This window comes from Lactuca saligna, chromosome 9 (genome assembly GCF_052625555.1).
Source record: "Lactuca saligna cultivar CGN05327 chromosome 9, ASM5262555v1, whole genome shotgun sequence".
Taxonomy (NCBI): domain Eukaryota; kingdom Viridiplantae; phylum Streptophyta; class Magnoliopsida; order Asterales; family Asteraceae; genus Lactuca; species Lactuca saligna.
In genome coordinates, this window is record NC_136425.1 from 161,426,216 (window position 1) to 161,498,304 (window position 72,089).

The 72,089-nt window shown below is 34.5% G+C and overlaps 1 protein-coding gene, 2 long non-coding RNA genes and 1 pseudogene across 6 annotated transcripts in view; 1 reads left to right on the forward strand and 3 right to left on the reverse strand.

The window, feature by feature from the left end:
- Positions 1–22,377: 22,377 nt before the first annotated feature.
- On the reverse strand, positions 22,378–24,230 carry LOC145014831 (uncharacterized). Of its 3 annotated transcripts, XR_013665642.1 has the most exons (3): positions 23,382–24,230; positions 23,131–23,215; positions 22,378–22,841 (listed from the first exon to the last, which is right to left on the reverse strand). It is a non-coding gene; the product is annotated as an uncharacterized LOC145014831 (long non-coding RNA). The 3 variants fall into 3 exon arrangements; XR_013665643.1 differs by lacking the exon at positions 23,131–23,215; XR_013665641.1 differs by having other exon boundaries at positions 23,131–24,230.
- Positions 24,231–29,191: 4,961 nt separating this feature from the next.
- Positions 29,192–44,062, forward strand: LOC145014832 (uncharacterized). 2 transcript variants are annotated; one of them, XR_013665645.1, is made up of 4 exons: positions 29,192–29,372; positions 37,037–37,156; positions 37,405–37,633; positions 38,635–44,062. It is a non-coding gene; the product is annotated as an uncharacterized LOC145014832 (long non-coding RNA). The 2 variants fall into 2 exon arrangements; XR_013665644.1 differs by lacking the exon at positions 38,635–44,062 and having other exon boundaries at positions 29,197–29,372; positions 37,405–38,005.
- Positions 44,063–44,775: 713 nt separating this feature from the next.
- On the reverse strand, positions 44,776–46,689 carry LOC145014829 (peptide-N4-(N-acetyl-beta-glucosaminyl)asparagine amidase A pseudogene; annotated as a pseudogene).
- Positions 46,690–69,266: 22,577 nt separating this feature from the next.
- The window catches only part of LOC145018090 (Rab3 GTPase-activating protein non-catalytic subunit), a 3,134-nt gene continuing 311 nt past the window's right edge, over positions 69,267–72,089 (reverse strand). The window contains exons 1-8 of the mRNA XM_078976011.1: positions 71,906–72,089; positions 71,481–71,618; positions 71,219–71,404; positions 71,050–71,111; positions 70,614–70,768; positions 70,263–70,411; positions 69,655–69,786; positions 69,267–69,586 (exon numbers count right to left, since the gene is read on the reverse strand). The exon at positions 71,906–72,089 is cut by the window's right edge and continues 311 nt beyond it. Of these exons, the coding sequence (XP_078832137.1) occupies positions 69,413–69,586; positions 69,655–69,786; positions 70,263–70,411; positions 70,614–70,768; positions 71,050–71,111; positions 71,219–71,404; positions 71,481–71,618; positions 71,906–72,089 (1,180 nt within the window). The 3' untranslated portion in view covers positions 69,267–69,412. The remainder of the gene's footprint in view (positions 69,587–69,654; positions 69,787–70,262; positions 70,412–70,613; positions 70,769–71,049; positions 71,112–71,218; positions 71,405–71,480; positions 71,619–71,905) is intronic.

Below are 72,089 nucleotides of genomic sequence, written 5' to 3' on the forward strand. Positions count from 1 at the left end.
CACCATTTTCCTTTTATAAATGTCTTCTTCTTTCTAAGCTCTTTTTCAAAAATCATTTTCAAAACGTTTTTCTTTTGAAAATATTTATCGTTTCCTTAGTTTGAGTTCAGACACACCCGAAAGTGTATTCGAATCCCTCAAACCAAGGCTCTGATACCAACTTGAAACATCCCAAAATACGACCCTAAAATTTTTGTTTAACAATTACTAAAAGTACTAAAATAATATCATAAAGTAAAACTCATACGTCAATATTTCAAAAGAGTAAATAATAGTTATGTAGAACTGTATCAATCACATTTATGAAAAACTAGAAACATCTCCCAGGACAACTGAAACTGTGTTGTATGCGATGCCATAAACCCGAGCTCTTCCCTTTGCTTGCGGAAGTACCTGAAACCAAAACTGAAACTATAAGCATGAAGCTTAGTGAGCTCCTCCAAACTACCACATACCATACAATACATATAAACACATACTGGGCCTTGCCCACTGCATCGGACCGAAGTCCGGAAACTGCATCGGACCAAAGTCCGGAACTAGCCAGGGCCTTGCCCTCTGCATCGGACCGAAGTCCGGAACTACTGAGGCCTTGCCTCCTGCATCGGACCAAAGTCCGGAACTAACTGCATCGGACCGAAGTCTGGAACTGACTGCATCGGACTGAAGTTCGGAACTGACTGCATCGGACAGAAGTCCGGAACTACTGATCATAGCATAGCATAAGCATATCAACTAGTATGAACACATAAACAACATACTGCATCGGGCTGTAACCCGGAACACATAACACATAAATACTATCTGAGCCACGAAGGCATCAAACATAATAAAATCTGCATCGGACCGAGGTCCGGAAACTACTACTAGCTATACGAGTCGGCATTGTGGCCTTAGACCCGTTCCTACTAGAAGGAAACTCACCTCGTGATCTGGCTGCTGAGTGTATGGCTCTGGAAGCTATCTGCTGCTGCTCCAGTATCTCCCTGGCTACAATTCCACAAATACACTCAATCAAAATGCTAATAACTGCATTGGGGTAAAATGACTCTTTTACCCCTGGCTAAAGTCAACTCTCCTAGTCAAGGTCAACTCTTCTGGTCAAAGTCAACTTACAGTTGACCTGACTCGCCGAGTTGGGCCGCCAACTCGCCGAGTCCCTACTCTCATTTCTCAACCCTGCTCGCTGCTACTCGTTGAGTATAGCATAAACTCGACGAGTTCCCATTTGATTCTAAAACTTAGACCATCTGCATCCGACTCGCCAAGTTGTATGAACAACTCGACGAGTTGTTCTTGAATCTCTGAAGATTGTCTTAGACTCGCCGAGTTGTATGAACAACTCGTCGAGTCCCTCCATTACTGAGTCTAACCTCCGACTCACTGAGTCCATTCTACTACTTACTGGTCTCCACTCGGAATCACTCAAAGGGGAAGGATCGGGGACTCGCGACTCGACTCGCCGAGTCCGAAGAACGACTCGCCGAGTCACATGCATGCAATTACTGAAAACTCGATTATGCTCAAAACCACTGCATACAATATATAGATCTGAGTTCCTAAGGCTGGTTTACCACGTAAAGTTCCCAACTTTACGTGTACATATGCATACAAAAGGATATAAAGGCTAAAAAGGCACTTGGAAGAGTAGATCTAGGGCTATCATGCAAAATAGCTCCATAAAGTTGATAGATCTACGTTTTTGGAACTGAAACATGGCTAGATCCGAAAGCTAATCCATCCAATATGATTTCTCTACTATGAACAAGCTAAAGAATGGATAAAATGGGCTAAATATGCTTATAAAGGAGAATCAATCATAAAAATAGGAGGAATCTGATTATTACCTCAATAAACTCTGAAATGGGTGCAAGAACTTGGATCTTCTTCTTCTCCTTTGGATCTAGTCTCCTTCTTTTCTTCAAAACTTCAAGATTTACACAAGAAATGCTCAAATACTCAATGGAATGGTTAGGGTTTGCTAAATAATGCTTTGAGGGTGAAGGAGACGAGTTTGGGGGCTCATAAGATGGTTTAAATAGGGTGCAAACCCGGGGATTTAGGGTTTCTACCTGGCAGGCCGACTCGCCGAGTCCCGAATATGGACTCACCGGGTCGCCAATCTATACGCTGCTCAAGATCACGACTCTACTCGAAGATTCGGGCCATAGACTCATCGAGTCCCTCTGCAAACTTCTAAAATAAATAATATAAAAACAACATACCAGAGACGGGTCGTTACAGTAAGTTGAGCTTGTGTGCGTGTGTGTGTGTGTGTTCATGATGTTAAAGATAGAAGAAAGGACTCTTTGAGAAGCTTTGGTGTGGGATTCAACCTTGTAGATCTGAGATCTTCATATGTTTAGGAAGCTCCAGAAGGTATAAAGTCTTGAACATTACTAAAATTCTTAGAGATCTAGCGATATGGAGTTTTATGAGGTTTGTCCTTTTTTCTTGGATTTAATGAGTAAATGTACTTTAAGATCAACGGAGCCGCCTTTTCAGCAGATTTAAGTTGTGTTAAGTCATAAGAATGCTTTCTTGACTCACTTAGTGCTTGCATGAAAAGTGTAGAGCTCTTTAGTGGTTAAGAATAAATAGGAGGTGATTTGGTCTTAATGTTGCATGCATAACCATAAAGTTGGAAAACTTATGGTTAAGAGCACCTTCCTGGACTTGGATTTGGATTTTTGGACATTTAGACTGAATGGATTAAGCCCTTATTCGAAAATATGCATGGCCACCGCGTACACTACGCGTACTAGAGCTTACGATGAGCGTAGGTGGTTAGCAACACATTTGTAAGTTTGTTGGTCAAGGCGGAGTACGCTGAGCGTACAGTTGGGTTCGCCTCGCGTACTCAGTCTGTTGGGTTTAGCAAGTTTGGGCCACCTTTTTGGCCTTAGATCCTAGTTTACATTTTCCAATAAATATAGAAAATTTGTAATTTTCTTTGTTCCAACTTTTTGTCTTAATTTGCGACTGACTAATTGAGTTGTATGCAAAAAATATTAAAATATGCTTAGCATTTTATTTATTCTGTTTAAACAAAATTATAATTTTCAACATGTTCATTGTTAGGAGAAAGACTATGATGTATTTCCATGTTCCATGGAGCAGCGGCTACTTTCTTAGTTGCTAAAGAAGAAGTCAACCTTGCAGACTACGTTTGGTATGCGGAAACGACTCAGGATCTTCGAATTCATGGCATTGGTATTACAATTAGGAAAGTTCAAATGTATTTTTCTATCATTGGTAAAAAAAAACTAATTTAAATCGCATTACAATAAATATCATAACACTACTACCAACCACCTGACCACATCTAGAGAGAGAGAGAGAGAGAGAGAGAGAGAGAGGAACCGCCACAAATCCCCGACATCTAGATGGTAAATCATGTATATCATGTTTGGATTTTATAGGCAACTAAATTTTTTTAATCCGAAAGTCTTTATAACTATAAATGATTGTTAAAAGAAATTATTTGTTGCTTCTAGGTTTTGTGTTTATGTATTCATTTATATTTAATCATCAAATAATATAAAAGAAATGTATGTTTTAATTAATATTTATTAATAAAAAGAAACAAAAAAAAGTTAACTATTTGTGGTATTTTTTTTAATCATTGCTTAATTAGTATTTTGGTAAAAAAAAAGTGTTTTTTTAATAATTACAAAAGTAAAACTAGTTTTAATGATGACTTTTGACTACGGATTTATTTAGTAAAAGATCCATCTAATTAGACCATTTAATAGTTTTAAAGGATCCCCTCATCATTACCTTATTTTTTTTCCTCAAATAAACAAATCATTATACTAATAATTACCTTTTAATAATCATCATTACATAATAATTTTATGTCTTTTATTTATAATTATTAAGTACTTAATAAATAATGATGATTTTTTTTACTAATCATATTACCTTTTTATGTAAAAGTATTTTAATAATCTTTTTTAAACTTGCTGCAAAATAAAATATGTTAAATATAATTTTTTTTATATTTTTTTAAACTAGCAAAATAAAATAGGTAAAATATAATTTTTTTTTTTTTATATTTTTTAAAACTTTGCAAAATAAAATAGGTAAAATATAATTTTTTATATATTTTTTAGATTATTAAACTTTCATAATAAAATAGGCTAAATATAATTTTTTTTTTATATATATTTTAGGTTATTTGTATGTAATTTATTAAAATCGTTTTATTTAAAAATATTATAACAAAAGACTACAAATATGACATACTAATAATAAAACAAAAATTTGAAAGCAATACATATCAAAAGAGTTCAATTACATTCATACTTAATCATTGATATGTATCCAAGGTATTTCAGAACTACGAGGCCTATGTTGATTGTATAATTCGAAACGCGACCAATACATAGTTTGCTAGAAAGATGCAGACGAGCTTTTATGAGCATTCCAATATGTTGTGGTGGGAGCATTAGGTAATTTCCTTTTAAAGACACCGAAATATAATGTCTGCCTACAAGTACCACTGTAATGTTTCGGTGAGATTGAAACTCTTCAAGACCTCTCCAAAGAGGGAAGCAGGTTGTAGATTGTTCATGGCTTAGACAATGAACAATCACACCAAACTTGTTGGCAATCAAGTAACCAGTCAAAGGCATAATCATCCAATTTCGCAAATATGCCGGTGATTCGAACCAACATAAAGACTCGTATACCTCATTGAACCCATTAGTAAAAACTTGTTGGTATGCATAAAATTGACTTTCTAACTCTTTAAGCAATTGTTGCCTAATGTATAGCCATTGGTCCTCACTATGCCCTAGACTAACAGCTACCACTCGAAACCCACAGTTTCCATCACCGAGTACATCTTGTATCTTTTCGATGTAATCATGAAATACATCAGGAATACTCTTCATTAGGAATGGATCATGCATCCGTGGTTCTTCATTTAAGTCAATGTCGTACGAATAATTATGCCTTTCAGGTTCTTTATATAAATCCAACCCAATGAAGTCTGATGTGGTAGAGTCGTTGCATCTAGGAGGAGCTTGATTTGGAGTGTTGACATTCTTTTTATGTTGTTTCTTCATACTCGGCCGTCCACGGATCTTATTTTGAACTGTGGGTTCTCTAACATCAATTGTGCGCGGATCGTATATCTCTTTTAGTTTTTCCAAATAAAATTTTTTTCCGACTTTTGTCTTCTTGTTGAAAATTTCTTTATACTTTTCAACTTCATCATCGCAACGAATATTGCCTTTTTTTTTCAGGCTTCGTATCACAAATACTAATCTTTCTCCAAAAGATATCTATTAAATCCAAGGATATTTCTTCACTTGTATTAAAATACAAAATAAATATTTTTGTAATATTTAAAAATTTATATATGTTGTAATTGAACATAGTAACCTGAGTTTAAGTAAACAGAAAACATGAAAGCACATGGTAACCCACAACTGGTACGGAGTTTGCAACCACAATTTGAGGAGTCTAACTTTAACGCATTTAACCTTTGGAGCTCTCCTACTATTATATCAAGAGCTTCGTTTGAAACAGAACCTCTTTGTAACTCGAAGCAATACAAATTGTGATGCTTATATCGAAAAATTAAGCTTTTTTCAAAGCTTTCATTGATTGAAGTAAGTTGTGACTGCACAATTTCATTAATTCATTGCACAAATCTATCGAGATTAGAACTTGCAGAGTCCAAAAATCTCTTTAAATTTGCATGTGCAGTCTCGACTCTATTGGTTGTGTTGTTTCCAAAATTAAGATGTTGATCAATCCAAACAGATACAAACATTTCTTTGTACTTGTTCAACCAAGTATCTTCTATGTATTTCAAAACACCTGAAGGTTGTGATTTAGAAATATAGTTAACAAATACATAAATAAATAATAATATGAAGGTTATGATTTAGAAATATAGCTAAAAAACAAGCTTATATGGATATTTTATCAACATTGATTGAAGTCGCATGTAGTTTTTCATGTAATCGATCAATGTTGGAGACTCAATTAGTAAGTTCCATAATGATCTAAAAAAGCGTCGATCATCTTCCAACGTGATAATTTTATTGCAATGCTTCAAAATGTTTTGTTTAATATGCTATCTACAAAGTAATCGGGCAACATCCGGAAAAATTGTTTCACATGCCTTGTGTGTGATTATTACATGTGGGTGCATACACGTATCAAGCGTCAAATTTAGACAATTTAACACCCAAGTATAGCTGGCCTCCTTTTCTCTATGTATAAAGGCAAAGCCTACAAATAATGTCTTTTGAGTTGATGTAACACCAACAATTTAAAACAACGACTTATTATATTTGATGGTTTTGTACGTGACATCTATTATCAACGCATGTGGAAATGCATGCCATATCTTCCAAGATGTTGGATGAACGAAGAATAAATTTTCTAACTCATTTGAATCACATGTAGTAAACTCATAAACATAATCATTGGTGTGTAAAATGGACATAAGAACCTGCATTGGAGTTCTTCCTGCTTGCTCGTGCATCCGAATACTTTTAAAACCCTAAACCAACATGTAAATTAAAAAAACCCCTAAAATCCTAAATTTTTTATCAAGCCGCCAAAGTTCTGTCATCTCACAACCCTCACAATCGACCCTCAAGATCGAGCAGCTCCATCCGGCAGCAACACCCTCCTTCGGCCGGACAAAAGCCACCATCATCGCCCCTCATCTCAGGCAAAGGGAGCATCGTCGGTGGTCATCGATGCTGAAGAGGAAGGGAAGAGAAAGGGACTACGTTTCCAATTGGTGCAGTGGTGAGATGCGAGGCCAGAAGGGGGATTTCCGGGACATGTTAATCGATCGCAAGGGGGCCTGAGGGAATGGCGGCCGAAGGAAGTAGCAGTGGGCGGCGAGGGAATGGCGGTCGAAGGAAGCTCCAACAGTTGCCTCCACTGGTATCTATCGCTCCCTCGTGTTTTTCTCTTCGAAGACTGTAAAATTCAGACCACCACCAAACGATTTCTCTCCCTCTCTCTCTCACTTTCATTTTCTGTTCTCTCTCTCACTTTCATCTTCGGTTGGAACGCCATCGGTGGTCGGACTGGAGGTGGTGGTGTTCAGTGGAGGTGTTAAAAGATAATTACAAGTATTTTCATTTTACCTTTTGTTAAAATCAGAAGCTATTGTTGTTTGTTTACAGTAAAAATGTTTTGACTTTATATTAGATGTGTTGTTGTTGGATTAGTTGACAATTAATCAGCTATTAAGAGTATACATTTTTCAATGTTTGAAATTTGTAGATATCAATGGTGTAAATTGTGAAGATCAAAATTAAATTTGTGAGGACCAAAACTGAATTTGTAAATATCGAGCTTGGATTTGTTATAATATATATAATATATGTTGTGAGTTTGGATTTGTTATAATATATTATAATATTTGTTGTGATATTAATGAAGTTCAATTAAAAAAATTAAATAAGATTGTTAGATTATTTAAAATAAACTTTGATGTTAACAAATTACAATGTTCAATGACTTTTATTTTTACAAAAAAAAACTGAAAATATTAAACTTTCAAAACATAAAAAAGCAGAAAATATTAAATTTTCAAAATCAAAGTTTAATTTCCCAAGTGTCGAAAAAAACATCAGTTTGATTAAAAAATCATAATTACATGGTTTTATAAAGACATCTGGGAACCAAATAGTAGGACTCTTTAGTAAAATGTATTGCCTATTTATTCCTAAATATTAAATATTCCAATACATTTGATTGTGCATGTATTATATTTTTAATTATGTATTCATGATGACAACTCCATTACACGTTTATATGACGAATTAGAGGTACAAAAAGGTCCCAAACCTTCAAGCTAGAATAGGATGGGCTAGCTTGTAGGGCATGGCTTGTGGGCTTATCTGGGGAATTATATTTAGGGTGTGCTTATGCTATACCTAAGCTTTTTTACAATCAGGTTTTTTGGATCGGTTTGGATTTTGGCTATTAGATTTATTAAGCATGACATATAAAGATTTTTCAACATATATTAAAACATAAAAGCTTGCTTAGATATACATCAACCGACTGATAATGCTATATATACCATAATTAATCAAGAAACCAAATAATTAATTTTTTTTTTCAATTTTTAAAACTTATATTTCATCAAAATAAATAAATAAATAAATAAAAATAAAAATACAGAAATTCATAACTTTTTATCTTTTTTCCAATGATATAAAATTCAATTTTTTTTACGTCAAATTCACAATGTGAATCTTTGAGAATTCACAATGTGAATCCAGATTCACACGGTGAATCCGAAAAATATTTTTCGCATTCACAATGTTAATATATAAATTTAGATATTTTTAGATTTTTTTTTCGATAAAAAACAAGCTATAGAAATTGAAAAAAAGATTTGGTTCTTTGAAGAACCAATAATTATGGTTCTCTATTGAACTTTTCTATACATATATATATATATATATATATATATATATATATATATATATATATATATATATATATATATATGAAATCTAAGCAAGCTTTTATGTTTTAATATATATATATATATATATATATATATATATATATATATATATATATATATATATATATATAGAGAGAGAGAGAGAGAGAGAGAGGTAGGTTCAAATGTTTTCAGCAACTATTGTGTGCATGAATGCACAAATAGGAATTTAGGAAAAAAAATAAATCATTAATAATAAATATAAGGGTATAATAGTAATCTATACTATAATTAATTATGGTAAATTGATACAATTAAATAATATCCCCTTTTAAATTAATATATCAGTTTTAAAACCTCACCCCCACCAGATTAGGGTTGTACGCTCCCTCTTCATCTCATACAGTACCCACACACACATAGAGACCCGGTAGAACTACTCCACCCGCATAACAGGTAATGATCCACTTTCCGTCTTAGGCCTCCACACACAGAAAATTCCAGAAGGTAGAGCTTCCAATTCGTCGGCTTCTGATGATGAACACGAAGAAGATTCTTCTGGTTCATCAATGAACAGCTTCCGTAATGAAATGGTGATAGAATCAGAAGCATGAATCTCATTATCCTTTGATTTAACTTCATCCTTGATGTGAAGATCGCGATTGAAAAGAGGAAAAACAGTCCAGCCTTGCGAATCGTGTATAAAGATTTGTGTAGGAATCGGCTTCCAGGTATGCACTGTATTATCTTTTTTATTGTAAATTTAGTCACATTCATGTATTTATTAATTACATATGTTGTATGTTTCATCAAATGGAGTATAAAGATTTGTGCATCTGATTTGCCCACCAAATGTTTGTTAAAATGCTTGAATCAAATATTTCAGCCATTATTTTTATTTTTTTATATATTTTTTTTTGGTAATATTTGAGCTATCATATATCTCTCATACTAGCTTGGAATGATATGAAATTTGTTTATGTACATTCTCCTTTGTGTTAGCTCCAAGTTAGGTTCAGAAGTCATTTAAATATGATTAATATTGGTTGAGTTATAGTCCTTCGAACACGCGATGTTACAACTGTATTTTTAGCACTCTTTGTTCAGAAACATTTGTGATATTTGAACTATCATATTTACCATATTCTAACTTGTAATAAGTTGACTTTTTTCCAAAGTATTTTCCTCTGTGTTAGCTACAATGTAGTCATTGTAATTAGATTAAGTCGATAATTTGGATCAGATGACTCGGGGAATACTTGATCAAGTGACTGGAGTACATTCTGTTAGAATAAATTAAAAGTCTTTAATGTCTAACACATTCTGTTAGAATTATAGTTTTATTCAGTTAGAATATACTAAAGTTATACTATTTTAAAGTTGATTATGTTTTTTTTTTTGAATTTAGGTTTTGAAGAGGCTGCCATTGATGTGGAAAATGAAGAAAACATGGAGCACGAGAGTATTCTAGCAGAATGTTATTATTTTCTAAGAATGTTATTCATTTTTGTTGATATTCTTTTAGAATATTTATAACTATATTAAAATGTATAAGACTTTTAGTTTGTAAGAATATGTATGAATTTGTATTTTAGTTCGGATGTATAAGAATATATTAGAATGTTTGTTATTTTTCAACATCTGATTCAAGAATTTTTTTTTTCTTAAATAATATTCTATTAGAATAAAATTCTGAAAGAGTATCATTCTAACAAAAAATATTCTAGTAGAATAGAATCGGTAAAAAAATTAAATTGAATTAATTAAAAAATTCAGATTTTTTTTTAATTAGGAGAATTAATCATCCTTAAAAATCTAAAAATTTCCTTTTATAAATGTAGTTATTTGTCCAAAATACTCTTTTGTTAAAAATTGTGTGATTATATGGTACATGTTACCCCATTGTAATATCATACACTCTCAAATCATGTCCATTTATTAATTTCATCCGTTGGTCCAGATCTGTGCATTCTGGCACACAATACTTAGTAAAAACAAAATAACCTAAGCATATATATATATATATATATATATATATATATATATATATATATATATATATATATATATATATATATATATGAGCATGTTTTGTATTTGTCATAGCATATATTATGAGAATAAGAAAAAGTGAGAAATATGGTTAAGAATGAGAGTAAGTAACATAAAAAATGATTATATATACAACATTTTAAAGAATATATACAACTTTCTACACTACATTTTTCAAGAATAAGTCATCAATTTTTAAAGAATATACAAAAAAATTATGATATATAATATTGTAAGTCCCCAAAATTACTTATGTATCAATCAGATCCAATTGATGGTGCGGAATCCCAATCAATTGGATGATGTCAGATCAATATAGAAGAGAAGGAGAAGAAGAAGAAGATGAATCTAATGATGTATTCAATATGAATGATGCTCCTTACAATAGATTCTCTCACACACACTTCTTCTCTCTACCTTTCTATCTCTTCTCTAGCCTTCTTGTCTACTAACCGTACACTCCTACATGCACACTCTATTTATATGGACCTCCATCCATACACATGTGTACAGTCGCACACCCTGTGTACGGCCGTACACACAAACCGCAAACACATACAACATTATATAAAAATATATTTTCCTAGAAAAGCAAAGTATAAACCATATTTTTGATCCAATAATCTCCCCCTTGGTTTATAGCTTTCTTTTCTAATTGACCCAACAAGCTCCCCCTAAAAAGTAGCTGGCTTTTCTTGTTAATCTTCATTGGGAACTTGGCTTCAGCGTTAATCTTTAAATTCTTCACAGCTTCAAGAGGAACTTGATGAATCTTCAATGAATGACTTCATATTGAGCAGTTAGGCATTTCTTCAAAGTTTGAATTTGAACGCACATTGGGTGAGGAGGCTTGATGTACTGATTCTTGAAAGATAGCGCTTTCAGCTTGAGAATCTTTAGAGAGAACAGAGAGAACGAATCTTCTGGATCACTTCAGCAGGTTCATAGATAGCAGCAGAATTATTGAGGAGGCTTCAACGCAATCTGTGACATAATCTTCAATTTCAGCTTCACCTTGCTTCTGGGGTTGAAGGATGGAATGTCGAAAGAATAATCTTCATTTCTTGCTCCTCCGAATGCGAATTCTTCGATGATCACGGATGAAGTATTAGCTCAGAAATCTTCAACACAAACTCCATGAGTCTTATCTACGCCTGAAATCACTTTTCAAGACAAAACAAAACTAAAAGAAAAATTAGCACACAAAAAAAATATATTTTTTTTGTTTTTATATATTTTCTGGAAAAATAAAAATAAAAATAAAAATAAAAACAAAAATATTTTTTGTATTTTTTTATTTTTCTGAACAAGAAATAACACTATTTTTGGATTTTAATTTTCTGATTTTTGTTTGATTTTTGAATTACTTTTAATTCACCCCTAAAATTTGTGCATAGAGAAAAACTATGAACAAATTTAACAAAAATAAAATGATATCTAACTTTAAGAATGATTTGGGATCAAAGTTTTTAGATAACCTTTATCCACTCGTTGGTACCTTCTATCTTCACGTCTTTATCTAGTCGATCGTCGGTATTGTTGTCCACTTAAACACGAAAAAATGTGACAAAATTAGGACATACTATAAGTGACAAGACAATGTGATCCTAAGTTACTAGATATTATATCTGATCCTAAGTTTCTAGATACTATATCTTAAGGACCATTCAGTTGACGACGACCACAGATATTGTTGTCCACCTAAATTTAGCAGCGAGATCTATAGACAATCTTTGAGTGTTCAATTTTAATTGTACTGGAACATGTTTCTCGCTTCCTGATATGCCCCAATAATCAAAGACTTCCAGAGTACTCCTTACATCGGGTGAGCAGACAATCATTAGGAGAGAAGATAGATTCAGATTATTATCACTTATAGTTTTAGCGGGATTTAGAAGTAGAAGGTTGCATATGCTGTGTACTAGGTCAGATTGTTAATCACGCAAAGGAGACAACATATGGCTAACAGATAAGAAGAATTTCATAGATATAATATGCAGAGAAATAGATTTGCATATGTTGCAGTCCAGGTCGGATTATTTCCAATCACGCAGAGGAGGCAACATATGACTAACAGTAAGAAAGAAAGAAAATAATTTTCTACAGACCTAATTCATCGGAATTTACCAGTCGCCCCATCAATACCGTAATTAAGGACAGAATCCGCACATCGAGGAAAAGTTAAACCACGGTTCCAGATACGGGTTCATTTAATGTGACGAGTGGATTCCCATATATATCTCCCTGCTCAACCTATCCAAGCGTCGAATTTTCATGTTGAACGGAACTAACTAGGTCAAGATTTAGCAAGTCTCTAGATTCCTTAAGTTCATCTGCACCTAGCTGGGCAGTTAATTGCGCCGAGATCTCGGTGGGATAGCGTTTCGCGGGGGTATGTAAAATTGCGGTTACAAATAGCGGTCATAAATAGCGGTTCCGAGATTCTCGACGATATAGGGCGCAATTTCACCGCAATTTCAAAACCAATATCTCGTTTTTATCCCGCTATTCACGTTATTGGACTTTTTTGCTGAATTTAAAAAAAAAAAAAAAAATTCATGTGGACCAGCCCAATATCTGTAATATTCTTAGCCCAATGTCATTTATTTTCCCAATATCATTTATTTTTGGTACTTCCCTCTATGCTATCGACGACTTCTATTGTTGTACATTTGACAATTTGATATTTGGACTTTTTTAATTTGGTTATCTGGTTTTACATTTTATCTCTTTGTTCTTTTATATATATATATATATATATATATATATATATATATATATATATATATATATATATATACTAGAAAATTTTGAGGTCCGTACTAAGCACGACCCATAGAGTTCAACTATGCTGTGATCTCTGAGTGATGATAATTATTTTCTCACTAACTCTTAGTTATTAAAGTTGAAAGATTCTTAACTCATTTAATAGTATTTCATTATTTTTGGTTCCAAAAAAGAATCCCAATCTAAATACCAGATATAAGTTCTAAGACATGTACCAAACACTACCAAACAAGACCAATGAAGGCCAATTTATGTTTTTCCCAAAATAAGGTAAAATGTCAAACGATGAATATAAGCTATATCTTGAGCATCATTCTTTAAGATAACAGATAATATTGATATTTACTATTTCAATTTCCATTAAGGAATGAAAACAAACCCTCAGACTAAGAAATGAATTAAAAAAAAATTAAAAAAAAAAAAAAAAAAAAAACGACCGAATTATATTCCTTCAAGAACTGTCCAGTCCACGCCATTAGATAACACAGTCAATGTTTTTTTTCAATTCAGTGGAATAGGCTATTCCATTCCTTCCCAAATTCCATCATTACCAAAACACCTACGATTAGTAATACCAAAGCTGACAGAATCCCACCTTAAGTTTGATTTTCTATAACAATTTGTGCACCCTTCTTTTTTGTTCCATAAGCAAGTGTTTTCCCCGCACCACCAGCATCAATAACCTCAAATAGTGTACCACCCAAAGGTCAAACCCTTGCATCAGGTTTAACTCTTGAACCACTATGCAATTAGTAGAGTTTAAATATTTTCATTAAATAATTTGGAATTATAAAGAGTATTAGATCATGCACCAACATAGTTTGTATTACAATGATAAAAATTCTCATCACTTTGTCTTCTAACAATGCATTTCACTGTTCCTATTGGCCGAAAAAAAACATACCTCATTATCAATCATTTAAAATTTTCATTGATCTCTTATTTATTTATTACTTTCCTAATTATCTAGTAATCTTAGTCTAGTTAATTTATTTGTTTTGTCTTATAAATAAGACAATATTTAAAGGTATATTAGAAAAGTGCCAATCTATTACTTGCAGTGTGAGGAATTACAAAGAAGTCACCATCTCTATTATATAAAGAATGATTTTCAATTGCCAATGAGACTTGTTTTTCTTTCTCATTTCTATTGTATATTAATTTATATTTTATGTACAATGAAAGAGTTCTTATTTTCTCATGTTTATTCAAGATTGTATTAGAAAAACACAGTGGAACTAATTTGATTGAAGTAAAACTGATTACTGTCATTTAACTTCACAAAGATCTATAAATAGGGTAAGAATTTTTTAAGCTAGTTATTTTACTGATGGACAAACTAAAGAGAATAGCAACGTACTTTAGCATGAAGCTTATGCCCAAAAAGATGAAAATTTTCTATTAAAAAAGACGTAAAGATTAAGAAAACATGATAAATGAAGAAATTATAAAGGACGGGAAAACAAACCGATGCATACTTGAAGGGACATACATTGGCTGTTTTACCAAAGGAGGACCCAAAATTAAAAACCCCAATAGAATTGAAACAAATGATCTCATTGTTCTTCTAATTCGATAACAGCTATATTAAATTGCAAAGAAAGAGAAATGACAGACACATACCTCTAATAACTAATCCATTCTCCCAAATATTGTCGGTGACACCACTTTCTACCATTAAGTTTCCATATTTTAAAATATTAATTAATACAACTCCTACCTCAATTCAACACCCTGCAGCCATACTGATTAAAAAAAAAAAAAAAAAAAAAAAAAAAAAAAAAAAAAAAAAAAAAACTTAGATCAGAATTTAACTGAAACCTAGAAACAATAGAAAGACAATATATATGTTCATGATTAAACTACTTACATCAAGAGATTAATTCATCAATATCAAGATTATTTTGTCACAAGAATTATGTCATGAATATGAAAAAATTAATTAATCAATATTAAAAAAAGTTCATGCCAATGATTGTGAAGATGAGCTTCCTATGTATCGATTCCGTGACTTGGCACCACTTTTATCACCACAAACCAATTACAGAAGAACCTTATAATCTTTTTTTTTGTCATTTGTTCGTTACTAAATTTGAGAGGATTCAACCACATATCCTCTCTCATAAGTAACCCACCTTGTGCCAACATCTCTAATGTTAATAGTCTGTATCCGATAGGCACTAATAATATCATCAACTATACATTTATAAAAAAATCCAATTATTATGAAGCTTAAATGCTTAATAATCTTTACGTAACAGATATTGTCTTGGATACTGTTTGTTTTTTATATAACACACTAAGTTATGTATAAGGGTTTTATTTTTGACTTACTAAAGAAAGAACTATCTACAAGAGAATGTGAGGGAGAGAAGGATTCCCCACTAAGTCCTAATTTTTAGTTCCTTCATTTATTCTCATGTTATATGCAATATATAAAAAAGCATTTCCATTGATTTTTTTTTACCGAATGTCTTGATATTTAAAAGCGCAAATGTCCTAAAGAGAAAAAATAATAATAGGACAATGCTTTAACCGGTTAGAGTTTTCAAAAATAATTTGCCTTAGTAACAAAACAAATAGAAGTAAAATGCTATTATAAAAAGTAGTGAAAATTGGATATTATAAGACAAATAAATTAAATTACCTTATCAGGAGAACAAAAACTGTGCAATTTGCCTACATTTAGTCCCATTATAGACAATGTACTTTTATAAACTTACATTTAATTGCAAAAAACAAACATTAACTTTTCAAGAGAAAATCCTAGCACCAAACACCATAGTCACATGAGAGCGTCTATATATCATGGCATAACTCGAAGGAGGCAAGATATAAAATGAAAGATTCATGGCAATTTTTAATCTGCAGAAATTAAAAACATTTTTCAATTAGAGAAATCATAATAGCTCCCATACCGAAAGAAAAAATAAATCCCCAAAGAAAGTTTAGCTTCACAAAAGAACTTCCAAGTTCAATGGTTGCTTCAACAAAACTGGAACTTTTATTCCTATGTGAGACTTCAATGAGTTTCCATGAGCATCATCATAATATTCTAATAAGAAGCATTATCTTTTGGAAACTCTTTTCCATATATATTACATTGAAGAAGCAATATATCCGGTCATGAATATGTGATGCATGAACTGGAGGAGCATGTGAGGATATAAAATGTTTAACAATGAAGAAAGTAACATTGACAAACAAAAAATGATGAACATCGAGCATGTGAGGATATAAAATGCTTAACAATGAAGAAAGTAACATTGACAAACAAAAAATGATGAACACCTGATAAGTTTTTTTAACAAACAGTTGGTGGGTATAACACAAAGGTTACAATCTTTCTTATATTTATGCCATTTTTTTTGGGTATTAATGCATTTAGGGTGAAGATTGAAAGAACTTAAAACCCAAATGAAGGTTTCTCTGCTACCAAAAAATAACAAACGGATGAATTGACAAAATACACTATGAATTCTTTCAAAAGAAACCAAATTAACAACCCTTCGTCAATTGCAAGAAGTTTTCCTTCCGTCGGAAACCTAGCAAAAATGGGCCTAAGAACCTCTTCATGTTTAAGGAAAAAATATGCTATAGATACAAACTACTACATCAAAAACGATTTTGTAGAGTAGAGATTCATCGATTTCCACAATTTTCTTCGTTTCAGATTTATAATCGAAAATAGAATCTAAGCATAAGCACACACACGCACACATGTACATATGTACCTTAAAAAACTCCACGAGAACTTACGATCACAGTGTTATCTTTGACAAAATCAACGAACATGTCTTCCCCATATGTGTATTTTCTGTTAGGAAAATTCATGAAAACAATATAAGATCGACGAGGGAGAAGGAGAAGAGAGACGATGGAGAATAGCGGCTAAACCCGGAAGGAATTGGGAAACTTTGTGTTGATGATACGGTAATGGAAGACATAAGAGGGAGTCTGTGGGTATCGTATCGATGATAAAGCGGCGTGGATCCACTTTGAAGGAACATGCCGACTTTAAAAAAGTGACGGTACCCATTGAGCAACCTCAATCGATTTACATCAAACCCGGCTAGATGTCAGAGAGAGACACTGTTGGAGAGTTGTGAGGAGACGCAAAGAAAGACGATCGAGGGAAACGGTGGTCGGAAAAAAATGTCTATGAGTGAATCGGTTGTTTGAATAAGCGATGTAAGATGTTGTGATAAATCGATGTTGATGAAGCGGTGTTATGGAATAATAGGTGTTGTGTCTATGAATCGAGTTTATTTCCATCGCGTCCTTTAGAATATAATTGACGTGGCATCCAATAAGCCATGTAAGTTTGATTTTGGTGGAATGAGAATAATAGGGCTTTTTATATATAATAATGATAATGATATATATATATATATATATATATATATATATATATATATATATATATATATATATATATATATATATATATATATATAGGGTTAGGTTAAACTGTTTTTTATATTTATTGTGTTTTAGAATGCACCAATAGGAATTTGGTAAAATTATATTATTATTTAATTAAATAATGATAAATATTAAATGGTTTCCATAATTGTATGTATATTAAATGATGTATAATTTTTTCCTTATGGAAATTAATTAAATTCGTTATTAATGTCAGCAATAACATTCTTTCATAATAAATTCGTATCTAGGTTTTTATGTCAGCAATAACATTATTTCAAGACTCACTCACTTAAAATACAATAAAGTTGTATAAAATATGAAGAATGAGGGTGCATTCTAGTGGAATATACTCTCGTTCTCCTAGAATACACTCATATTATTTTATATATGAATTCATTCTTAAAGAATATTATTACTGATATTAATTACGAATTAAATTAGTTTCCATAAAAAAGAATTATAAATATGGATATCATTTAATATACATTTAATGTTTACTCAATTCTTATTGGTGCATTGTAGCACACAATAGATGTGATAAACATTTGAACCTACCTCTCTCTCTCTATCTTTCTCTCTCTCGCTGACTCTCTCTCTCTCTCTCTCTCTCTCTCTATATATATATATATATATATATATATATATATATATATATATATATATATAAACCTTCCATCCTTGTTTTTTCTGGAATCATATCTACCAATCACCTTCACCATGTTCATCTTTCACCTTGAAAATATCATTTGTGATTTCAATCAAGAAGCTTTCTAATTTGCCTTTGTTCCATTCATCAAAGGTTTCAACTAATTTTGTGTTGCTTAACCCACCAACATTTTTCAAAACATCATAAGATTCAGAAACCGATTGCATATCATTTCATAAGAGAACACAAGATTAATTACACATCATTTCATATGAGAACACAATATCCAGTTGCAAAAATGGAAGCAATTAAGGGATCATCAACATTCACCGGTGCAACCGAATCATGATGATTACACACACCATTTTTGTTAAAGGAATAGTATTAGAAGATTGGTAGGGAATAGAGACTCACCAAGTTGGGTGTCAAAGTCCCCAAACTGCGATGCAACCATGTCGTAGATGGTCCAAGCCAATGGGTTCCCCCAATAGTACCATCTCCACTACACCGGAAGCATCTGTAAAAAGGGCACCCAAGTTGTATCAGAAGGTGCAATTGAACAATAAAGAATGTAAATAACAATAGGTTTTTTAGAATCTTACAAGTCGTGGGATAATGAACCTTGAAAAGAGATTGAAGATTCCGAAAAATGAGCCAGCAATGATAGCAGCAATGTTAGCGTTGGGTGTAATGGCGACTGTCATCATACCGTAGTATGCCATGTAGAGTAAAGAGCAGAACTAGAAGAAAAAGTACCAGAAGATCTTGGCTATTGTCCAATCAAACCCGTTAGGACCGATAACTGTTGTCCAATTGATGATCTTTACGATAGAGAGACAATGATGGGGGTGGGAGTCTGCGATTGATTTTTTTTCAAACAACGACAAGTCATCGTCCGACTCACAGGCTCACAGTCACACGGAAATCATACTTGGTTCGTGAAAAGGGGATAAATCGCTTGATATAATGATGTTACACGGAAATCGCAATCGACAACAGAACGGAGATATGATGATGATGGTGATCGGCTCACAAAAATTTTGGGGAAAATATTGGTGGTCGAGGTGAGGAACATAAATAATCATTGAAGATAAGATTGGCAGAGGCTGTGATTGATTTTTTTAAGGGTTTGTAACATATTAAAAGAAAGTTGGATTATTTTTAATTTGAATTTAATTGTTTCCATAAAAAACATGATTATAGTTAAGGATATTATTTAAGGAATATACAATATTACTAATCTATCCTTATCTATTAATTAAAATTTTAAATTAATTAAATTTGAAATGATTGGTCCATAATGATTACTACATCCACACAATAATTAGTTAGAATACTTAAACCTAACTTCTATTTGATAAATATTATTAGTAATTATAATAGCTATACCAATTATTAGTGTTGCATTTAGATTCCAAGTATACTTTCTTATTATAAAAAACCCATCATGCAATTAAGCACCTTTAATAACATATCCAGTATTCAATTCTAATGGTATCAGAGCTACAACTCTCCTAAACCTCCTATCTTTCTCCTCTTATCTTCTGTTCCAATCGTTCATAATACCTTGATCATCAAGGAATCTCAACATCTTGCCAAGACCGATTGCTTCCTCTCAAGTAACTCCTCAAAACATCGGTCATCTCCTTCTCTTTCTGATCTCCATATTTTCTCTTCTCCATGGATATAACTCTATAAATGGACAACAGCCAATACTCGACATGATCCATAATCTTCCAAATAAATTGTCGGGCCTATCGGGTGCTAGATCACATATATATATATATATATATATATATATATATATATATATATATATATATATATATATATATATATATATATAGTTAGGTTTATGTGAAACGGTCTAATTTTGTGAGACCGTGAGACGCATTTTTTTTTATTTTTTTTAGTTAATTCAAGTTCCGAAAATAATATTTAAAAAAAGAATTTTTTGATTTTTCCATTTATTTTGCATTTTAAAATTATTTTTAGAATATGTACAGTGTAATATTCTATTTAGAATATTTCACGTACTTTTAAAAAAAATAGGATTTTTTTTTATTTTTTTTAGTTAATTCAAGTTCCGAAAATAATATTTAAAAAAAGAATTTTTAGATATTTCCATTTATTTTGCATTTTAAAATTATTTTTTAGAATATGTCATTGTAATATTCTATTTAGAAAAAACAGGATTTTTTTATTTATTTTTTTTAGTTAATTCAAGTTCCGAAAATAATATTTAAAAAATAATTTTTGGATTTTTCCATTTATTTTGCATTTTAAAATTATTTTTAGATTTGGTCTCACGGTCTCCCAAAATCAGAATGGTTTCAAATTAACCTGAAACTATATATATATATATATATATATATATATATATATATATATATATATATATATATATATATATATAGTTAGGTTCATGTGAGACGGCTTAATTTTGTGAGACCGTGAGACGCATTTTTTTTATTTTTTTTAATTTTTTTTATTTTTTTTATTTTTTTAATTTTTTTTAGTTAATTCAAGTTCCGAAAATAATATTTAAAAAAAGAATTTTTTTGATTTTTCCATTTATTTTGTATTTTAAAATTATTTTTAGAATATGTACAGTGTAATATTCTATTTAAAATATTTCACGTATTTTTATAAAAAATAGGATTTTTTTTTAATTTTTTTTAGTTAATTCAAGTTCCGAAAATAATATTTAAAAAAAGAACTTTTAGATTTTTCCATTTATTTTGCATTTTAAAATTATTTTTTAGAATATGTCAATATAATATTCTATTTAGAATATTTCACGTATTTTTCAAAAAAAACGGGATTTTTTTAAAATTTTTTTATTTATTTATTTTTAGTTAATTCAAGTTCCGAAAATAATATTTAAAAAAAAAAAATTTGGATTTTTCCATTTATTTTGCATTTTAAAATTATTTTTAGATTTGGTCTCACGATCTCACAAAATTAGCATCGTCTCAAATGAACCTGAACTTATATATATATATATATATATATATATATATATATATATATATATATATATATATATATATATATATATATATACTAGAAAAGTTTGAGGCCCGTGCTAAGCACGACCCACGAAGGGCAACTTGGGTATATCTTTTGTTTTCTTAACAACATTGATCTCTTTAGTAATTTGACTTCTCTCGAGTCGCTTCACGTCCCAAATAACCCTTGCATGAACTCTTGGTTAGAACTGAAAGGGTTGTCTAGTAATGTACGTCGTAATCTCATTTCCTTAGATATTAGTTTTTGTGGCGTTTCTAGTTCACTTCTTGATGATGCCCTTCACAACTTGACTTCCCTACTTAGCCTTGATTTGTCAAAAAATGAACTCACCAAAACAATCCCCAAGTCATTGGCTGATATTTTCAATTTGAGACATGTTAATTTGGGAGGTAACTATTTTCCTAACAAGATTTCTTGAAAGTTTTTTTTGAGTGCAAGCCATCGAGCTTGGTGTCATTATCTCTTGGGTCCTCTACATTTTCTGGTCATCTACCATATGGAATCGGACAAGTGATAAAGTGTTGGATACATAACACCCACACCTTGTACCTTTGAACCAATCTGCAATGCAACAGATAACAGAACACAAGGGTTAAAGAAAACTAATAGCAACATACTTTTGTTGAATTTTTTATTATAGCATTCTAATTTCAACTCCCAACATAACAGAGTAATTCATAATGATTCGGGAACAAAAGTAAATATCCCTCTAGACATGGGCGGGTATATTTTATAAAATGAATGGTTTCGAAATTTATGGTTACAACTACCATAACTATGTAAGTATCATGTCGTTTCATGAAAGTGGAATGTTATTTACAAGTACACTACCATCAGAAACTTTAAAAAATTGACATTGCATTAAACCTTGAATAATTTCACAACTGCCAGCAATGAAAAACATTATTTTACTACTATTCTATTAGACATTAAACAATAATAAAAATACAATTTTTTTTTTTAAATTAGACCTCACATTAGACATTAAACCTTCAGTGTATGTAATGATTGGCCTATCAAATAAATACAAAATCCATAATTATATGTTTAAATATAAAAAAAACAGGAAAAAACAAAAACGAATACATGAAATAGTACACAAATAACCAAAACAGAGATGATAGTTAGCTCCAAATTAGTTTGAAGTTCATGTAGACATCAGGAGCCGACCCGTCTAGCAAGTTTCTAGGGCAAACCATCCTTTCTAATTTCAACATGTTTCAGGTGATGAGGCCAATATTGGGTTCCAGTCTTCTTGTTTCCATTGGTATGTAGAGTGCGGTCCATGTCGACCAACTTCAAGTGCGGTCCAACATCAAACCTGAGGTTAAGGATGGTAGACCAAGCGTGTAGCCATGACTTAGACAAAACGTTGGTGCGGGCTGCTTTATCGACAACCGTGATTGTATATGCTATGCATCAACACTGGAACATCTTCTACTTCTCATCCCATCCCTTCAAACCCATAACAACAAATCATCAAATTTCCAAAAAGAATTCAACTATAAAAACACTATCGTCTTAATTATTATCTTTTATACATATAACAAGTGCAGCAACAACATGAAATCACCTACACTTGTTTCAACAATCCATCACTGTAACCTACTCACAAGCAGATGTAGGGAAGCTGTGAGTGACACAGATTTATGCAACAACAAAAACCATAGAAAAAAGACAACTTGTTGGATGCACAATTACTATTAGTCAACTACTACGGTAACCATTCAACAAAAACTCTTACCCATCAAAAGATCGTCGATATGAGGTTGGGTATTCCTCAAATCGCTTTCAATCTCTTCCAAACCACAAAAAGTTTCAAATATTCTCTGTACAAACAAAAACCAAGACATACAAACGTCGATTGATACCCACAATCCCAAACTTATAACAAAAAGCCCTTTCGACTTTAGTTGTTGCAGTTTATGCCTACAATTGTTCATATGGAGGATCCACACCCACTAAACAAGATGCAAAAAAAATAGGAGGATTTACCTGATGATACGATCCAATTGATTAAGGCGAGGCAAGAATAATCTAAGAGATCACCAATACCACAATCACCAGAAAACCTAATACCAAAGAATAGATAGATTTGGTTGCATTAAAATGTAAAGACAAGGAGGAGTTATTTGTTGCTTCTTGCTTCATATCCTCATCCAGTAATTCCAATTTTAGGACCCTCTCTACAATGAATTGAAGAAATATTTTTTTTAGGATCCATTTTCGGTCAGTTTACCCTTGGCGAACCCTAACTCCAATTTGGGGAATTGGAAAATCATGTACCATATGTGATAAAACGTAAACTAAATCGATTACCTAACTCTTATCACCTTTCGTTGGAAATCTATATCAGCACCAAATTAGAGCCCAACCACATTGCCAATTAGGGTTTTTTCTATAAAGGTTGTTGTCGGAGTTTTTCTTGCAGCCAAAGTCGTAGTTATGGTTAAGGGAGAACATGAATGGGTAGATGAATGGAGAAACGGTAGCGATATTTAGAGAGGATATGACATATTAAAACATGATTCATACCCGGTATGAATCGATGTCGATGTCCATAGCGTCTTTCAGAGTTGGTGACGTGGTGTATAATAACCGTGTTAAATTCTTGTAGGCGGCACGGTGGCACCAGAAAAAACTGGATGAAGAAGAGAGAATATGTTTGACAAGCCAAATAGTAATTGCAGCAGATTGATTTTGAAAGAAGAGAAGATGGTATATATACACCCTTTGTATGAGAGGTTGTGTCGACTGAATGCACCGTTTTCTGGAAACCATGATAAAAAAAACTTGTCGGTACACCCTTTGGTGTCGTTCCGGTGTTGGTGACGTTTTGTAATTGGAAGCCTACAAATGCTTTATAGGAGGCAGGAGAATAAAAGGGTCTTTATATATATATATATATATATATATATATATATATATATATATATATATATATATATATATATATATATATATATATATATATATATATATATATATATATATATATATAATATTTAAAAAACCGCTATCTCACCGATATCCCACCGCGAGAACCACTATTTTAAATCACGCCAAGTGACCGTTATAAGATTTTAGACCGCTATAACTACATAGGCACCTAGTCAAGTTTGTTAAATTCTTCGTGCCTACCGACACATCAAACCAGAGCATGGACCCTTCAACTTTGGGTACGTTACGTAGACTTAGATTGTCTGTTATCACTTAATAATATCACTTCCCAAAACATCTCCCTCAAGCACATTCCATAAGCAACATATTAATTTTTTAATTTTGATTTTTTGATTTTTTTTATTTCTAATTTTTGTTTTGTTTTTATTTCTCCCCTTAAATTTGTGCATAGGAGAGAAACGAAAGTAAATGCGCAAATTTAAACTATCCTAAAACAAAAATTTGTCTTTAAAGCGAATCAGCTTAAGAAAAACTCAGGAGTATAGAGAAGAAAACTCAAACCATAAGTCATCGATTGAATTTGCATCTAGAAGATCTGAGAACAGCACGCGTAATCTCAGAACAGATCCGAAAATTCTTCATGTCGTTAAGCACAACCCCCGTGAGTGATTACTTCCTTTCTTCCCTTCCCGCAAGGACAGATACTCTCAAATAATGTTCTGAGTGTTGTACAGTTGAGAGATGTCTCCTATCATGTGCCTGGAGCAACCGCTATCAACAAACTGAAGTCTGATGATATGCCTCCATAGCTGCTCTAGCACATAGCAGGATCAGTTGGTCTTTGGAACCCAATCCATTTTGAAACTGGGTTGACCTTTGTCATCCTTGCATGGTACTCTCTCTCATGACATATACTGCTTATCACAAACAGAAGATGTAGAAATATTAGAATCGTTAGAAGATTTGAGAGAGTGAGCCTTTAGAACCCATTTGAAGTTGGGTTTAACCCATTTCTTTTTCGATCTGATGGGTGGCTCAGTACTTGCTTTTGAACTTGATCTCGGTCGTTGAGATGATTTTGATTTTGACTTTATGGGAGCATCTCTTGGATTTGGCTTCTTGGTCGACATTCCCTTCTTGACCTTGGGAGTTGAACTCTTGCCCTTCATGGCATTCCAGTTGCCATTGTCTGAACATGACCTTGAGGGGTTTCTTTTGAAGTATCTCCCTCTTGGCATGTTCAGCCACCCTTGTGCGTAGTAGGGAACGTATGCTCGATAAGGACAATTTCTGGCAATGTGTCCAGGTGTTCCACAGTGAAAACATGTCTTTTTCTTCACTGTGGAGTTGTTTCTTCCTGCCCCTGGTGGCGTGTCTTTGCCTTGTTTCTAATTGTTCCCACACGCACAGTTGCAACAGGTCGACTGTTTCACTTGAAATGGTGGCCTGTACTTCTCAACAGTAGGTTGATCAGAAGCAATTGAGTTCGAAGCAACAGATTCAGAGTTCAAGGAGTCATTGGTGTGTTCAATAGTTTTCTCCTTGTTCTCATCCTCTACTACTTTACCTGCACAAGAAGTAGAATCATTAGTATCGTTCAGCTTAGCACCCTCAGTTACCCCTGATTGTTTAGTCTTAACTGAATCTAGAGCAGGGGTTTGGCCATACTGAGGCATTTCTTCCTCATTGGTCTCAAGGGGTGGGTTATAGTTGTGATTAAAAGGAGGGGGCATACTGTGATACCCTAGACCCTTGGTTTGATTATCTTTAAAACTCAATTAATTTTCTACTAAGGACTCGACTGTCTTACTTGATGCAGTATAATTTTTGAAACTAACATCTGTTTTTCCACACTTTATTTTCAAAGCATCAAGTTCTTCAGTTACAGCAGCAAGTTTGCGTTTAATGTGATCATAATTTTCACACTTGTTGCTATAATCTTCTTGTAATTTCCTAAAGTCCTTAGTCTTGGCCTCTAATTGTGCTTTTAAAGGTTTCTGACCTTTCCTTAGAGTATAGCCTTCATATTTAAGGTCCTCATTTTCCCTTTTTAATAAATCGATTTGATCTCGGAGAAATTTAATCGTAACTTTACAAGATGGAGTACATGAAACTTCATTTACCGGAATTGATATGGAACTCATTTTTTATTTATTTATTATTTTTTTAATTAATTTTTTTAAAAAAAAAGTTTATATATTTTTTTTAATTGCCCTTTGACTTAAAAACCGAGAAAGTCAACCTTAAAAGTCAAATTTAAAAAGAAACTAAAAAGTCAAACTTGAAAAATTAAAAGTCAAACGAGAAAGTCAAAATTTAAAGTCAAATGTCAACTTTTAAAAGTCAAAGTCAAAATTTTAAGGTCAAAGATAAAAATAAAATTAAAAATTAAAAATCAAAAAATTTGGGTTGAAAAAGAATTTTAATAATAAAAGGAATTGATTTTTGGGGTTAAAATAGTCAATTTTCGAAATTTGGAACCGAGAGAGACACTATATGAATTAAATTTCGAAGGAGGGAACCAAGGTGTCTGCTAGCTGAGTTGGTAAAGCGTTGTGGCAATGACCTAGAGGTCCCTGGTCCGATCCCCGGCACCCACAATCCGTTTCAATATCTTTTTAATGCGAAGCTGCAGTGCTACGAGGACTGTTGCGAAGCTTGCTGAACGCGATGCGAGACCGAGGTGCGAGGCAAGGATGAGGCTGAGGTTCGACATAAACTGCTGCTGACCGAGACCGAAGCAAAGATGTTGGACCGTACACGAGATTAAGCTGCACACACCGAGCCGTATACTCCAAGCCGTACACTGAGCCGGCCGCACACACTGAGCCGCACTCCTTCAACCAGCAGCACACCTTCAACCGGGCCGCACACCTTCTAACAGATTCGCGAAAAACGGCGTTTTTCACCTTTTTTTGCTCTAAAAATCGATCAAAAACTCGTTTTTATGAAAAATGCAAAGAAGTAACCCTCCTTAATTTTGCGAGATCTATCCAAAAACGTTATTATCTTTTCAAAATAAGATCAAATAAGCTCCAGATCTGATAAAATTGACTGATACAATCCAAGCTCTGATACCAATTGTAAGTCCCCAAAATTGCTTGTGTATTAATCAGATCCAATTGATGGTGCGGAATCCCAATCAATTGGATGATGTCAGATCAATATAGAAGAGAAGGAGAATAAGAAGAAGATGAATCTAATGATGTATTCAATATGAATGATGCTCCTTACAATAGATTCTCTCACACACACTTCTTCTCTCTACCTTTCTCTCTCTTCTCTAGCCTTCTTCTCTACTAACCGTACACTCCTACATACACACTCTATTTATATGGACCTCCAGCCATACACATGTGTACAGTCGCGCACCCTGTGTACGGCCGTACACAGGGTGTGCAGGCGTACACACATGTACGGTCGTACACACAAACCGCAAACACATACAACATTACATAAAAATATATTTTACTAGAAAAGCAAAGTATAAACCATATTTTTGACCCAACAAATACATTCTTTAAGAATCCATCATCATTCTTGAAGAATTTGTCTTTGATTTTTGATGGTTTTTCCATGCCACTGGCATTACCTCTTCATGTTTGAACCTAAACATACAAATTATTCAGTTAAAACACACAAACGAACATTAGAGATCATATAATGCAATATAGCTCAAGAACAATCAAAAGAATGATGTCAAATCAAAATAAGACAAGAGAATCATTTTATACATTTTGATAGAATACATTATGTTAGAATACACTATTGTTCTTAATATTTTCTTCTTTTTCCGCATAAATGACAACCACTTCAAAACCTTAATCCACACAACAAAAAAACATAATCAACCTTCAAATGAAAATGTGAACAGTTTCAATAGTTCAATGGCAAATAGATAACGAAAAAAAGTTTAGTGACTAAATGTGACAAAAATCGAAAGTTCGTTACCCTTTCAAGTCATTATTCCCTTGTTTTTTATGTTTTAATGGTGTCCAAACCACATTAAACTGCATAACATGGTTTAAAACTTCGGCTGATATATAAGAAATGTTGTTAAAACTTCTTATATAAAGAAACCAGGGAGGTAACAAAGACCTGTGAGGCAAGGAAGATACAACCTATTTTGTGGTATTCTTATTTTGGGATGCCCTCTTTTAATTTCTTATTTTATTAGGATTTTTTTTATAAATACTCAACTTTACGGTTTTATCATACTTGTTACTGCTTGTTTTTATTTTAACTATAGGTTTTCAATGGTTTACTTACAAATGGTTTTAAGACATTAAAAATCGATAGTGGCTTAAAACCACACCAAATGTATACGGTTAAAAAACCAAATTCCAACCGCATAAAAACACAAAAAAAAAAACGCACCGCTAAAATGTTGAGCTTTTTCTAATATGAAAAGAAGGATTCCCATTGGTACAAGGATGAAACTTTGGGTGGACTTTAAGTTTATAAAAGAAAACAAACATACATTTGAAGTCTTTGGTTTTTTCTTTCTTCTCGTCTTTTAGAGTGTAAAAGGTGTTAGTTAACCATTTGGAAGAGTGTAGTTGTATTTTAGGGAAGCTTGAGAAATTATTATATGTGATTGTAACAATTTATCATATAGTGGATATTTCTCTACGGAGGACTCTCGGACTTCGTTTTTTGAGTTTCCATATATATATATATATATATTAAAGATGACCATTTTTATGAATAGTGAACATTCTGATTTTTTTGGCAAAACTAGTCCATAAGTTTTCATATTTTTAATGGTTCAGTTTTTGGCACTAAAGTTTGTGATATTAGCAATTTGGTCCCTTAAATTCTTAAGAGTGGTGTAAAGATAAGGATGGGGCTTTAAGAATGGTGTAAAGATAAGGATGAGGTTGATACGTGTCGTTCCCACATCTCCCCTTACCGGTTCTGCCTTATCTTCCCCCACCCGCTTTCTCATCTAGTAATCGGATTTCACCACTTTTCGAAAACCCTCCATCTTCCTCTAAACTCATCAGCTTGAAATTTCTGTTGATCGGTTCTTTTGTTTTTCTGCTCGTCGTACCACTGAAGCACCTCGTGAACAACGCTTCGGAAGTAAGTGACATTTGGCTTTTTTTCAATCGTGTTTTTTGGGTTTGATTGCTGATTTTGCATAATTGTGTTTAATAATTGGTTTTCCCATCCAGAAAGCAAACATTAGGGTTTTCTATTCGGTTCGTTTAGGCGTTTAGCCTTCGGTTTACTGTTAGCATGTTCAAATTACCTTACAGAAACTTTGACTTTGAAACACATATTGCTTCAATCAAATGCATAGGATTTCCCAAACCGACGATCCAATGGTGATTGATTTGGCAATAATCAAACGAACACCATATTCGTTATCATATATCCAAATTCATTAAATGAAAATGATTTATTTTAAAAACATATATTAAAAGTGACAGTTAAAATTCATTTGTTTAAAAACATGTTACTTTGGAAATAAAAACTTGAAAAGAAATGTAAAAAGAAATTTAGTAGTAAAAAATAGCATTTTTTTAGATGTTCAGTTAGAGTAGCATCACTCTTTTATTGTTTGAAGAATTGTGAAGGTACTTTTATGTAGTATATTATTTAATTTTCTTGACTTTTGAGACTTTTTTTAATAAATCGTAAAAGGCTTATAAACCGGTTTTTTTAGCCACTGGTATTCGATTTCTGTATTTGAGCATAATTTTGATTTTCCTACTACTCTTTCAATGTTAATCTCAAATGGTATATGTGTCAATGGTATTTGTAATATACAATAGCTTCCTGCCTCTTGGTTATGAATTTTTTACATGAATACCATTTTTATTATAACTTAGTATATGACATGAACATGCTAATCGAGATGAGAAAGTAATCAAAGTGGCTGTTATTGATTTGGGGTCTTTGAACTAAAAAAAAACATTGTGAAAAGCAAACAAACATGACATGATCAAATTTTGATTTCCACATCTCTATAATAATGGAAATAGGAGAACAACAATGAGACGACCAATCTTTACTCATCACTTACTATCGTTTATTTGTTTACTATTATTTTTTTGTGATTATTATAATAATATTTTGATTGCTATATTGATAAAATGGTGAAAGTACAAGATTACAAGTGCTTTTCACTATTTCACCATAAATAATTCAAAATTAATATAGATCGATTTGAATATGATTCATTTAAGCATTAAAAAATATATTATGTTGTTTAGTTATTATGATTAATAAATTCAAATATTTTAGTAAACAAATAATACTAAGTCAAGAAAAAAAAAAATTTCCCACTCAATATTTTTCCGTTCTTTCTTATATCCTCGTTGCAGCTAACAGTTTGCAATTTTAAAGAAAAACATCAAACCTTTCTTTTCCAACATATATACAACTGCATCTTTTAGTCCGAATGGTTACAAAAGCACTAACATGGAGCCAAAATCAATCACATATCCAAGATGGTGAAGAGTTGTATTCAAAATCAATGGCTCTGGTTTCGCTGGAACTAATTCTCAAAACATTGACCCAAAGGTACATTAAAGGCAAAAATCTACACCTAAGAATCGAATTCAAAACATCATTCATGGTTGATCCCTTAACTCAATGACTAAAAACTGTAAGCTTCTAGCAGTAGTTATCAATTAAATATATCAATTTTAATACGATTTTTACATAATATCAATTTTTGGATTTTTACTTGACTTAGTTCCTATTTTAATCGGTATGTAGTGAAAATTATAATAGATATGATGTTTAACATCATAAAGACGCTGAAAGAGAAGAATTTCATCTACACATGAGGTTCAGCATCATGTATATACCGACTAATACATATTTTAATAACACATATCTTAATTGCATTTATTCTGTTCATTTAATGTTTCACTAGGTTACAACCCGTGGAAACCACGGGTCAAAAATTGAAAAACAAATTTATATTATTAATAAGAATTAAGTTTGTTTAGCAATATTTGTAATGATTATTTAAAATTAAAATTAATATAATTTTGTAAAAAAGTATATAAATTTGAATATATGTTAAATAGAAACACAATCAATCCATCGAAAGTTAAATATGAAGATAACTAAAATACATCTTTGAATGTGTGAATGATTTATGAAGTGTGAGGGCAAATCAATATTTTTTGTAATGAGGGAGGAATCAAGAAACACCATGTGGCGTCTATTAAAGTCTGTAAATGAAATATCAAAACAAACTGAATATTATGGATTACAATGCTCTATAAAGAATAAATTATTTTAAAAAAATGTTACAAAAAAACAGAAAAAAACATAATTGTTAGAATTTAATGGGTAAGAAGCAGTTATAAATTCCTAAAAACTTCCTTATACACAACATTTGAAGTTTTGTTTGTAAGTCTACCATCCTTATCTAAAATTAACAATTTCAGTCCTTCTCTACTTTGAACTCTAGATAAGGCAACATACAGTTGTCCATGTGAAAAAACAGGATCCTTGAGATACAGACCAACCTTTGATAACGACCGCCCCTGACTTTTATTAATTGTCATTGCAAAACATACAGCCAATGGAAATTGTCTTCTTTGAAATTTGAAAGGAAATTTTTTTTCAGATGGACTTAAAGACATTCTTGGAATAAATGTTTGCTTTCCAATATTAGTTCCAGATATTATAATTGCCTCAATAACACGTTTGCCAAGAGATTTCACTTGTAGTCTAGTGCCGTTACATAATCTATTTTTTTGATCAATGTTTCTTAGTAACATAACTGGAACACCGACTTTTAGAATTAACTTGTGATTTGGCAAACCTGATACCTTAAGACCATTTAAAATATCAGGGGAGTATAAATTGGGATCAAACTGATCATGAACAAACTCGGATTGGCAAAGAGTATCTGAACTTAAATATTCTACTTCTTCTCCGGGAAACAATGCTAACAAACGATCATTGATTTGTTGGACAACTTCATTTTTTGGAGCTAGTATAGCTCTTTCTTGAAAATAACTCGTACCGTTGAAGTTTTCCAAGATTGAAGGATATACAAACTCAATTAATGAACCTATAGGATCATGTGGATCACTAATGAGAATATCATTCGGAACATCAATAATCGTTTCACCATCGTTCAAACCACCAACTTTTCCTTCTCCTATGTCTAAAAGCCAGTTTGCAAAATTTTGTATTTTTCGAATATCAGATGGATCCTTTCCAACGGTTAGTCTCATGTTTTTTGTTAATCTATGGACTTTGCATTGTTGCCATATATATGAAGAGCTTAAAGAAGCATTAACGATATTTTGTCTGCTACCTCCTTGAACAACAGGTAGAATCTGCCTGAAGTCTCCTCCAAAAACAATCGCTTTCCCTCCAAATGGAATATCTAAGTTGGTAGACTTATCAAACTTACATACATCTCTCAGAGCTCGATCTAAAGCTTCAAATGCATGTTTGTGGAACATAGGTGCTTCATCCCAAATAATCAATGAGCTTTTTCTTACTAATCTGCCGAGTTCACTATGAGGCGGTATCTTACAAACAGAATACTCGGTAAGATTCAACGGAATTATAAACCGAGAGTGTGCTGTCCTACCTCCAGGCAATAATAAAGATGCAATACCACTTGAAGCAACATTTAAAACTATATCACCATTACATCTAATTGCTGCAGATAACGTCTTCCAAAGAAAGGTTGAAACAACCCAAAAATACGACCCAAAAATTTTTGTTTTTAATATAATCAAAACTGTAATCAGATTATCATATAATAAAACCATGCGTGATGTATTCCAAAACATGATAAGATACTGTGCGGAAAACTGTATCATACTACATCAAATCAAACAACTAAATCAATCCCAGGCTAAAGCTGAGGCGGTGGTGTGTGCGATGCCGTCATCCCGAGCTCTTCCCTTTGCTTGCGGAAGTACCTGAAACCAAAACTGAAACTGTAAGCACGAAGCTTAGTGAGCTCCCCCAAACTACCACATACCATACAATAACACATAAACACATATTGGGCCTTGCCCACTGCATCGGGCCGAAGCCCGGAACTGCATCGGACCGAAGTCCGGAACTGCATCGGACCGAAGTCCGGAACTGTCTGGGACCTTGTCCCCTGCATCGGACCGAAGTCCGGAACTGACTGCATCGGACCGAAGTTCGGAACTGACTGGGACCTTGTCCCCTGCATCGGACCGAAGTCCGGAACTAACTGCATCGGACCAAAGTCCGGAACTGATCGGGACCTTGTCCCCTGCATCGGACCGAAGTCCGGAACTAACTGCATCGGGCCGAAGTCCGGAACTGACTGACTGAACATAGCATAGCATAACACATCAACTAGCGTAACACATATACGACATGCTACATCGAGCCGTGGCCCGGAACACATAATACTTAACACATAAAACATAGCACACAAATCCTGTTCGAACCACGAAGGCATCGAACATACTAACTACTGCATCGGACCTAAATCCGGAAACTACTGCTAACTGAACGGGCCGGCATTGTGGCCTTAGACCCGTTCCTACTGGAAGGAAACTCACCTCGTAAACTGGCGGCTGAGTGTGTGTCTCTGAAAGCTAACGGCTGCTGCTCCTGAATCTCCTTGGCTACAAGTCCATGAACACACTCAATCAAATACTAAACACTGCACTTGGGGTAAAATGACTCTTTTACCCTCGGTCAAAGTCAATTATCTTTTGGGCTGACTCGCCGAGTTGGGCCACCCAACTCGCCGAGTCCCACTCTTACTTTTCACTCTTACTCACTGCTACTCGTCGAGTGTGGCATCGACTCGACGAGTACCCTCTTCATCCAAGAACTCAGACAATCTTCATCCGACTCGCCGAGTCGTATGAACAGACTCGACGAGTTGTTCTTGATCCTAAGGAGATTGCCTTGGACTCGCCGAGTTGTATGAACAACTCGTCGAGTCCCTCCATCACTGAGTCTACCCTCAACTCGCTGAGTCCACTCTCTAACTCACTGGGTGCACTCGGCACTGCTAAAAACGAAGGAATCGGGGACTCACGACCCGAATCGCCGAGTCGCTCATCCCGACTCGCCGAGTCGCTGCCATGCAGCTAGTTTTTACTCGATTTTTCTTGAATCCAACACATGCAAATGATAGATCTGGGTCCAATAAGCTGTTTTACCTCGTAAAGTTTCCAACTTTACGTGCACAACCTCAAGAATAAGGGAAATAAGGCTAAAAGATGCACAAAATGAGTAGATCCATGGCTAATATGCAATGTAACTCCAAAAAGACAGTAGATCTGGGCTCTACAACACCCCAACATTCAGATCCAAAGGTATTTCGACTTATTAAGACATTCATGCAACCATAAGGCTTGGGACAAACATCAAATAGCTCTTAGAAGAGCTCTAATGGAAGTTTAAAGCATATAACAAGAAGGGAACTCCGAAAATACCTCAATCAACTCAGATTTGCCCTTGGATCTTTGCACTACAACTCGTTTCCTTGCTTCTTTCTTCTTCTCCTTCTTCACACCTTCACAAAATGGCACCAAATCACTTATAAGCTCTCAAGGGAGGATTAGGGTTCTCTCACTGTGTTCTCAGGGTGAAAGTGGCGAGAATGAGGCTATAATGTGGTTTAAATAGTGGGCAAACCCGGGGATTTAGGGTTTCACCCAGACGGACGGACTCGCCGAGTCCGGGATATGGACTCGCCGAGTCCCCGGCTCCCGCGTGCACAAAATATGCGACCCAACTCGGCGAGTCAGGCTAGAACTCGCCGAGTCCCTCTTGAAAACTTAGACAATTAACAATTAATTAACATACCGGGAACGGGTCGTTACAAAGGTTTTGCCTGTTCCACCATATCCATAAACAAAAAACACACCTCCTTTATTATCATTGACTGTAGTCATGATATCAAGAAAAATATTGCGTTGCTCGTTTGTTAATGCATGAAACATACTATCAAACTCTTTCTTTAAAAGCATTATGTCATACTCCAGCTCCTCCATGATAAGTCGATTTGTTGAAGAAGGAACTGTGTCGGAATCAGGGTAAGGCATTTGTTTATAATGTTTAAGACTCGTGTTGTTACGAAGTAAAATCTGTTCGATCTCGAACAAAGTCAGGTTTTTGAGTTGATCCTCATTGAGTGATAAACCTGTAAAAAATGAACAATATGTCAAAAAGAATATAATATTAACCAATGTAATGGTAAAAAAAAAATTATACCGTGCATATTTAAAATATATATAATCCGTTTTTACATATAATGATACGAAATTATAATACCTGGAGACTTTAATCTACGCTGTTGGTTGTAAAGAATACCATCTGACAAATGTTTCCATGTATTTTCCCAAACAAACTCTGGTCTACCCAAACTGTTAGACATTAACATCGTAGCAAATAAGAAACGAAGATAAAAACCAGTTCCTGAATGACTTGCTTCCTTAATTGCATCAACGTATTATTTGTCATCATCTAAGAGGCCCAAAGCATAGCATGCATCTCGAAAAGTAGGAAATTCTTCACCGTTTACCGTGCGAATTTCTTCAAATGATTTTGGACCTTTCACTTTATTTAAAAGAATCCGTAAGAAGTATACTTCGCCAAGTTTAGGTGAAACAGAGTGAATCCTTCCTATTGAACGTCCAATTTTCCTTGGCTTCCACAAGTTATCATCAGGTTTCCAAACAAACTTTGTAGGAAATTCAACATATGTAAGTTTTCGTGCATCTTTATTAATTTTATTACATTCCATCCAAGATGTGAACATAGAAGCAGCAACTGAAGGTTGTTCAAGAACATCGTCAATATCATCGTCTGCGGCATATATGACTTGTTGTTGATCAGGAAGATGAAAAGGTAGTCACATCACAGAAGGATATCGGTAATGAACATCGTATTTAAATATTCGCCATGATGCTTCACATGCAGATATATATATCTACAATCATAATAATCTTTTATTTCATCGACAACCTTTTCGTGATTAGAATTAGCGTTGATGTCAACAGCAATTGTAGCTCTATCTGGACCTTTGTTTATATATTTAAACAGATACTTTATGGAAGATCCCTGATTGCACCATTCAACATTAATGTGTGCCTGATATCTTTTCAACAGATATTTGTTATATGGAACAACATTTCTATTGTCTAACTTGACACCTGATTTTTCGACAAAATATCCATTGTTTCTTCTCATATATAACGGATAACCGTTGACATCAACCAAAGAATGATCACAGAATTGCTTTGGAAATTTTTTCGAACATTGCTTGTCAACCATGCATGGACAATTCATATTTTCAGCTCCACAAGGACCATGTATCATGAATTCACTTACAAGTGAATACAATTCTAGATCTTTATTGATATTTGGAATCTCAGCAGAAATAATCGGATCAATATATTCAACAGTAGGCCGCTTGGAGTTAGCATGCATAAACAGACAAATATGACAATATGGCAAACCTCTTTTTTGAAATTCAATCGTATAGACCACTGCAAATTAATTTTATAAATAAGATAATCTTTGTACTGGATGAAATATATTTGCAAATAACCAAAAATATTAACAAACTAAATAATCATTATAACAAAACTATTAGAAATAAATACAAGTTTTATTACCTCCTTGAACAATGCCGAAAATTTTATTTTCCCGTATGTCTTTAATCAAAGCATCGAGCTTTATTTTGAATAGCCTACATAAGATATCAGGTCTATCTTCTGGATTTAGTGAAGTGTTATGAAGAAACCTTTTAATTTCAGGCCATTTTGGATTACATGTAAAGGTTATGAAGAAATCAGGATATCCAAACCATTTACATAAGGACATGGCATCAAGGTAGTTTTGCATCATATAACGTGCACCATCAGTGAATGAAGAAGGTAAGATTACACGTTGTCCAACATTGGATATATCTTTATTCCCTAGGTTCTGTTGAGTACGTAACTTTTCATAAGACTCACATCTAAGAATTTGTTGTTTGCTCCTTATGAAATGTAATCTTTCACTTTCAATCATAGTATAAGCATCAACCAAAAACTGTTGGAACAACCTTTTTGAATTAAGAATTAGTGAAAAATATTGATCCCTGTCTTGTATTCTATAAGAAAAAAACTCTCTCATTGTACAGTTGGGCCTCTTGCTGTTGCTTGTTGGTGTAATACCTCGATGTGGTATGTCAACCCTGTAACCATCATCACCATATGGAAACAGTAGTGGATACTGAAGAGGAAGGTATGATGGATGTAATTCACTAATACGTCGTAGAGAACCTGATGACGTTTGAACAACAATATCTCTATTATCAATTGAATCACCAATATCTCCAACAATTAAAGCGGCAACCTCAGAAGCAGATGGTAGGTTGTATATCCTTCCATCTTGGTCCCTTCTTCCAATAAGTCTCAACTTGATATCAACATGAGGGTTTTGATGAAAACAATCCCTAACCATTCTATAAGACTGAACCAAAACATTATTTGAATCCAACATCAACTTCAAATCTTGTATAATATCATTATCAAGGAAAGAAGAATTTGACGTAGATCGTTGATTATCTCCACTGCAAGTAACATGAACATATAAACATAAGATAAATAAATAATATAATGTTGATGAATAAGATATCTATTAATGTGATAATTGTGAAAAGTGTACCCAAAACATGTCCGTCTATTCGCGATCTCATTATCAGTATCGTATATGTACAACTGAGAGAATTTTGGTTTTAACCCATGTTCCGGTAAAAGGCTTCCGATACTATGATAATTTTGACCGCTAAGTCTAAAAATATATGGAGCATTTCCTCTATTGATTGAGAAATCAATCTTTCCACCCATTAACGTAAAAGAAAACATAGAATTGTAAGAACGAATGTTCTTCATGAAGTGTTTGCTTTTAGAATCTCCCGACGTAAAAAGATGGGCATAACTTGAAGGTGGATTCTTTAAAGTTGGTAGTTCAACTTTTCCATAACCACAACATAAAGAATAATTTTGATTCTCATTTTTTTTACATTTGATAGATTCATCTTTCCATAATTTTGCAAAACATGTTTGGCATACAACAATCTGATCACCATGATCCAAATAATCTGTCAATTAAGGTTGACATAAAGATGTTAAATTTGTAAGTTTATATAAGTGAAAAATATTGAATGAACAAATATAAATATTATATTTGTATCAAAATTACCTTTTGATATACCGTTGTATATGTTTTGCTCATTTTGACCATCGATTTTGTCTTGATCGGATCTCAAACCAAATATTGGAATAGGAGTTAAATTTGGCCTTTTTTTTCTTTGCTTTATTATTTGGATTAGCTAACAGGACTGAAGACGATTTTGATGTTATTGTAGATGATTTGTTGGATGTGTCGCCATTTGAAAATACAGAGAATTGTCTAATATTTGTTAACGGCGATTGACAACTATTATTGGAAATATCCATGGCTGCGGAAAAAATTGAAAGTATACATTGTTAAATATGATACAATAATAATATATGTTACAAATTAAAATGGTAAAATAAATGAGTTACCGTTGGAAATGTTAGATAATGGAGTTCTAACATTTAAATGTGATGGAGGAGGTTGTAACATTGCTTGTTTTGATGTACTTGAACTTGTTTTTGATTGGTATGTGCTTTTATTTCGATGTACAACTCCTTTGAATTCATATAAAAAAAAATGGTTATCAGAAATGTAAAATTGTTTAATAATTATTTTAATATTATATGAATATGAATATTGATAAAGAGATGATATAAAAAGATGATGATGTAATAAATTTTATTACATATATTTAATAAAAACTTAAAAAGTTTAAAAGCAATCAAGTACGTTACCGTTTGAATCCAATTTCATGTTTGGTAACGGTGTCTGAAAACTGTTATTGGGAATATCGATGACTGAGAAAAGAAGATTGAAATGTAGATTATCAAATATGATACAATAACAACATATATTATAAAAAAAATATGGAAAAATAAATGAGTTACCGTTGGAAATGTTAGATAACGGACTTCTAACATTTAAATGTGAAGGAGGAGTACGTAACATTGTTTGTTTTGACATATTTGCGCTTGATGTAGATGTGGATACACTTTTATTTCGATCGACAACTCCTTTTAATTTGATTGGAAATAATATCTTATTAGAAATGGTTAAATATTAAATAATGTTGTAAGTTTTTAAATAGTATATGAATACTAATAATGATAAATAGATAATATAAAAAACTATGGATGATAGAATTTTTATTTTACAGATTTAAAAGAGAGAAAAGAAAAAGTGTATAAGCAATCAAGTATGTTACCGTTTGAATTCAATCTGATGTTTGGTAACCGTGATTGAAAACTGTTATCGGAAATATCCATGATTGGTAAAAGAAGATTGAAGGTATACATTATTAAATGTGATACAATAAAAATATATATTATAAAATAAAATGGTAGTATAAATGAGTTACCATTTGAAATGTTAGATAACGGAGTTCTAACATTTAGACGTGAAGGAGAAGTTTGGAAATATGATTTTTTTTGAAACATTGACACTTGATGTAGATGCGGATAGGTTTTTATTTGGATGCACAACTCCTTTGAATTTAGCTGCAAAAAAAAATTGTGATAACAAATGGATAGATTTGAAATAATATTGTAACTCCCGAAAATATTCTATGAATATTAATATACAAAGAGACATAATACAAAAAGTGAGCATGTGAGAAAATTGAATTTAAATATTTAAATTTAAATTTAAATACAGAATAAAGAAGAAAAGTGTACAACGAATTAAGTAAATTATCATTTTCATTTATTTTAAAAAGATGTGATGTTGATGTAGTTGTATGGATTCATTCGGTCGAACCTTTTTTTTTATTGTCCAAGTATAATTTTCTTATTCTTCTTTTCTCTGTAGCCTGAACATGATAGATATTCCTATTTGAAGCTGCATAATCAAATATACACACATGAAATAGTTATAATTCAGATTAAAAACATTGATAAAGAAAGTTGTAAAATATATAATGAACGTACCGTTATCACCAGGGTTAGTAACATTTGTAGAAGTTGGAATTTGACTGACTGATGTAGTGTACGAATGCAATTGTTTTGTATTATCCAGATAGAAATTATTTAATTTTATCTTCTTATTAGTCTTGAAGGAGTCCATGTTAGTAGTTGCTATCTGAAATGGAACAAAATATATAACTTTATACAATAGTTATTATCATTTGTGAATAGGGCATTTGATTAGTGGGTTTAGATATGTAATTTTATTCACCTGTCCATTGTTTGAATTGCTAATTTTGTTATCTTGGATTTGGCAACAACATCATCAGTTTCGGAAAGACTGATATTTCATATCAATACAAAATGAAGCAAATGACCACAAAAGTTTATGTTATGCATGCCGATTAATAATTGACACTCACTTGAATACATCTAACGTTGTTACATTATATTAACTATAAATGGACGTTCCTTTTTAAGCTTATTTAATTTTTGTTCACAATAGAACTCTTGAAATGTTCGAATGCAAATACAAAATTAAAATATGAATTTGATTTTTTTTGGTTTGTGGGTATGCAATTATTTTTTTAGTAATTATTCACATCATTAATTTATTTAAACATATTTTATAAAATAAAACTTATATATTATTAGTTTAATAATTTTTTATAAATCTTTTACCCGTGGTTTCCACGGGTTGTAACCTAGTTTAAAAATAAATAAAAAATGTTGTCGATTGAACTTACGTATGACATGAAATACTAAAGTACAATGGCTTTATATGTAATGTTTCCGAATTTTGTTGCAGATATAATTTTTTTTGTACTGTATTGTTGGATTACATTTTTCTTTCATTATGTTATTTTACTTTGTAACTATTGGAACTAATGTTTATTATGTTATAAAAAGATAAGCATTGTTGGAAAAGATACTATTAGGGAGGATGATTTTGATTAACACAGCAATCGAGAATCATGGTCGTACATTTACACAACCAGAACCAAAATTGATAATAAGAAACTTACAGAATTACTGTCGTTAATGTCCTTAATCTAGCATATAACGAAATTTGATTGAAGCATATGAAATTCAGAAAAAACAAAAAACCGAGAATTGGAAAAAAAAGAAACTTACAGAACGATTGAAGTAGCCGATTGAAGAATGATTCTTGATTGCTGGAACAATATGCAGTAAAGAATGATTGTTATTCATATGCTTCAATTATATATTGAACATAATAATGAAAATTGATCTTGATATTGATACCAAGGGTAAATACGGAATTTTACAAATGTAGAACAGCAAATTGAGTATACAAACATAGCTAAAAAATGCAGAAAATCGAATTTCAATATAGAACAACAAAGATAAATTTGGCCTTTACGATTTAAAAGCCGTATAATATGATCAAATATAAATAAAGGGTAAAAAGGGTATTTTAGCAATATAAAAGTAAGTATCAACAGCAGCAAAGGACATTGAGAAACAGGGCTTACATAAAATAAACATTAAATTAAAAAAATTGCAGGCCGTGGTAGGGGTATATTAGTCCAATTTGCTCTTCTTCATAGTTAAAGAATGCAGAAAATCGAAATTGGAACTACACGGATAATAGCAATTCATTCCAACAGTACAATTAGACTGGTTTTGATTTTTTAATTGGTTTGATTGGTTTTGATATATTTGGTTCTTCTGAACAATTAGACTGGTTTTGATTTTTTAATTGGTGCTAGTGTTTCATTGTTCTTCATAATAGTTGGTTGCTAGAAGAGTTCATAATAACATTGGTTTTGAACATAAAATTATGATTGTTTTAATCCTTTCCAGCATCAGAAATCACGTAATAGATCTTTTTGAATTGTTTGATTGGTTATAAATATAAAAATCTCCTTAGATGTGAAAACTTATTACTGTATATATTTGTTTGGGTTTTATTTTTTTCTTGTCAGATCACTTTCTTTTAAAAATTCAAAACTTATCTGCTCTCATAATTTGCAACCTGAATTGAGAACTTATATCAGGTTGTATCTTTCTTAGCTCGAGTATTATTTTATTCAATATATTTTCTAAAATTATAGTATGTGTTTGACACACAATATCATATATGAGCATTGTTATTCCTTTCGCTTATGGGCATAACAATTAAAAAAATTGCAGGCCGTGGTAAGGGTATATTAGTCCAATTTGGTCTTCTTCATAGTTAAAGAATGCAGAAAATCGAAATTGGAACTACAAAGATAATAGCAATCCATTCAAACAGTACATGTCATCAATGTCTGTGATGATTAACACAGACATACGTAACAGAAGCTTATTTTTACACATACACATACACATTGATGATCAATTTAGTGGATCGAATAAAGAATTTAAGATAGAAAATAATTAATAAACAACTTATGAATCAAAGATAAATAGAAACCTTGATTAACAAATTCAATGAGAAGCAAAATTGAAGTCGCAGAAGAAGAAAAAAAAATTCAATTATACGATTAACACAAACCTTGAGAAGCAATCATATATAATCATGAGAAACTCACCGAAAGATTGAAGTTGCTGATTGAATATTCGAAATTAAGAAGCAGAATTGAGATGCAGAGACTGTCCTAGGGATTGAATTATGTAATTGAAGCGGAATATGATTGATATAGTATGTTATGCGCATAATAATTGATTGATATGCATACCATTTTTAGATGCTCTTAATCGGGCATGTAACGGAATTGATTTAATGTATACAACAATTATTCCATATTCAAATTTCAAATTACAAAATATCGATATTTCCAGATTCAATATTCCAGAGATTTCGATACAATATCATTATTTCCATCCATATTCAATATGTAATGCTACGTGAAATTCCATATTCCATATATTCCATATATAATCTAATCTAATTCAATTCCATACCTAATTACTTATTTTATCTATTACCTAATTACCTAATGATACGTGAAAGGATGCTGAAGGGGTAATAGAGTAATTTAACATAGGGCGAAAAATGGATGATTGTAATGACACGTGTCCAGATAGTTTTGTTTATTAGATAGGGAGATATTGGACACACACTATTATGAATAATTTTATGTGTATCTCGATACTTTGTATACATTTCCTCTTAATGTTTTGATATTGAAGGCATTTTATTTGATTCGTGGAATCTGGCTTTCCAGTTCCATCCCATCAACCAAATGATAAACCCATAAAGTATATATTTCGATAAATAGCTTATCCGACAACAAAAAATTATCTATGACGAAACAATATTACTGTCCCATAACAATACTCAAACTATAAAAAAATAATTGATCAAATAACATTTACAAAGAACAAACAAGGAAAAATTTTGTCACATCACCAACATGGGGGTTCCCCACCTAGTTCTTATGTATAATGAGTAGAAATACTTCTTAAATTTTCATAATTTTTGGATAATTTTTTTTCTAGGTTTTTTATAAAACTTCAGAAGTAAAAAAAAAAAAAAAATTTTCAAATTTTCATGGTTATATTGATTTTTTAGAGATTTTAAATATTAAGAACTTTTTCAAAATTTCTTTTTTCCAAAGAAAAAAAATATTACCAAAAAACAAAGTAAGAGGAAAAAAAATAAAAACTCGACCACTGGTTGGGGACAAGTAGCATAGATAGAAAATTAGTAGGGGAGAAGCTACACACACTTAGTTCCTTTTTTCTCATTAATACCCTTAAAACATTTAACATTTGCCAGTTTAACTCAATATCTCATAAATCTCTAATATCTCTCACATTAAATTATATCTCCATCTATATTAACACATGATGAGAAGCAGATTTACAAAACATGATATATACATAGAAATTCATGAGTCTCATGTGGAGGGATTATAGAGATATTCTGATGATCAACTTGAAAACTCATCCCAGTCTCCAGATCAGACTATCTCAATGGAACAAAGCTATGTAATCATTATTTCATGTTTAAGTTCTCTTTTAATAGATTCGAATATGCTACCTCGTGTTTATGGTTTGGTTATGAAAAAATATCCAACATTGTATCTAAATTGAAGGTTTAGTTTCTTATCTAGGGTAGCTCCATCCTTCCATTGTTTGAAGACCGAATTTAATTTTGTAATTATTCGATTATTTATCAGAAAGATAGTGTTCCTTTTTCTAATTTAAGATGTAGATGGAATCATTTATATTATGTATGTATGGATGCGGAGATTTCCGAGTTGGGGGTAGGGGTGGTCTTTGATGGCTTGGTTATATAAAGACAAACGAATGAGAACGCTCACTTGATGAAAATTACTAATGTAAGTACATTTACTTTTATCATGTCTTTTGCAACTCTCATAAAGAAGTGCTCATTGCATTACACCTTCATTGTTACACACTTACCTGAAATGTATTATTGGAGTTCCATAAGAGGTAATAATTGCATAAATCTAATTCTTACACAACATATCACAACAACAACACAATCAAAATAAACCGAAACCCTTTCTTAATGATAACAATTGTGATGATACACTTTAAATTGCATAATAATCCCAGGCTAGAAAAGCTCTTCAAGCCCGAGAATGCCATTTTTTACCCATTGAAAATCGAATCTTGATTTTTTCGGTTTACTGCATGTATCACCCACTTTATCATAAATAATTGTGAAGCTTATGCGACTTATGTTCCTAAAATAGCAGAATTTATTATCACTATAACTATAGTTCTGCTGGGAACTCCCCAGACCAGAAACCACTACATTATCTTTCAAAATCATCGAACCATGAATATTTTGTATGTTTTCAAGAACACTTGATGACGATTTAGAACCGAAATTATCGATCTTTTTCTCATTGAAACCCAAAGTAATATTCTCCACCTCCTCTTGGTTTCGGTCTCCATTGTCCACTATCTCCGTGTATAAATAAAAATAAAAAGATTTTAAAGATTTAGTGTTATGAACAAAAGATGCAACCTTGGAATCCACAATATCGTTAAACTCGATTGTTTGGTGAACCACCCTCATGCCCCATCACCATGATGTTACTCAAATTGAAATCCTGAGTTGACTCGGTTACTATCTTACCAAATGACGATTCTACCCATCCGCTTGACTTTATTGACCTCTGGACACTAGTAACGAATGTCCCATTAAGACCCATGAAATCGGACTTCAAAGATTCATGAAGTGGAGAGATGGTTTGATTCAAAAGCATCCCTTTTGTCTTTTCACTCTTTGCATCCAACCATACATGTAAATTCGCATCAATTAACCAAACATTTAAACCATTTGTAACATTGAATCCAAAATCATGGAGTTTTCCATTTAAAAGTGATCCGAGAAGCGGAGTGATTTCAATATCATATGAAGGGAGATCAAATGATCCAATCGCACTAATTTGTCCCCATAAGTAGGGATTAATAGCTTTTCTGAAAACTTCAGTAAAAGGCCAAACTGCACCAACTATTCTTCCATCTAAACTTACAACAACCTCCCTAAAAGGTCCATTACCATGTCGCCAAGTTAAATTATTAGAAGAAATATAGTCATTAGGGAGATTTCAAGAACAGCCCTATATGCATTTGGGGGAATCGCAAACTGTTTTGTCTTTACGTCATTTGAATTATAGATTTTGAACCATAATGCATCGTCCAATGGTAAGTTTTGTGAAATGGGTATAATCAAATCAGCCCATTCCTTATACCCATGATCTTGATCTGAATTAACATGTGGAGTTGTCGTTTCTATGTTGGTTTTGGTTTTCTTCTCAGGGGGATAATAATGAATACTAACATTCACATGGTATACGCCATTTCCAGCACTATCAAGCTTATTTCCCAAATAAACATTTGATTGGACATCAGCAATGAATAATACCTTGTAATGTCCTTCTTCACAGTCCAAAAAATCCCTCTGGCTCTAGGTTGAGCTGTGCAGCTTCTGAACAGTTCAACGCCGCTGAGCCAAATCCCAATAATCCTATCGAGTTGACGACCTTTACATGTGGCATTCCACTCGAGAACAATTTTAGCAAAATCAGTTGATGGGCAATTTAAGGGTCGGGTGTATTGGGCGGAAGCTGGTGGGATGCCATAACTGTTTCCGAAATCATGTTGTAGAAGAAGGGTTGAGCAGGGTTTTGTGTTTGGGAGTTGGATTGGTTTCGTTACTTCAAAGTAAGTGGTGGGTGGGATGCCGTTAGTGGTGGTGGGTTCGGAGGTGAGTTGTTGCCGGAAAATTACGGCTTTTGGAATGGAATTGGCAGCAGAGATTATGGAGAAAGAGAGGAGGAGGAGGTTGAAAGGAAAGAAAGTGGAATCCATGAGAATGGTGATGGTGGTGGTTGAGAAAGTGTGATTCTTGTGAAGATCGGTAGGAGTGTCGTTGAGATATGAGATTTTGGAGGGAAAATTATAAAAAAAAAAAAAAAAATAGTGTGTTAAATATTAGGATCGGCAGATAATTTAGTACTTATTTTAAAGATTGATGATAAAATTGGAATAATTGTTTTTTAGTTCCTGAATTTTAAATCATCGGATCAAATTAAAATATAAATTTTGTGATATATAATGATTTAGCCATTTGTTATATGGTTTATATCATGTAATATCGGATCTAATGTGGGAAAATGAACACATGAGCTTTTTTAATGTATTATGTCGTATATAGCCTAATGTTTTGTAACCTATATTAAGAGTGTTTCGTCTTTTGTTTTCAAAATCATGATTGCAGTTTTTCTTATATCCTAAAGCAAGATCATATGGTTTTCAATTTAAAATGACATCGTCTTCCAATCGCAAAACTAGTAATTATATTTCGTATTACAAGCCAAGTAGAAATGTACGTTATGTCGTGTACTAAGTATGAAGACTAAGAAATTGTAGACCGATGTGAACTTTGGCAAAAGATTTATGACTTGTGATAACTCAATGGTAATAATGTTTGTCTTTTGTGTCATTTTATTGTTAAGTGTTTTATGTGATTTGGTAGTATTTGTTGATTATTGTGATTATTTTGATTGTGTAGACCTTGAATTACCATGTGAGTGGTATAAAATTCATATGATCAATATCCATAAGAAATTAGAGGACCGTAAATGATCAAATTTTAATAAGATACGTTTGAAAGTTTGTTTTGAGAAGATGCTATCCATTATTGTTCATTTTGAAGCTTTAAACTTAAATGAAGATGGATGAAGCCAAAGAAAATTAAATTAGTCAAAGATCTTCAATTAGTTCAACCATTGGTCATAGAAATAATATGTTATCTTTTGGTGTTTGGAAACGCTTGATGTTATAATGTATTTTGTAATCCATAATATGTTGATTAGGTTGGATATTGTAATAAGTTCTTATAGTTTGGTGTCGTTTTAAATTCTAGCTGACTAAAATTCTAATACATTCTCCTTTTAACTAGGGGAGTAATCAAGTCGAGTTGAGTTGAACTTTGCTAAGCTCGAAACACAACTCAACTAAAAAACTCAAGCTCAAACCTCGGTTCGAACTTGACTCGAGCCTTAATATCAAGCTTCAACTCAAGCTTTTGATCGGCTCGGCCCCGTTAGCTCTTAGAAAATAAAATCACATCAAATTACAATAGAAATACAATGAAGCTCGTGATCTCGACTCAGTTCGACTCTATAATATGTAAATATGAAGAAAACAAAGGATAAAACTGTAAATATAACAATATTTGATTAAGCTCGAGAGTTTCGTGAGTCGGGTATTTCTATACTCGAGTAGCTTGAGTTCGACTCGATTTAAACTGGGTTGATTTTGAGTATTTTTCAAACTGGTCCTAAGTATCTCACGAGTTGGTTCGGCTCCTTTATACCCTTACTTTTAAATGATATTTCAATCATTGATCATTCTGTTGGGTGAAAACAAAACAAGTTAAGCACTTCAGACAAATATTAAAACAAACTTCAATGAACTTGCGGAAATAAACTGTATGAAAATGTAAATCAAGTGAACACAATATGTAACGTGGTTCAGTCAAGGTGGCCTACATCCATGGGAGAGAGAGAGAGAGAGATAGAGAGAGAGAGAGAGAGAATAAGAGGATTTTATTAACTTCCAAGAACAAATACAATCACATATAAAGGCTACACCTCACTTGAGCTCTCAAAACAAAAGAATCTCTTTTTCTTACTAAATGCTCCAACGGAGTGCTCTCAACCTCACAATGATTACTCTCTTGAAATTTTTGCACATTCAACGACGGAGATATGAGTCTATTTATATTTTTGGAATCATACCTAAAACCGTAATGGTCCAAGCCTATTGGCCCATAGGTCCATGAAATGTGACAACCAATCATATCCTGTCATGCAACATCTTCCGAAACATTCTTCCATGCCATTCAATCCATGAGTATCAGCAACACACATGATGGACCACGTTGACCATAGTGGAGCATCATGATGCACATGTGGCGCATCATGAACTGTAATGGTCCAACATCGATCATGGTGGCACAACATGGTGTAATCCTTGAGAAATACAAACTTCTGAGCATCCTTGAATGATCTGGATCATCATATAGGACTTCATAGTATACTTGTCTCATCAGGGATATTATGGCTCATCAAGCAACCAAAATTGCCCATCTTTCACCATGGCCGCGCAACATGTCCAAGGATGGCACAACATGCATAAAGTATGGCACACGAACTTCTAAGTTGGAGCAACATCACCATCTTGGCACAACAACAACAACATACTCCAATGTGCAACAGGAGTACCTCATGGTGCAAGAAAAGTACCCCATGGCGTAAGAGGGAGTAGTTTGGCGCAACAGCATCCTTCTTAGCCCAACCCTTTCAATAGATGGTGCAAAAAGGTCCCCTTGTTGCCAGATATCACTCCTAAGTGCTCCAAACCTCTTCCATATGCTCCAAACCCCCTTCTATATGATCTTTTCCTTTCCCATTTTATCTAATCCTTTGTTAGACAATCCACTCCTTTCTCAGATTATCTGTTCCTTTGTTACATGCTCCATGAACCGCAAGTGCTCCATTGAGTTCCAAGTGCTCCAAATTCTCCATGAACATGATGCAAAGGCTCCATGTTGGACAAGACTTCATACCTCAACAATCTCCCACTTGAAGGCTTGAAGAACTTCATCTTCCATTCAATGTCTTCATCATTCTCTCAATCTCTCTGTAACGCATGAAGATTCGAGCTAGTCAATTTAGAGACAATAAGAATCAAAAATGACTTTTCGATGGAAGATTATTTTGAATGAATAACATTAAACAAGTTATAGTATATTTCACAAGGGTTCTGTACATATAAAGAACGCCGGAATTTGAGTTATAACGACGAAGTTATGACACGTTGAAGTTTTACGGATAAACCGGCACAGCACCGCATAACGTAAAAAGTGAATTTTTTGACAAATTACTTTTTAGCCTTAGAAATTTAAATGAAAGTCGTGGTATACATTAAATCGATAATGTGCCTAAAAAGAACGTCCAAATCTGACATCGTATGAGGAAGTTATGATTTTCTAAGATTTAGCATAGCAGTGCACAACCCGGAATTCGAATTTTATATCGATCGGTTTTGGCCGAATCAACCTAAATGAGAATTGAAGATCTCATTAATAAGAGTTCAACAATAAAAAGACAGAAAAAACGGAGTCCGTGTGTCGAAGTTATGAATTTTACATGGTCGTTTAACACTGTAATCTTGTCATAATGTTAAATTTAAAATCATTTAAGAATTAGCCGATGGAGTCAAAAGAAGAGTTGTAGATCTTGTCAATACCTATGTGTGGATATAAAAAACATCGAAAATGGATCTTGTATGTGAAAGTTACGAGGTTTAGAATTCGTTAGGGTACAGCTGCAAATGGGGTGACATGGCAAAATATAGGCCACTAAGTGTCCTCCACCAGAATGGTTGTGACAACCCATTATTTTCCATCTTGTAAAAGTCAACAAAAGTCAACTCAAGTTAAACATATCAAATTAAAGTCAAACTTATTGATGCTTCATTTTGATAAAATTAAATTAATGTTTTTGATACATATAAATACTTAATAAAAGTGTTGTAGAAATAAGAAGTTGAAAACCAAGGAAAACCGAGGATTCTTGCTTGACCGAAAACCCTCGAATTCCCTTAAAACACTTTGGACCAAAAACGATTTCCAACCGAAAACCTTCCCATGAACCGCAAACGCATCTCGAACCAAAAACCGTGTGAGGTCGGCATAGTGTTCATGGTTGAAAACCCTCGCATCTTATCCCTTCTAACGCAGATGAGACTTATCTTCTCGGGAAGAGTTTCTGATCGAAAACTCTCACCTCGGTTTGAGTTCCCAAGCGAGAACGCTTCCTCGGTTTTTGTTCTCGGTCGAGAACCACTAACCACCACCACTTTAAGCTTCGTATAAATGTGTAGGACCAAAAACACTTCTCATTCTCACACAATTCAGCCGAAAATCTTCATTTTTATAGTCCTTGGGGTTGGACGTGTAGAGTCAAGATAATTTTAAGGGCCAAAGTTGCAACATTGGGCCAAGGAGTACATTGCTCGTATATAAGAGTATGCTAAGCTTAATAAGGTCTGCCTTAGTATGTTAGGCGTAAACTTATGTACGTTAGGCGTACTAATGTCAGGATGAAACCCTAATATTTAGGGTTTGGGGCTATATAAGCAACATTATGAGCACCTAACCTTCCTTTACCCCATCATCCACTGCTTAGAGTCATTTTCCCTAAACCCTAGCCATTTCCTTGAGTGTTTGAGCTTATTTAATGTTTCTTGAGTGTTTTAAGAAGAATGTGTTACATCAAGGAGTTGAAGAAGAAGATCAAGCTTGTAGATCTGAAGTTAGGCTGTGCCCAAGAAGCTCCAGAAGGTAAAAATCTTCATACTTTATGCATATACGTATAGATCTTGCCGTTTTGCTTTAAAGAAGAATTTCTTGTCCCAAAAAGTCCCAAGATGGTGCATGGTGTGATTTGGATAAAAAGGACTGTCCTTATAGACTCTTGAAGGGGCTTTAGGTAATAAAAATGAGATCCCAACAGTTGAATGTGTCTCATGCATGGAGTAAGAAGGTCTTAATGGATTAAGACCAAGTATTAAGAGTTTTCTGGATGTCCAAAGTGATAAAGTTCGTGACTTTATGGGTCTTAGGCACGTTAGGTCACTGGATCTGATGTTTGGGCTTAAGTGCTTAAGCTTTTAAGAATTTAATAAGATTTTGGCAAAATGCAGCGTACGCCCAGCGTAAATCCAGTACGCCCAAGTACTAGGTCAACCACCCCGATGGTGGTCAAAATTGTGAATGAGTCCTCTGTTAGACCTTTGACATTTGGGCTTCGGGTTTGGGTTGTTTATGGACTAACTGGATTTGGACCTTTGTTGGACTTCGTGAATAAGATGTTTTGGGCCAAAATTTGATGATGGATCTTGGGATTAGGCCCAATTAGGGAGTTGGGCCCAATACGGTAAATTGGGCCAATAATGGGCTTTGCATAAGGACTTTCAACAATTTTAGAGTTGGCATTGGGCCATGGCCTAATAAAGAGAGAGGACATGATGGATTGTGTGGACTGTAGTCAAGATTGTTATTTTGGTGTATTGACTTAGTATCTATTGTGTTATAGTTCGAGATTTCTGGTGATGTAGAAATCAGAGATTTTCAGTACTTCTATACTACTTGCGAGGTGAGTTATTCTCACTAGACTCAAGGGTCTAAGGCACCAAGGTTGGCCCTTTTGGATTATTATCCTGATATGTTATGCTAGTATGATGTGTTAGATCGGTAACCTAGTAGATAGGATGTTATATGCTATTATGATCCGTTAGATCGGTATCCTAGTAGATAGGATGGTATATGCTATTATGATCTGTTAGATAGGACGGTATATGCTATTATGACCACGTTTCGGACCCGTTATGGACATTACGAGTTCGTGGTGATGTTGTTTGTGCTCACCAATGCGCCAGCAGTATTGATGGACCTAATGAATCGGGTCTGCAGACACATGCTTCATCGCTCAGTCATCATGTTTATAGATGATATCTTGGTGTATTCCAAAACTCGAGAGCCAGACGAGGAGCACCTCAGGGAGTTATTGGGAGTTATGAGATGGGAACGACTATATTACAAGTTATTGAAGTGTGAGTTTTGGTTACGAGACGTCCAGCTCCTCGGGCATCTCGTTAACCAGGAGGGGATTTTGATCGACACGACCAACATCGAGACAGTCATGCAGTGGGAGGTGCTGAGATCTCCCTCAGATATCAGGAGTTTTCTGGGATTAGCAGGGTAATATCGGAGATTCATACGGGATTTCTCCAAGATTTCAATACCCCTCACTCGTCTGGTGAGGAAGGGGTGGATTTCCAGTGGGGCCCTGAGCAGCAGAGCGCGTTAGAGACCCTTGGATAGTGTTTGTGTGAGGCTCCAGTTTTTACTCTCCTTGAGGGAGTTGAGGATTTTGTGGTGTTCTGTGATGCATCCATCACAAGTTTGGGGCGGTCCTCATGTAGAAAGGACGAGTTATATCCTACACATCATGGTAGTTGAAGCCGCATGAGACGAGATACCCTATGCATGACCTGGAGTTGGGAGTGGTGGTATTCGATCTCAATATTTGGAGACATCACCTCTATGGGGTCCGTTGTACCATATACACTGATCACAAGATATGTATGAGCCAAACTTGAACATGATACATCACAGGTGGTTGGATGTTGTCAAGGAATACGACTGCGAGATCCTTTACCACCCCGGTAAAGCGAATGTGGTGGTAGACGCTCTGAGCCGCAAGTCAGCGGGGTCTTCCATCCTAGCGATATGTATGAGGATAACGGTGGATTCTCTGCTAGTGAGTTTAATCAGAGATGCTCAGGTTGAGGGCATGAAACTAGAGAACAAGAAACTAGAGAGGATCTGGGGCAAGAACATCCAGTTTGTGCAGGATAGCTGCTGGTGGTTGTGCATGAAGCGAGAAATCGCTTGGTACGTCAAGAGGTGCTTGACCTGTAGGATAGTCAAGGCTGAGCATCAGAGGTTGCATGGCCAGCTGTAGCCCCTGGAGATTCCCATGTGGAAATGGGAGCAGATCACGATGGACTTCATTACCAAGTTACCGAGGACAGCGAAGGGGTTTGATGCTATATGGGTCATCGTGGATCGATTGACCAAGAGTGCCCATTTCTTCGCCATACGGTAGAGTTCATCGACCGAGAATTTGCCTGACATGTATGTCCGCTACATCGTCGCTTGCCACAGAGTTCTGGTCTACATTGTTTCCGACCAAGATGTTAGATTTACCTCCCGTTTCTGGTAGAAGTTCCATGAGGAACTGGGCACGCAGCTGCATTTTAGCACATCATTTCATCTGTAGACCAACAGTTAGAGTGAGCGGACCACTTAGACCCTCGAGGATATGCTGAGGGCGTGTATCATTGAATTTGGTGGGAGCTGGGATTCCTACCTTCTCCTTACAGAGTTTTCATACAACAACAGTGGTGGTTGTCGAGGCCAACACAAATAATAACCCTAAATATCACACACTAAAATAGTGTATAGTGGTAAAGGGATCGAATCCACGGAGATTGGTTCAATTTGATAACCCTATGATAAATCTCTTTGTAAAAATACTTGGAATATGACAATAAATTAAAAATGGGGGTTTTGGTGTTTTGAAATACTTGAAACAAACTAGAATTAACTATGATTCAAATAGACAATTGCAACAAAAATAAGAGTTTGATGTAAAATCAATAAGAGAAAGATGGTTGACTTTAGACTTTCATTACTTGAACATTTGGTTAAATAATCATGAGAATACCAAGGTGCAATACTTGTGTTTATAATCTAATTTGGCTATAGCAATTTATAAGCATAACTTGCCTCAACTCTTCTTTTGTATTAAAATGACTAGAGAAGCTCATAGCACATTTCCTAAATCAAAATCACAAAACTAATGAAGCATGTAATTTTGTGAAAATCAATTAGCATTGGGTTTTAAGAGTCACCAAATCCAAAGAGTGATCTATTGCTTTCATTACCACTATGGAGAAAATATTTTCTTAGTCAAAATGAAATGAAAACAAACATTTAAACTAATTGTTGCTTGTTAAATTGAAGACCCATTACTTAGTCAAGAATTTAACCAACAAAGATAACATTCATATATCAATATTCATGACTAGAGACATATAAACATGAAGGAAGTTTTCATAGAAAATATAATCATAAATATTCAACACAAGTTCATGGAGTTCTTCAAAATAACCAAAATATTCAAGTAATTACATCCAAGTCAACCAAATGAAAATCTGGCCAAGCATGGTTAAGATTAAACAAAAACAAAAGGGATTAGAAATACCAAACATTGTCTTAGATGCAAGATGCAAGGAAATTACACTAATCTTCCAAATGTTCTTCAAATCTTCCTAAAACTTCTTAGAGAGAAAAATGGAATGTGTTCTTCAAGTTCTTCCTCTCAAAAGAGCCTCCAATCTCCAGCTAAAGAGGGTCAATTTCCGGATTCAAAAAGAGACCAAAAGCCACCCACCAAACTTCCACAAATAGAGTCAACAAGTCAAAACCCGGAAACAACTCAGCACACTTCACGCGGACCGCGTATAGATCCACGCGGACCGCGTGGATCACGCTGAATGTGAGAGTTGGGCCATTTAACATGCATTTAAGCCCAATCTTCATTTCTTCAACTTCAGCCCATAATCATAACTCTTTAAGACCCATTTACCATTCCAAAGCCTTCTAAAAATTGACCCAACATTCCTCCAATTTCTTGTAGCTCGATTCCGTGTCGTCTCATCATCATCTTTGCCCATAAATTAGATCCAAATTGATTTCTTCTTTTACGCATGCACCTAGCCCAATCGCACCACTTCAAGTCCGCAAGCAAATCACATGCCTCCATGAGTCCCGCATCCTTTCATACCTCCAATGACATATAGTCTTCGATAAATCCTGCAAATAAGCTCAAAAGACTGGAAAGCACCTGGTAAAGGAGAAAAATAACAAAAAGAGAAAATATGCATGAAGATTAACTAAAATGAGATGGAATGTGCTAAAATAAACTATAAAAAGAAGTAAATAAAATGAAGCTATCAAACAGCTATCATTCCAGCATTGGCGCCCCGCCTTTCGAGCTGTTGTATGAATGGGGATGTCGCACCCCGGTTTATTGGGGTGAGGTTAGACACAGGGTGATGGGACGCATGGAGGTTGGCTTACGGACTACCGAGAAGATTCAATAGATTAGACAGTGACTGCAAACCGCTCAAAGTCGGCAGACGAGTTACTCCGACAGACGCCGATCTCAGTTAGAGTTCTAAGTCAGTGACATGGTACTCCTGAAGGTCTCGCCCTTGAAGGGTATGATCCACTTCATGAAGAGGGGGAAATTGGTTCCCCGATACATCGGTCCATTCTGGATCGTTGCCAGGGTTGGAAAGGTGGCATACAAGTTTGAGCTACCGGAGGAGCTCAGTCATATCCACAACACCTTTCACGTTTTGCAATTTCGAAAGTGCATTATTGATCAAGAGGCAATGGTGTCGTTGGATGATATTCAGGTCGATGAGCACCTGAATTATGTGGAGAGGCCCGTGTCCACACTAGAGAGGAAGATGAAGGTTCTACGGAATAAGGATATACCTTTGGTAAAGGTACAGTGGGAGTATCCGAGGGGATCCGAGTGGACGTAGGAGCCCGAGTCCAAGATACATGAGCATTACCCAGATCTATTTACCGTAGCAGACTTCGAGGATGAATTCTAGGTCAATTGGGAGAGAATTGTAACATCCCGAGATTTTTGTAGGTATTTTCGAACCCTCCTCTATCATTACCTTTTCATTTATAGTCCTTGGGGTTGGAAGTGTAGAGTCAATATATGTTTAAGGGCCAAAGTTGCAACCTTGGGCCAAGAAAGAGTACGTTGCGCGTACATAAGAGTATGTTAAACATACTAAGGTCCGCCTTAGTATGCTGGTCATAAACTTATGTACGTTCTGGCATCGAATCCTCTTACTTTTTATAATACCAAGAAATTATCCCAAAGGCATATCGATCACATGATTCCTCCTCCAATAACAACTACAACTGTTGTCTCAGCACCAGCCAAAGCGATCGACAACAAGAGAAAGCGTTGGGACTGAAAGAAGGGCAAATCAGCTCAACCTTCTTCCAAGAACCAACAGGTTGTGGCTGTCTGTGCTGCCACAACCCCTATTGCCCCTGTACCATCAAAGCAATATGCAGGGAGTCTACCCAAGTGCACCAAGTGTAATTTCCATCACAACAGCCCCTATCAGGAAATGCACTGCACCAACTGCGATAGGAAGGGCCATACTATCCTGTTTTGGAAAGCACCAGCAAGACCCATCACCCAAGTCCCTAGTACAGGAGTAAAGCAGGCCTGCTACGACTGTGGCGAGATAGGGCGCTTCAAAAGAAGTTGCCTTAAAGTTGGGAATCCGGGTGGAGCAGGGAGACTACTTGCTATTGGTCACAATGAAGCTGTGGCAGACCCCAAGGTGGTCACGGGTACGTGCCTCCTCAATAACTCATATGCATGTATCCTATTTGATAGTGGGGCAGAGAGGAGCTTCGTGAACCAAAAATTTAAACACTTACTTAATCAAGCACCACAAGCACTAAAAGAAACCTTTGTCGTAGAAATGGCTAACAAAAAGACAGAGAGTTCAAACGAGATTTACATAGGTTGTACCCTCATGCTAGATAATTATTCCTTCCCAATCGACCTCGTATTTGTTAATCAAGAGTTTCAACGTCATTATGGGCATGGACTGGTTGAGTCTGCATCGTGTCGATATTCTGTGTTTCGAGAAAGCAGTCCGTCTAAATCTACTGAGTAATGAGACCTTGTTGATCTACGACGATAAACCCGGTACGAATCTCTGTATCATCTCGAGCATGCAAGCCCAGAAGTACCTACAAAATGAATATCTATGGCCGGTCCAGACGGTGGGCAACCTGGGCGACCGCCCAGGGCCCACGACTCCAGGGGGCCCAAAATTTATGGGCTATGTAGTTTATATATATATATATATATATATATATATATATATATATATATATATATATATATATATATATAAATTATTATCTAAATGATTTTTAGGGCTTAAAGTTGGTTGAAACTCAATTTAGCTCAAAATATAAACAATTTAGTTTGCATTTTATTTCTAATTGAAAACGTCTATATTGAAGAGTAATGATAATGATATTTTTCTGAATCTTTATTATATTTGTATTTGAGGGGTCCTTTTTTTTCTTTTCGCCCCGGGCCCCATATATGTTTGGACCGGCCCTGTGAATATCGTGCATTCCTTGTCCATATAGTCGATATGAACCAAGAAACGAAAGACCTAAAGGAACTCCCAGTAGGGTGTGACTTCCCCAACGTCTTTCCAGAAGAACTACCAGGGTTACCACCCAAACGTCAAGTCGAATTCAGAATCGACTTAGTTCCAGGAGCTAACCCCGTAGCTAAATCACCTTATCGTCTAGCACCAGCTGAGATACAGGAACTATCCGGTCAACTTAACGAACTACTCAGCAAGGGCTTTATAAGACCAATCTTCTCTCCTTGGGGAGCACCAGTCTTATTCGTGAAGAAGAAAGATGGATCGTTCAGAATGTGTATCGATTACAATGAACTGAACAAGCTAACCGTCAAGAATAGTTACCCTTTGCCCCGTATAGACGATTTATTCAACCAACTGCAAGGAGTGATCTACTTTTCAAATATTGTTTGAGATCCAGGTACCACCAATTACGAGTGTTAGAGGAAGATGTTCCGAAGATAGCCTTCTGTAACGCCCGTAGATCCGGGCAAGTCAATTTAGAGGCAATATGGGTTGAAAACGACTTTTTGGCAAAAGATTATTTAGAATAAATAATTTTAACCAAGTTATAGTATATTTCACAAGGTTTCCTTACATATAAAGAACGCTGAAATCTGAGTTATAACGAAGAAGTTGTGGCCCGTCGAAGTTTTACGGCAAAACCGGCACGGCACCGGGAAGCGTAAAAAGTGAATTTATGATAGAAGACTTTTTAGCCTTAGTTATCTAAACCAAAGTCGTAGAGTATGTTAAAATGAGAAAATCCGTAAAAAGAACGCCCAAATCTGACTTCGTATGAGGAAGTTATGATTTTTCAAAGTTTCAGCTTAGTAGTGTACAACCCGAAACTCGAATTTTAGTTCGAGCGGTTTTTGGCTTACGCGACCTAAATGAGAGTTAAAGATCTCAATAATAGGAACTCAATAGTAAAAATATGGACGAAAACGGAGTTCGTATGAAAGAGTTACGAATTCTTCGCGGTCATTTAACAATCTAAACGCCTCCTACTGTTAAATTTATGATCGGTCGAGAATTAGCCGACGGAGCCAAAATGAAAGTTTTAGATATTATTTTTACCTACGCATGGATATAAAGAACGTCGAAAACGGAGATAGTATGAGATAGATATAGACGAAGCTTAGTCGCTACTTTTCGAGCGCGGCGAATTCGATACAGTTTTGTAAATCCGAGATAGAATGAGAATTAGCTAACGAGGTCTAAACGAAAGTTGAAGATCTCATTAATAGGATCTCAACGGTAAAAAGACAGACAAAAACGGAGCTCGTATGCAAAAGTTACGGATGAAGCTTAGAGACTACTTTACTATAAAACTCCTATAAATACAAGGGTGAACTCCTCATATTTTCTTCACACCATAAGCCTCTCTTTCTCTCTCTAACTTCTCTCTAGCCTCCCTAAACCCCTCCCAAGTCTACGGAACCTCCCTATCACGAGAAGAAAGCCCCGGAGCGCCCGACGGCTCCGAGAAGAAAAGCTTTCGGCTCGGAAACGCTGCTCCAACGAAGCCCGGTTTTTAATAAAAACCCATTGTAAGTGAGTTATGCCTATACTATATTTAATATAGCTTTTATTTAATTATAGTAACATTATTAGGACCTTAAAATAATTATTTGGGCTATTATTATGAGTTATATTGAGTGTTATTTAACGCTTATATAATAGTAATAATAGCTAGACTATTAATTAGTCGTGGTTAACGTTAAAAACTAAACCCTAGTGGTATTGATACTAGGTTTTGTCGAGGAAAATTGTTTTGAGATAACGAAGTGCTGTCTGAGTTCGGAATCACCACCTAATCAGGTGAGTACATAGTCCCTTTCATCTTACACATAGATATGAAGTATTTAATATAAACTACGTGCTATGTGTGCATATTATCTGAATACTTGCTGTCTATGTTGGATGAACGTTTTATACATGTTTTAAAGGATTTAAACTGTATACGTATTTTATATATACGAATATGTGGGGTATGATGATGGGTAGATAGATGATGAGAGATAGAAGATGACGTGAGTATACATTGGCAGCTATAGACTTAGTGCCTATGGGACAAACACCGGTAGCTATGGACTTAGTACATGTCAGACAATGGTAGCTATGGATTTAGTACCTGTAGGAATTGGTAGCTATGGACTTAGTACCTGTTGAACGCTGGTAGCTATGGATTTAGTACCCGATGAGTAGGATATAGCAGCTATGGAATTAGTGCTTTACGAACTAACATCGGCAGCTATGGATTTAGTGCCAGTCCTATAACCCTGGAAGTAAGGGACTTCGGAATAAACAAATGCAGGATAGACGACTCTTAGGCTAAATCCTTAAGAGTAAAGAAGATAACGGGGATGGGTAATGGGGTTAATTGTTTGATGATTAAACATAACAATTATATTATTGTGGGTTGAAAACCCTATGTACTCACCAGGTTTCCCAACCTGACCCACTCAGTTTATGTATATCACAGGTGTTGATATGAAGTCACTTTACACTGAGAGATTTAAAGAGATGTAGATCACTAGTGTAAATAAATGTAAGTTCTGTTTATGCTTATGTTTCTGTATTAACAATGACATCCCAAACGTTTTAAGATGAATAAAAATACGTTTCTTCGAAAATGTTTTAATAACGTATTTATCGTGTTTTTCTGGGAACAAATTCCGCAACCTTTTTATAAAATGAAGTACTCTGATTTTTATAAAGCATAAACAAAATCGGTCTTTTTTGGCCGTGATTTTGGGGATGTCACACCTTCCAAACTCGTTATGGGCACTACGAGTTTGTAGTGATGTCATTCGGATTAACTAATGCACCCGCAGTATTCATGGACTTAATGAATAGAGTGTGTCGTCCTTACTATGATCAGTTTGTCGTTGTATTCATTGAAGACATACTTATCTACTCTCATAGTAAGAAAGAGCACAATAAATATCTGCAACTGATCTTAGAAACACTACGGTCGGAGAAACTTTATGCGAAGTTTTCAAAGTGTGAATTTTGGATCTGAAGAGTCAAATTCTTAGGTCACGTGGTTAGTAAAGATGGAATCCACGTGGACCCTTCCAAAATCAAATCCATTGAGAACTGGTCAGCACCGAAGACGCCTACAAAAATTCATCAATTTCTGGGCCTCGCTGGCTACTATCGCAGATTTATTCAGAACTTCTCGCGGATTGCGAAACCTCTTACAACATTGACCCATAAGGGCGTGGCCTTTGACTAGGAAGAGAAGCAAGAGAAAGCGTTCCAAACACTGAAGCGAGCCTTATGCACCGCACCGATACTATCCCTCCCAGAAGGGATAGAAGACTTCGTGGTTTATTGCGATGCATCCAACCAGGGGCTTGGCTGTGTCCTGATGCAACGAGGTAAGGTCATCACCTATGCCTCAAGACAGCTGAAGACACACGAGGTCAACTACACCACTCATGATCTTGAGTTAGGAGCAGTCGTATTCGCCCTAAAGATCTGGAGACACTACTTGTGACAACCCGAAATTTTCATTCGTACAAACCCTTCAGTCAAGCACTTCAAATAAAAGTTAAATACTTTTCCGCTAATTTTTAGCTGGTTTAAAGTATGTTTGAGTGTTTTTAATAATTATTCTTCAAACAAACGAATAAAAGGAAGTATTCTCTAGGATATCGGTGTAGCAGTAAATCAATCAACACCTTGGTTAGGTGTTCACGGCCAAACAAATGGGGTTTGGGCCGTGAACTCCTTCATGGCCACAAACTTATGCTTAAGGCATGAGTTTACTCTTCATTCTCTCATTCTCCAACTTTCATACTCAAGAACTCCTAACTTCTCTCTCAACTATCATCACACTCTTCTTCCAATCTTCCAAAAACGTAAGTGTTTCTTCACTTGAATTGTTGTTATAACATTTCATCTAGCTGTTATACATCATTTCATCCATGAATTATCCACCTTTTCATAAATCTTCAAGTGTTCTTCAAAACACCAAGAACGCACACTAGTGTTCTTGGACCTTAAACACCCAACCAAGATTCTATACTGTAAGTACTCTTTTCTTATCTTGTTCTATACATAAACCAACTATTTCAAAAGGTAGTTTACGGCCAAGGAACCTCCTTGGGCCGTAAACTCTATTTAAGTGGGAATTTGTGCCCCAGTCCCTTCCTAAGCCTTGGATACAAGTCTAGTTCACTTCCTTGAGGAGTATAGGACCTTAAACAAGCAAAAGAATCAAGAATGCATGAGTTTACGGCTGTAAACTCATGGGGAATTGACCATGGGCCGTAAACTCCTATAAGGTGGTGCAATGGCGCCACTATTACTTCCTAAGGCTTGGACTTGATCATAGGATACTTAACCTTGACTTATAATACCCTAAAACACAAAATGGTACTAATTACCATGAGTTTACAGTCGTAAACTCATGGGGAAATGACCATAGGCCGTAAACTCCTTAAGGAGTGGTCCTTGGGCCTTAAACTCAAATGCAATGCCATACAACCATTAGATGCAACCTTTTGGTACCTATAGCACTTGAATCAAAGTGTTATCCATGTCCTAGGGTGTCTTAATTAACTTGGTTAATTAGTTGTTAAATAACTAATTGGATACATATGTGTGTTATTATATGTTAAATAGGATCAGTGTGTGTGTGTGTGTTCAACTCTTCACTTGACACCTAGCACCTTGTTCAACACTTCTGTATAATCCATTCACTACAGGTGAGTTCATACCCCTTAATCAACCTTTTAAATGTTTTTAAATGCTTTTATGGGGGTAAATACAAATTGAATCACACTAGTTATTATATTAATCACATGTGATTAATAACTAGCATATAAATGGATTTTCTATACTTTAAACTGTTTTGTCAACAAAACTACTTGAAAATGATTATCAAATACTTTTACGTGTTAAACTCTTTATAAAACTTAGTCTTAGTTTCTAAATCTTTACTTTCAATTCTTTAAACTCTTATATTGTCAAATCATGTCCAATACATATATAGTTATATAAGTAAGGTTTGAAGGACTTAGGACTGATAATACACTCTATTTCATGTTCCTTGTTTGGTTGTGGACTTAGAGCACCCTATTCTTTGTCCGAGTGTCGTTTGACCCTTAGTTATATATCATGTGTATATGTATAGACATAAAAGCTTGTTATCTTATTTCAATACACTTGCACATGCACTCAACATTACTATTAAACTATAATAGGTATAGTTTAGAGTTATACTACTTACTATTTCTAGTACAAAGAAACATACAAAGAGTCAGCTCATACATGAGTCAATACACACTATAAACAATACATACACTACACCATACAACTAAACATACTATAATGAGAGTCAGAGGGAACATACTACACGCTAGACAGAGAGAACATACACTAGTACATATTATTCATACACACTATATACAATACTAGAGAACTTACTATGATGAGAATCAAGGAAGACATACACTACGCTAATACATACACTACATACACACTATAACATAAATGTGAGGCACTACTTCGGGGCATGGCATTTCTGTCATGGCTCATCTTGTATCCAAAGTCTCCTGGAGGGAGAGCGTGAATTCGTGTATAGATCTATACTGGACTGACCGTCCTACACCTTGCTGCAAGCTACAGTGGGACCTGCAGGTCTTCGGGTGATGAATATCATAACATCTCGATGTCTTCAAGTGTCGTGTTTCACTAGGTCGATTAGGTATGGTTACAATTACATCACATTATACCTTAATTAACAATTGGCTTAAGGTAGTTAGTATAATAGTAGTTATAATATAATTATACTACAGTACTTCATTATTTTTCCTTTACATTTACTTTGTGATCTCCTCATAATAAAGAGTAATGTAAAAAGTATATTTTCATCAATGATAGTCACGTTTGGGAAAAACACTCATTTTTACAATGAACAAACATACTATACACTTGATGCCTTGGTAGAAGGCTGCTTTTAAAGGAAAATATAGGATTTTCTAAGAGATACAAACAATTACTACAAACATTTTACGTACTCTTACAAACATTTTCATACAAATTATGACACTAAATACTTATGAATTCACCAGCTTTAATGCTGATAAACTCTTTCAAAATAACTTGTATTCTCAGGTCTTCGGTAGACAGGTACCGAGGCCAACTTTTGAGAAGATGGAGCACATACAAGACTCATCTTTTATTTCGATTCATATTTTGGTGTTTTATAAACCACAGAACACACTTGTATTAAAACTATATATTTAATGCAATGGATGATGTTGTTTACTATTATTATTTGTTGTGATAATATACATGACGTCCTCCACCCCTAACATTTTCGTCGTTATTGGTTTTGGGATATGACACTACCTGTATGGTACGAAAAGAATTATCTTTACAGACCACAAAAGCCTTCAACATATATTCGACCAAAAGGAGCTCAATATGAGACAACGACGGTGGGTCGAGCTACTCAATGACTACGAATGCGAAATTCGTTATCATCCCGGTAAAGCCAACGTAATAGTTGACTCCCTGAGTCGAAAAGAATACTCTGGTCTTCGATTCAAAACATTAACTATGACTATCCATTCAAACTTGTCCACACAAATTAAGGAGGCCCAGCTTGAAGCTTTGAAACCTGAAAATGTAGCGGGTGGATCCCTGCGAGGGATGGATAAGAACTTGGAAGTCAAGGGTGATGGAGCCTTATATCTCATGGACCGTATCTGGACACCAAAACACGGTGGTTTCAGGGACTTGGTCATGATAGAAGCACACAACACTCGATATTTCGTCCACCCAGGTTCAGATAAGATGTATCTGGATCTTAAAAAGTTATACTGGTGGTCTAACATGAAAACAAAGATTACTACCTTCGTGAGTAAATGCCTTACTTGCGCCAAGGTTAAGGTCGAATACCAGAAACCCTCAGGTTTACTACAACAGACGGAGATACCGGAATTAAAGTGGGAGCGGATCACGATGGGCTACATAACCAAGTTGCTGAAGACAACGGGTGGTCTCGATACCATTTAGGGGATCGTAGATAGGCTAACCAAGTCCGCACACTTCCTGCCTATCAAAGAAACCGACAAGATGGAAAAACTAACCATAACATACATTAGGGAGATAGTACGACTGCACGGTGTTCCTATATCCATTATCTCTGATAGAGATAGTAGATTCACTTTGAGGTTCTGGCAGTCGCTACAAAGTTCCTTAGGAACTAGGTTGGACATGAGCACAACCTACCATCCACAGACCGACAGACAAAGTGAGAGGACTATCCAAACTTTGGAAGACATGTTGAGAGCCTGTGTGATAGACTTCAGGAAGGCATGGGATACTCATCTACCTTTTGTCGAGTTTTCCTACAACAACAGTTATCACACGAGCATAAAGGCTGCTCCATTCGAAGCCCTCTATGGCCGAAAGTGCAGATCCCCTCTGTGCTGGGATGAGGTGGGTGACACTCAGTTAGCTAAAGGACGAGTTCTTGACAGCACTCTCACAGGTCTGGAAATCATACGGGATTCATGAGCGATTGAAAGCCTCTAGAGACCGACAGAAAAGCTACGCTGACAAGAGGATGAAACCTTTAGAATTCCAGGTAGGAGCCCGCGTTCTTTTGAAAGTATCATCCTGGAAGGGCTTGATATGCTACTGTAAGCATGGAAAGCTAAATCCAAGATACATAGGTCCTTTCGAGATTATCGCTAGAATCAACCCCGTAGCTTACAAACTTAAACTACCTCACGAGATTAGTAACGTACATCCTACCTTCCACGTCTCAAACTTGAAAAAGTTCTTATCCGATGAGACTCTTGTAATCCCACTCGACGAGATCGGGATCAACGAGAGTCTCAATTACATGGAAGAACCGGTAGAGATCATGGACCGTGAGGTCAAGCGAACGAAGCAAAGTCGTATCCCGATAGTGAAGGTTCGCTGGAATGCCAAGCGAGGACATGAATTCACTTGGGATCATGAGGATCAAATGAAACTGAAATATCCTCATCTTTTTACTTAGTTGTCTATAACTACTTAATTGCTTAAACTCTAATTTCAAGACAAAATTCCCTCTATCAGAGGATGAGTGACAACCCGAAATTTCTATCTGGTACATCCATTCGATTCAATCAAAGTCAGACTTGCTTTTGGCTATCTTTTATCCCTGTTAGAGATCTGTTTGAGTGTGTTAAGCCTAGTACCTTAAAGGGTATAACATTGGGAAGTATCCTACGAGTTTAGGGTGCAACTCACAAGCCGAAAACGCCCACATAAGGAGTTTACGGCCGTAAACAGGAGTTTATGGCTGTAAACCCCTCCCTGTCCGTGAACTCACCCCTATAAGTATGAGATGCCTTCTTCCTTCATCTCTTTTTCCACCTCTAACTCAAGAAACCGGATTTGCTCTCAACTCTCATCAAGCTTCCACCTTAATCCTCCAAAATGTAAGCATTTCTTCCATTTTATTAAGTGTTATCCTTCTTAATCTTGTATCACCCATTGATTTAATCCATGAAAATCATGTTTTTGGGTAGATCTTCAAGTATTCATCATTCTCACCAAGAACACTCGTTAGTTCTTGGGCCGTGAACACCCCCCCCCCCCCCCCAAGCCTCCAAAGTGTAAGTATTTCATCCATCTCCTAGTTAGGCTTGATAAACCTCTGATTTTTGGCCCTAAAACATCATTTGGAGCATGAACACCAAGATTTTACGGCTATAAACCCTTGAATGGCCGTAAACCCTTGTGTTGGTTCATGTTTTGGCCTTCAAACTCATCGAACTCCAAATTTACGGCCAAGAACACTTAGGGAATGCTTGTAAGACCTTAAACACACATATTTGGCACAAAACATTATGAGTTTACGGCCATCAACTCATAGGGCCGCAAACCTTATGGTCGTAAACTCATGTGGCAGTGAACCCTTAGCCGAAAACACCAAAGTGTGGCCATACTCCCCTTATATACAATCATATGTGATTTGTACCCTTCCATTCAAGTGTTTCCTTGCCCATAAGATGTTTTCCCTTACATGATTAGTTGTATAAACACTAACTATATACATATGTGTACTATTATAGACTTATTAGGATCCGCTTGTGCCCGAGATTCCACTTAGCACTCAGCATCCTTTCCGATCTTTCAATCAAACCACTCGCTACATGTGAGTTCATACCCCTGCAATCAACCTTTTAAATTGTTTAAATGCTTTTAAGGGGGGAATACAAGTAAACACAATTGAAATTGTGTTAGTATAAACATTTATATACTTGCTAAATATCTTGTTTCAAACCATTTTCAAACTGCTTTTAAAACATTGTTAGACTTCTTTATAAAAACCTTTTTAAATTGCTTTTAAACTCTTTTCAAACCCTTTTACTTTCAAAACCATATTCATTTATGTATTAGTGTATATGTATGCTTTAATGAACTTAGGACTATTGTGGATAACCTTGACTCCTCTTCGTTGTTTGGTTGTGGGCTTAGGGTAGGATACACTAGTCCGACTATCGATTAACTCATAGTTATACATGCTAAATACGTAATGGAATATAAAATTTTATCTTTAAAAAGGTTTACTTAGCTTAATTGTTCAAGCCGAGCAATTAAGCCTTTTCTACAAGGCAATATCAAAACAAACATCTAGTAAACTCTAATAGGTATAGTTTAGTGAACATATACAAATAACGGAAGCGAACATATACATATACAGTTACATATACAAAGAACGGAAGCGAACATATACATATACAAGAATAGGAACGAACATATACATATACATATACATACAAGTATAGTAAGAATATGATAACTAGAATGTGAAATATTAATTCATGGTACAACAATACATTGTTGTATCACATTTGTAACCAAAGTCTCCTGGAGGGAGAGCGAGCATCGTGTGTATAAATCTATATGGGACAGACACTCTCACACCCCGACTGCTAGCTACAATCCCAGCCGGTAAGGCCAAGGGGTGAAAAAATGTCACCTTACTATTTTATGAAGCCAGACGGTCGTCAAGTATTCAGCCGTCAATCAGTATAGTTACAACTAATTCACATCTAACCCTTTAATTAACCAAATCGGAATTAAAGGCAATAAGACTCTCCAAGGAGTATTGTACATTTAATACGACTATGAGTCTTTCATTTTTACCATTTCATATTCAGTAGTGTCACTGCTGAGATAAAATATTCTATTTTTCCTAATAGATGATAGTAATAAATGGGAGAAAACATACTTTTACAAAGATATAAAGTACTACTATATTTTTTTCATACTATTCCAAGTATATATGCAAACATTACATTTTTTATTCGAGAACAAACATATAAAACAGTCGGGCCTTGGGTAGAAAGCTACTTTAATTATAAGCAGGAAATATAAGATTTTCTTGGAGAACTTTACAAACTTTTCAAGGTTTTAATACAAACATTACGAGGTTTTTAATTACTAAATGACACTAAACACTTATGAACTCACCAATATTTTATTATGATACTCTCTTTCAAAATAACTTGTATTCTCAGGAAACCAGTAAGACAGGTACACCCATGCAGCGTTTGTAAGACGGAGCGGATTCAAGACTCGTCATTATTTTGATTATACATTTTTGGTGTCATTTAAACCTTATTGAAGAACACACATGTATTTAACTATTCTATTAATGCAATGGATGTTGTTGCTTATTTTATTATTATGCATTGTTATGATACTGTACATGACGTTCTCCACCCCCGAATGTTTCCGCCCATTCGGTTTGGGAGTCTGACACTTTCCAAGGTGACACCTTCAGGAGAACTATATATCCAACCTGGAACTCTAAACCTGACAGGTGCCTATCCGCATGACTCTTCTACCGACTCTGAGCTGTCTGGAGCATATTCCGAACCTACTGAATCAGCTTAGTTGTCTTAAATTATATGTACAGCTTCAAACCAATTGGATGTTATATAACGTAAAAAAAATAAAAATAAAATAAAAAATAAGCATTAACAAAATTAAGAATTTGCTACCTTTACTAGTCATTTTTCATATTTAAAAATGTTTCTATTACTTATGCAAAACAATAAAAACAATTTATTTTAATCTTACTATTGTTTTAACCCAGAAAACCACATGAATCATAGTTTTGTTTGTCTTTTTCCGTTACTTGCAAGCCACATGCCAATATATTGTGTCTTTTTCCGTCACTTGCAAGCCACATGCCAATATATTGTGTCTTTTTCCGTCACTTGCAAGCCACATGCCAATATAGATCATTGATTCATAGCAACAAAAGTCATTGATTCCACATTTGATAAAAAAAATCCCCAATTATGTGGTTCAAATTATTTTATCATTATGAGTATTCTACATTGATGGAATCTTTATTTTGAAAGTATCTTTAAATTAACATTAACAAGAGTACCATGCCTATTTATCATTACGAGTATTCTACATTGATGGAATCTTTATTTTAAAACCATCTTTAAATTAACATTAACAAGAGTACCATGCCACATATGCACTTCAAAGAGTGTAGGTTTAACCATTTACCCTTTTACCCCTATCCATTTTGGTACTTTTACTCTTTTACATGTATAAACACAATAAATTTTCGTCAAACACCAAAAAAAAAAAAACTTATCAACTTATTACATTTTAGTAGTAGCATATAACCTAATACAAACTCCATTTTGATAAACAAGAATATCCTAAACAACCCCTTAATTTACCACCATAAACACAAGAGACCCTAAACAAATAAAAGAAAAACACCAATCAATTTAATCTTGAAAGTTGACCAGAATCTCCATTCAGAAAGAAAACTTCCAACGGTTTATAAGAGGATTCAGAAACCGTTGATGATCCAAATCTGTAAGTGGGTTGTAGTATTTTGCTTCCTTTTGGGCACGGGATTGTAAGAATCCTGGGCCCCGTTCTCATCTGCCAAATCTGTTAATTTTATAAATATTAGTATTTGAAAAAAAAAAAATCATTTAAATGTTTTTTTTTTTAATTACCTCAACAATGCCCTTTCGAGGAGCATGAATGGCAAGACATAAACAATAATTGTTTTTCACGCGTTCATGGCTTCCTATACTCTCTTTATTTACAAGTCTTTCAACAAAAAGACAGCTCGCATCACGATACCCCTGAAAAAATTGAGTTTTTTTGTTATTTCGGATGAGAAGGGCATTCTCGTCTTTTTGCACGGGTTAGACAAGAGAAAGTCCCTATCCCACCTTTTTTTTGGTGGGACAGAAAAAACAATTTTTGTTCCATTGTCATGGGCCAACACACTATAAAAAGCTTTCTAGGGATATTTTCAATGATTAAGAATGAAAAGGGCATTTACGTCTTTTCGCAAATATGGGTTATGGAAAGCAAGTCCATGTCCCATCTTTTTGCGTGAAACAAAAGATTGCACTTTTTCCCCACTCACATCAATCATAGTCTTAGTCCAATGTATGACAGTAGTAAGTGAAATATAAGTACTGATGAGGGCATTCATGTCTTTTTACACAGATGAGGCATTTAGACCAAGTCCTTGTCCTACCTTTTTGGGAGGGACAAAAAAAGAGCTTTTATATCAGTCTGAATCCAATACATGTCAAACACAGTCCGTTACCTTCCATAACCGTACAACCACAAGGGCACGGGTGTCCAAGAGCATAATACGGCCAAGTGAATCCGTTATTGCCGCCAAAGTCCCGCTTGGCGATAAGGTTAGCTTCTCCCCTTTTCTCGGGTGATCTTTCAAACATGTAAGGGGTAAAGCTGTAAATTTGATAAAAATAAGGTTACATTAGTTTATATTTTTCCATACCTTTTTTGATAGTAAGTTTCTTTACAATCAGTATCAAAATGAGTGCAAGAAGTAGCAACCTACTTGCATTTTTTAATTGGGTAGATTTTTCAAAGTACAAGTTTGACCTTTCTTATAAACCTTTTATGAAATGTCAAAAATAACCCTACTCACCTCGAGCAAATGGCTGTGGCTTTGGTTCTGGCTTTTTTGCTGGTTGTTGGCTCCTCCAAACCAATTTAGAAAAAGAAGCTATTGTCGAAAAAGTTACAGGCATAACTTTTGACAAAATCGCCCCCACAAAAGACCTGCTTCGATCTTCAGAAAGCCTTTACAAAAAAAAATCACATTGTAAAATCACTTCTCAAGACTTTCTGTGATAAAAAACAATAGAAATTACATTTTTGGTCCCTTGATAGATTTTCTTTTTACAATTTGGTCCCAAAAGGTTTTCTCTTGCAATTTTGCTTTTTGCAACGTTTTTGGTCCTTGTTCCAAGTAAAATGACGATATTTAGAAAATTTTACTTGGAATAGGGACCAAAACTGCAAAAATTATCTATACCCAGGGACTAAAAATGTAAATTTCTCTAAAACCAAGAATCACTAACCTAAACGCAGAAATTGCAGCATCAACTCCAATGGTGACAGCACAATAATAGCGATCACTCGACTGCTCAACAATAAAACCAGCTGAATTCAAATACCATAAATACCCTCAGAAAGTCTCCAAAACTCATCAAGACGGAGAGGGGCAAAATGGTCATTTTACGATGTTACCTGTAGTTCAAGAAGAGGAGGCGACATGACACCTGTGATGGCAGCATCAGTACACGAGCCGTATCCATTGACATTCCAAACTTGGTAGGGAATTCGGGTGAAGGAATCTTCAGATTCTTCTTCTGGATCTTTAATGGAATTCCAGAATTGATTTTGAGTTTCTTGATACCATTTTTGAAGTACTTTCTGCATGTCATTGTCAACCACAATTTACTAAAGGACATTGAAATCATTTGTTGTTTCATTGTCAACCACAATTTACCTGAAGATCAGATCCATCAAAACGAGCAATTATGCCTGCTATAACAACACATACTTCTTCAAAAGATGATGTATCTTCTGTAATATCTCTCTTGGTTCCACGTACTCTTAACCTTAGAATCCTTCCAGGGTATACAAGCTGCCAAAACAATCATGGTAATTTAAAGCGTATGAAAATGTGATTACTTTACTTTTCCTGGATTTTAACATTGGCTGTTGCTTCATGGAGAGAATCAAACTCTCAATGTCTCGATTCGTTTAGCTTATTTTACCTCGCTCCATGGCGAAAAGTGTAACCATTTGAGTGATTGGGTAAAACTGATTATGCAATTCATAGCACTTATATTGAATTTATTGTAGTTAGGAATTGATTCTGAACGAGTTCAATCTAGAAGTATATTCAAAATCGAAATTGCAGTAATGTACCTGTTTGTGAATAAGATCGCCTCCAAGTGAGTAAATCAAAAAGTACCCACAAGATGTTCCGATGGCAATAACCCTAATATCATCAAACACCAACCACTCAAGAGCAGATACATACTCCGCCTCAATTGGGGAAAGATTGGGTCGGATCTTGACCCGAAAGCTAGCAGTACCAGAGGCGTTAGAC